The sequence below is a fragment of the Saccostrea echinata genome, unplaced genomic scaffold, assembly GCF_033153115.1.
Source record: "Saccostrea echinata isolate AGI-Se365-2 ecotype Australia unplaced genomic scaffold, CSIRO_AGI_Sech_v1 ptg000009l, whole genome shotgun sequence".
NCBI classification, from domain to species: domain Eukaryota; kingdom Metazoa; phylum Mollusca; class Bivalvia; order Ostreida; family Ostreidae; genus Saccostrea; species Saccostrea echinata.
The window spans coordinates 32,606,447-32,678,535 of record NW_026889758.1 but is presented as its reverse complement, the minus strand read 5'-3'; the positions used below and the strand labels follow the sequence as shown (position 1 = coordinate 32,678,535).

Genomic DNA, 72,089 nt, shown 5'->3' with positions numbered 1-72,089 from the left:
TTCTTTTACAATTGAGGACACTGACTTTACTCAGAAGACCCTACTTCATGTGGTGATATTGAGAAGTCATTTCCTTGGAATTCGATACTTTTTTTTTTTTACTGACTTAATAGCACCAAGTATTTCCTGTAAATCTGTTGTCTGTAGTAATTTCCAATTAGAATTACATAATACTGAATGTGAAATTTTTGATTTGGTAATTCTGTTCTTTGACTTTTATGGAAAATTTGACACTCATGGAATTCCTTTCCAAAGTTTCTTATAATCATGACAATATTTGTAGAGAGAACTTACTATTTTTCCTTCAATATTTCTTATATTAAGGTCTCATTCCTATTAATTGGCTGAAGCTAGTAACCTTCAGCTTAAGAGCACATTTTGTGCCCAGTAATCTTCAAAAGTTTTGGCCAAGACAAGATATTAACAAGAGGCCCAAGGGCCTTAACAGTCACCTGAGTATAACACTAAACTGTAAAGGATACATAGAAGGATAAAATAATTAAAAACAGAACTAGTTCTAATTGTAACAGAGACCATTACAGATATTCCCCAAACCCTCTCCTTACTCTCTTTGGTACCCCATTCCCTATCAGCTTCATTAAATTAAGCAAAATCTTTGTATTATGAACTTTTTCAACATATTTTCCAAAAAATTTTGGGGAAATAGCTAAGCATATATAGCACAATGAACATAGCAAATCAGATCTAAGAACATGTGCATGCACATGATTTCGAAAATAACTATATACATGTACATCATCTTATAGAATGCCATAATAAAAAGCCCCATTTTAGATTTCAAAGAATTTCATTGAAAACGTAAAAAGTTACAGCAACATGACTATTAAGTTATCAACCAATCAGAAATCAGTGCACGTGCATGCATGTCCTCGTATTCATCTCTGATGAGTGAATAATGTAGGAACTTGTATTATTTATACTAACTCTAAATTTCATCCTCTTTCATTAACAATTAAGAAAGTTATAAGCAACTTTACCAACCAGATTTCAGCACACGCACTTGCATGTATTTTCTAGGCTTCTCATATATATATTCTTATAAAGACTTTCAATATATACTTATTTTTCAAGTTTTTCAAAGAATTTTATTGAATAGTAAGAGAGATACAACCTATAAAGTATTAGCCAATCAGATTTCAGCACACATGCATGCATGTCCTTACATTCAGTTTTGATAGCAGCATAATGTAGGAACCCAGAATACCTATATATATGTCACCGAGGTACAGGGCACCAGTAGATAAGGGGAACTAACTCTGACATTGCCCTAACCAAGAGACAGGGGGTCAGCCTATGTTTAGGCTTAACAACACCAAGATCGAATATGCATAGAGCTATAACTCGAAGACAGCGAGACAGTTTTTACAATTTATTAGGGTACAATTTAGTTCAATTACTGGATAAACAATGATAAAAAAAAAACAAAGCCAAAACAAATAAATTGAAGCATGAATTAGGAGATTTTAGTCGGTAGATAAAATAAAAAGTGAAATAAACTTTTAAAATAATAAAATAAATTTAGCCGTCACACTACTTAGTCTACTGGCAGACTGGTGGACAGTCTCTTATTTAGCCAGTGTAATAGACATAAGCAGTGTGTCATAGAATGTTCCAAAATATTCTGACTGTGGAATAAATTCCTAACAGTATATTTATAATGAAGAGGTTAATTAAGTATAATTATAAATAAGACATAGAGTCACTCATGATGACCACTCAGATATTTATTTAAGCTGAAACCAAGTGACCATGCATATGCCATTAATTACAGATAATTATCTTAACAGATTGAGTCTTGTCAAATGTTTGTCATAACACATATGAGTATAATTAATTAATTTTCAAGTCAAATCCTAAATGTCAATTAAACTTTAAAGTCAAATCCTAAATAGTTACAAAAAATATCTTTACACAAAATAGCACACTATGACATATATTCTAAATTTTGTTCTGTTTTGTTGAAAACTAAAGAAGTTATAGCCATTTAAGGTTTCAGCCAATCAAATTGCAGCACACATGAATGTGCATGCTTTCCAGAATTTCCACATGAAACATACTGTAGAACCTCATAATATATACTTTTATTTCAAATTTCAAAGTATTATGTCAAAAAACAAGATAGTGAGATTTTTTATTTCAGCCAATCAGAGCGAAGCACATGTGCATGTGTGTGCATTCATGCTAATTTGACGTTCATTAATACACAACAAAATTTTTACTTAAGTATTAAGGATAAAGTTTACTGTGTGAAAGTGCAAGGATGTGTCAATCAAACGTGTCCCGAAATTTGTAGTTTCAATAATTTCAAGATAAAATAAGTTTTTTATTATATTTCTGTGTGAGTGGTGATATTATACAGAAAATTTGAGAAAATATTAACTTAAAATCTGTGTCCAAGCCCCTTTAACAGACAATGAACAAAAACACAAGAACAACAAAGCTTGTTACAAGCTATCTTTGTATCAAATATGAGTCTATTTAGTTTGTCTAATTCAAAGTAAGTTCCTGATAAGAACATCACTCTTCTCATCCCCCTCACAGTACTCAAGTACTATAAAATCATTTTTTAAAAAATTGACAATCTAGAACTAGAACTGTCCAAAATGGACAAATACCCCCTCGCGGTGTTTTTCAGAGAAGGTGGCAAGTCACTATAAATACTAGTATTTGATGGATCTATGAGGTGTTCACTTTTTGTTTAAACATTTCGAGTGAAATTTTACCGGTAATTGCTCATTATATTTTATTAATGAATGAAACTAAGATGCAGCCTAATAAAACATCAATACTCATAATAACATTGTTTTTTATTACATTGAAAAAAACAACAACAATTTTTCAAGTATTTCTCTATTGGAAAGTATGGATGCATTATTTATTCATTTTTTCTATACCGAGACTATAGGTCAAGATCATGACACACCCTTAGGTAATAAGCAATCTTTGTGTGAAGTGGAAATTCCCAACATCCCAACATTATTCTCCATTAAAAAGATACGAACCAGACACGAATTATGAACTTGTTCTGTCAGTGACCCTGAACTTGCACAAATGACCTTGGGTCAAGGTCAACTACCCTCAGGTCAAAAGCAATCTGTGTAAAATGGGAACTCACCAAGTTTATTCACCTTTCGGTGACCTTGAACTTGCCCAAATGACCTTGGGTCAAGGTCATGACACACCCTCTGGTCATGAACAATCTTTGTGTGAAGTAGTAGATTCTAATGTTCTTCCTTAAGAAAGATTTGGACCGGACACATTTGCACAGACAGACAGAAGGACAAGGTGATCCCTACATACCCACAAAACTTTGTTTGTGGGAGGTATAAAAACCAGGTGAATATGTTAAAATTCCATGAAGTAGTGCAAAAATTACATAGTTTAAAACTAGAGATTCTGTGAACAGTGCATGAGCTCATAAATTGACACCCCCCATACTCCCATACAAATATAATGGCAAACTCTGTGTTTGCTATGGAAAAGCCCAAATATCTGTCAGATCAACATAAAATAGGAGGTGCACAATGGCACTATGTAATAATGATTCTGGTAAAGTCTCATTATACTTTTTTTCAGTGATAAAGGGGAAGCTACAAATAAGAGATGGGTACCCCAAATATTATAGAAAGAATGGCAGTCTGCATTTTTTGCATTGGGAAACCCCAAATATGAGGGTGATCAAAACATAAAAGAGCAGTTGCACAATGGCACTATGGATTCTGTGAAAGTCTTATTAAATTTTATTCAGTTCCCCCAATGTAAGGAACATATTGACGAAGAGAAACACCCATCACCATAAAAATATGGTAGCAGTTGAGAAGTATCAAAGTAAAGGTATAATACTGCATTTCTAACTGAACATATTGAAGATCATATAAATAAATAGATTCAATCCTCTGAAAGTATATACTGAGGTTCATATCAGTCAAAATTTTTTTTTTTACATTGTACTATAGTTTAATTCTGGTTATAACACAGTATTTGATTGGATAAAAATTTACTTTATATCGCATAAATTGGGTTGCCTACGTCACAATGACTTGCGTCAAAAACGTATTGATCTGCCTGATGTTACATTTAAATTTTGTACAATTTGAAGTCATTTTTTAAGGGCAATCATCTTTTTTCTTACACTAAATGAATAAAAATTAAATTATAAGGAATGAAATTAATAGCTACCCAATTTATACAGTATAAAGTGGGTTGGAACAGTTTACGCTTTTTTATAAACCGCTTCACGGTTTATAAAGCATAAACTGCCCCAAACCCACTGTATACCGTATAAACTGGGTAGCTATTAAATTCATTCCTTAAAATAAAACCGTTTTAATTGTTTATGTAGTTGCTTGACCTATATGGGTGTAATATGCAAATAAATATTATAATCATAAACAAAAGCCACAAAAAAATATAGTACAAAGTAATTGGTTTCATTAGACATTTTCTACTTACCCCTCCAGCTTTAAGAAGTTTCTTTTTGAATTCATCTGTAGGATTTTGAAAAGTGAGCTTTTCACATCGGATATGATTGACAGGTGGACAGTCCTCTAACTTCAGAAAGAGGTCATATTTAAACCGAATTTTTTTAGGGTCTTCCTTGTTCTTGAAGTAAATGTCAATTGGCAGCTCAAAACCAGCATAACCCTGTTCCTGCACTGCATAGGGTGGTTCAGTCAGCACTGAAATTTCAGAGTTTGCATGCTCATCAATTCTGTTTCTGATAACTCACAATAAATTTCAAATACATGTAAAACAAAAGTTACCTTTTAAAGTACGCAAAAAATAACAACAATAATTTACATATCATATCTATATAGGTTGTCATTCACAATATTTGTTTGTTTTACTGATTTGTTCCACTCATTCTTTGGGTTTTGTTCAAAATTTTTATTAACATGCATCACATAAGCACTCCTGGTTTTGACTCATAGTCTAACAGATTATGTGAATGCTAAATCTGCAAGAAATACTGAAATTGGCTGTTGTGGCATATCCTACACTGAGCTTGATTTATTTTCCTCTGTGCATTACTCCTCTCAGTATCTGCTCCTTCACATGAATCATGATAATTGTTAATTGTTCAACTTCTTACAAGTTTAGGCCTATGCCACTATTCCAATTATAGAAACAAAACCAAATTTAATCAAACTTTGTGTGGGTTAAAAATAAGCAATCTGATTATTGGCATTCTTTTTTCCCTTGTTATAGAGGTTTAGAGAGGATAGATTAGATGCATGTATTGATCTACTTGTTCAGACAATCTTAAAGAGTTTTAGAGTCTTAAAATTTCCCATTTTAGACTTATCATGAATATTTTAAATCTCTGCATTATCATGATTAAGAAAGAACCATAACATTTCAATTGCAATGGATTTTCAAAAATTGCACCAGCTTTCATTTTGTTCTACATAAAAATTTAGATGCACTCTGGTAATCACAATGCCTGTCTGTCTGTCTTGCGGCCTACAGAATCTGAAAATATTTTTATGCAATATAATTGTGATATCTGTAGTACTTTATTATCAACTTTGGGAATTAGTATTTACAAATTCAAACAAGAGGCCCATGGGCCACATCGCTCACCTGAGTAACTTTGGCCATGCTGTTCATTACCAGACTCCCCCCTTGTAATACCTATTGTGGCCCCACCCTCCCCCCAGGGGCCATGATTTGAACAATTTAGAATCTACACTACCCCAGGATGCTTCCACATAAGTTCCAGTTTTTCTGGTCCAGTGGTTCTTGAGAAGATTTTTAAAGATTTTTCCTATATATTTCAATGTAAAACTTGGGATTCCCCCTATTGTGGCCCCGCCCTATCCCCTGGGTCTTGATTTGAACAATTTAGAGTGTACACTACTTGAGGATGCTTCCACATAAGTTTCAGCTTTTCTGGCCCAGTGGTTCTTGAGAAGAAGATTTTTAAAGATTTTTCCTATATATTTCAATGTAAAACTTGTATTTCCTATTGTGGCCCCGCCCTACCCCCGGGGGTCATGATTTAAACAATTTAGAATCTACACTACCCCAGGATGCTTCCACATAAGTTTCAGCTTTTCTGGTCCAGTGGTTCTTGAGAAGAAGATTTTTAAAGATTTTTCCTATATATACTTCAATGTAAAACTTGGATTCCCTATTGTGGCCCCGCCCTACCCCCGGAGGTCATGATTTAAACAATTTAGAATCTACACTACCCCAGGATGCTTCCACATAAGTTTCAGCTTTTCTGGTCCAGTGGTTCTTGAGAAGAAGATTTTTAAAGATTTTTCCTATATATTTCAATGTAAAACTTGTATTCCCTATTGTGGCCCCGCCCTACCCCCAGGGGTCATCATTTGAACAATTTAGAATCTACACTATCCCAGGATGCTTCCACATAAGTTTCAGCTTTTCTGGCCCAGTGGTTCTTGAGAAGAAGATTTTTAAAGATTTTTCCTATATATTTCTATGTAAAACATTGATTCCACATTGTGGCCCCGCCCTACCCCCGGGGGTCATGATTTGAACAATTTAGAATCTACACTACCCCAGGATGCTTCCATATAAGTTTCAGCTTTACTGGCCCTGTGGTTCTTGAGAAGAAGATTTTTTAATGACCCCACCCTATTTTTGTCTTCTCTTGATTATCTCCCCTTGTGAGGAGACTTGGCCCTTCATTCTAACAATTTAAATTTCCCTTCACCCAAGGATGCTTTGTACCAAGTTTGGTCAAAATTGGCCCAGTGGTTCTTGAGAAGAAGTCAAAAATGTGAAAAGTTTACAGACGGACGGACAGACAGACGGACAGACAGACGGACAGACGGACGGACGGACGACGGACAAAATGTGATCAGAAAAGCTCACTTGAGCCTTCGGCTCAGGTGAGCTAAAAAGGATATATTTAAGGGAAGCACCTACATATTTTCGTCTAAAGTCAAACGACAAGGTCAGAAGGTCAAGCCCACCATTTTATTCTCATAAATCAATTTAAGTTCCATTGAATACATGAGGAAGTAATGGGGCACATGCAGATTTTGAAATCATTCAGTAAAGGATTAAGATTATTGACATGAGTGTATCAATGGGTCTTGGACAACTAAGTTCTGTAGGTACAGGTATACACTGAAGACAGCTCATACACAAATTGATTAATGGACTCTTGTAATTTTCAAAGGATATATATATAAACAATTAAATTTTGAACAAATTAAAGTTCTGCATTACTTCAGGGCATTCTTTAATTTCAAAGAGGAAGTACAAATAAAGATCATTAAATAAACATCAGTTCACACACAGTTCAATCAAAAGCTAATGAATGAAACTTTGGAAACTAAACTAAAGAAACTCTGTACCTCTCTTTGGATTGTGGAAACTGTGGTGCAGGTTGAAGACTACTTTCTCGATGAAGTAGGAGATGTTACAGTTTTCTGGACCTCTGACGTATACTGTCCAATCATGGGTGAATCCTTCAGGGCTGGGTGTTTTCTTCACATTGGCTCGATGTCCCAGCTCGATCTTAACTTGTACTGCACAGTTCTAAAATTAATGTAATCATTAAATTCTGATTAAACAAAGTTCAAAGTACTTGATGAAGTGTTATTAAGTAACAACTTTATTAAATAAAGTTGTACAAGAAGCAAATTCATTAATAAAAAGGTACATGTATATAAAAATACATATACCATACACTGTTTTTCTGGGCAAGGTTAAAGGCTATTGTCAGCCTGTTCAAGCAGGAAGTTGACTGCACAGCCATCTAAACACGCAAAATACATTTACATGTAAAAATATAATACTAACTCCCAATCGTTTTTTGAGATAATACAAAATGTTCAATATAACAACAAAAATGAAACGAAGATTTTTTTTATACAAATAAACATTAAAAGTAATGATTTCAAAACTCGCAGTCTTTTGTAAAACAGCTTAATTTCATATGCATATGGTTTTTTGATGGTCAATGAAGTCATAGTCTGGTTCTCTAAAAAGACAAATAAAAAAGGGTCAGGAAACCAGACTGAATCATTTGTTGACCTTCGGCAGTGCCAGGTTAACTCTGGACCTGCTTAAGTCAGTCCATGGTATATCATCGCAAAAATAAATGTTGGTGTATCAATTACTTTCATAATGATTTTTTTTTTCGTAAGATTTTTAAAAAAAATTTCATTCAAAAGCTCTTATTTTTATTAGTATCATTACTTTTTTTTTACTGAGCACGTACGGCTTATAGTACTATGAGTACTTTGATTTATTGTTGGCCTGAACATGCAGTTTACAAGAAATTGGTCAAAATGGCATGTAAACAGTTATGTAAAACAGGGGTTGAAAAGCAAACACACTGAATATTGTATGTGATTGTATGGAATTTTATTAACCGGGTATGCTTATTTATTTTCAATAATTATATCCCTTATTGAAGACAATCAGTTATTCACTATAATCCCAGTTGACCTTTAATTTCTCTGTCATTCTTGATCCCAGAAATGCAAAAGATTAATACACCAAATACTGCTTTAAATATAAAGCAAGTCCCCACAGAAAGCTTGTGTTCTATAATATTTAAAAAGTGCTGTTAGAATTGTGGGTTGAAGATGGCTTATAGAAAATTCTTCGGTTATATGCTTTAACTGCAATAAGGTTTTGCATGAATTTGTGGAAAAGTTATTTCACTCACCGGACAGTAGGATTCTAGCAACACTTTTTATACAATATATATTTTATTTACAGAAATTATTAAACCCCAAAGCACTGTGCATGTTGTTCTGTTTACTTTTTTATTTCTCTATTGATAGCAGTCAAGTGATGACTTTGTGGTGGTGCACTTCTTAGGTTTAGATGCTCCAACATTTATACAATGGTTGATAAGTTTATGTTTTTAATATTGGTGTCTTCAATATTTATCAAAGTAAAATATTTCAAAAAAGACTGAATTTCCAGAGAAATGATTTGAATGCTACCATAACATACGTAAATATAAATATGTGTATTTTTGGCATGTATGAGAATTTTATATGACATGAGAGCATGTTTTATCACAAGCTTCCATGCTGGTTACCATTATCACCTCATCCACTGACCACACACAAAAAAATCATTCCCTAGATAATGAAAGGTGATTCTAATATTACACTGTTTGTTGGCAATGCCTATATGAATTGACCTCAAGGACCCTCCATACAGCATGAAAACTATTTTAGGTCTTTGAGAAAATCATATTGTATAAAGGTGAAAATGTTAAGTTTTTCTCATTTTCATTGTACATGTAGTTCAAAGACAACAACAGAAGTATAATTGATGATCAGACATCGACATCACTGTTCACTGACTCATTCTGCACTCCTTGACAATTAACTTTGAATTTTTCCACAAGTTTGCATTTATTTTCAATATTTTCGGTATGCTCACATTCAAAATGAAGAAAAATCATAAATGTGAATTTAAATGAATAAATTATATACATTTATTTACATTTCCAAGTATTTTTCTTTAAGATTCTTTGCAAATTAGAAGCTTGCTCATTTTCCCATGAACTACCATGAGATGAGCATGAATATCTCCATTGTTATGTCATAATACCGTACTTGACGTCAAAACTATAGTGCAAACTGTTTTGCTTAGAAAATGACAGTTGAATGGCGTAATTTGTGGCAACTCAGCAGAAAAATAATGTAAATATATAAGAAATGAATTAATTTTTGAAAATTCATGAGGTACATGAACTACAACGCTTCAGTCGCCGGCATATTTATTATGAAGCGCAAACGCACTTCATGAAATATGCCGGCGTGAAGCGTCGTAGTTCATGTCCTCATGAATCTTCAAAAATTACATTCATTTCTTATATACATACTGATGGAAGACAGAATTTGTTGAACTAGTTGTTTTCTTTAATATTTTAAAAGAAAGTTTTAGCTCTTAAACATAATGAGCAAGCATTCATTTGACTTTTTACTGATCGAGTCAAAAATGAAAACATATCCTGAGTAAATTCAAGACTAAAATCATGCACATGCATACATTTCTACATTCCAAAATTTTATATGCTTTCATAGGTGAGCCAGGAAAAAGAATTTTTTTCCCCCAAATAAACAGGCATATAATCATGATAATGATTTATATGCATGCATCCAATAATAACCTTTGTTTATACTTCATCTCTTTCAACCCTCTCCGTGGTCATGATGGTACTTATATCATTTACCAAAAAATTTCTTCAAGATAAACAATAAATGGTACTGAAGATAACTGGGGGCAAAAATGTATGTTATGCTTTCAATCCATCTTATTTCACTTTCTATTTCAGTGAAACAAGACTGATAAAGTAGCACTTAGTGGAACTTCATATATCTAGCATGCCTGCCTTTTTCAAAAAACAAACTTTCTACTTTTCAATTTCCTTAACATGGAATATGTGTTTTATCCAAAAACAGTTGAAACATATATGCACTTAAAACTTTGAAGTCCACTACTATACTGTACCAGACTTGTTTAAAAAAAATTATAAGATCAGTTGAAAGCTATAAGGCATGACATACATTTTCTGCTCCCAATTTACTGAAGTACCTTATGTTGTTAAGAATGGAATACTTTATTTAATGAAACAAGCTCCTGTGGCCCACTTCCATGAAAATGTCAACAGGCCGTAAGCATATTACCGTCCTTAATTCTGAGTGACACACCCAATATAAAACTGCAAATTCCGACAAATAATCAACAAGCAACTAGAAAAAATGTCTTTTCATTGAAAAATTGATATATGATGCATGTTAATTGTGCTTATACTTACATCCCATTCATTTATTTGAAAGGATTTTATGAATGAAAATAAATCAATAAAAGTAAAGCAACTAAACATAACTTTGAAAAAAATGTACCGTTCGTCTCATACTATGTCTGAAATTCCCAATACACAAAAACATGAATGAGATATTAATTATTTACAAATCACTCATTGATATATAATGTCATTTATAACCCAGACACAAGTTCATAAACAACAAACATTGAACAATGACAGTTCATGGGAAATCAGGTTATGTGTGATAAAAATGAACAACAATATACCTGAGATGACATATTCATCTACCCTTTAACTGTGAAAGTCTGTGTTTGAAATCTTCAAAGCTGTATTGTGAAACATCCACGAGTTGAAAAAAATTATGAAAATCACACAAAAACCATGTGTAGGCGGAAATGAGCGCTTGCGCATGTGTTCATTCTAATCTCCAAAACGAAACGGCCAATCAAGGATAGAGAACCCGGAATCAAACTGTGAAATTCCATGCGCTAAAAATATCCATTCTAAACAACACGCAATTATACCTGACATTAGTACATACCAAGTGCGATTTTGTTTTTTTTATATCTGTATGGGACAATGCTGAAGTAACTGTTTTGTTTTTTAAAAAAAATAATGAATAAAATTTTATTACAAATAAGATTCTGTCATAAACCATAGAAGCTTGCTCCCGGAGTTTACAGGTTAAAAAAAATATTCAAAGATCATATAACAATTACTAAAACTAGTTTAAGTAGTTGGTATATGATTTTTTTTAAAATAATTTTTACACTCCGGGAGCAAGTCCCCTGTGTATAAACCGTTATTACTATGGTCAGACCAGTCGAGGACAAACAACTTTAGCTGTTTAGGTACATGTACTATCCCAAGATTACCCAGAAATGTTTAATGTCCGACCCAGAAAATACGCTGTGTGTCCTAATATTTTTTACTTTTTTTAGTAGACATTTTGGGAAAGTGAAGAAGATCACGTCAGTGACATTCATGAACGGTAAATTAAACTTTGTAAAACTCCCTACTAACATCCTGTTTTAACACATTATGTTCCTATTTATATCGTGTAAATAAATGTGATGCTTGATTATTTCCTGTTACGGGCACTTATTTCAGTATATATCTGTTTCCATTTTCAGTAAATTAAACAACCGAATTCTCAAAAACACTATAAATAAATAAAATTAACTTAGTTCCGCAATAATAATCTGTTGACTGTAAATCAGTTGTGTCATGATATTCATGAATATGGCGCTCATTATTAGAAAAGTTAAAATACGGATTTCTTTGGTTTTGTTTGTTTGTTTGTTTTGTTTGACAAGTTTGTTTTTGAACTGAAGTAAATGTACATGTATGTACTCATTCTGATCTAAACGTTTTACAAACCAATTAAATTTAATACGTCCTTTCCTACAATAACATGTATACACTTTAAAAATTGTGTTTAGGAAATAAACACTTCTATTACATGTTTAGATCTAAACGTGTATAGTATTGTGTTTAACAACTAAACACTTACGTCTTAACGTTTTATATCTAAACGCGTTTAGAAATTAAACGTCTTACTGTAAAGTGCAGTTATCTTCCCGGAAATGACACACATATATTTGAATGTTAATTTGAGCGGCTACCTAAACAAAGAAAACACAACCACCTAAGGTGATGTATCAGTGAGAGATATGACAACCCAATTCAAGGGATAACCATGACGAAATAGTGAATCTGTTTCTTTGCATTAATTAACCCCCGATGAGCAACGTAAATAAAGTTGACTTGGGATATCTTGAATTCGTTCATAGACTTGCAGGAGAGGAAATAATATTAAATGTCATTAAAACAGATATATTTATATCAGTATAGTTTTACTAAAACTTGAACAATTTTGTTTTTCTAAGTAATGTAAAATAACAGTGATAGTGTACTTTTACTACAATATGGCTTTATTTCCTACAGGTACTGTCACCCCTACTAATGTGTTCGGAACATTTTATTTTTCGGTGTTCTGCAAATAATAAAATCCGACGAATTCCCAGTAGCTCTGACGAGATTTAGCGAGACTACAACGAGATAAGGTAAATTATTCACGGAAATGTGGCTAGGAAGTGACTAGCACGTGGAGACATGGTAAACAGAAAACTTATCTTGCGTTTCATTTTGCACCACTGAATAATATATGTAAAAATGTATTTCAATCTCTCTTGAATTCATTCAAATGTCAATAAGTATTCTTCATTGCATTATTTTCTGCACATGTATTAAAATTTCTTTTTGGACAAACATGCTTGCATGTGAAATGGGACAATATTTTTGGCGTCAGAGTACATGTAGCAAATGGGGTACCAATGTAGCTTAATCTGAATGAGTTGAATTGCATTGTGGGTTACTACGGATACTATAGGAACTTTACGCTTGAAAAAAAACCCAAGGCGATCGAAAAGGCACATAAGACATTTTTTTCCATGCATTTGCATGCTTTTCCGTGCTGTCCATTTTTATTCTATTATTTCCATGCTCACAATTACAAACAATTCATTTGTAACACGTTTAATAAACTGGAATTCTAGGTTTCTCAAAGTCATACTGTAACTAAGGCAATTTTCGTCTGACTTCCTTTGTTGTACTATCGGTGAATACAATTGTCAGGTGGGTTCCCTGACCAAAACAGATGATCACGGGTATTGTAATATGAAAAAAAAACTTTGTTGTCCATTTCACTAACCCAGCAGGCACGCAACGTTCTTTCAACGTTGAAAGTAGGTGGAATATAGGTTGCAACGTTGAGCAACTATAGTTCAACGTTGTTTCAACGTTGAGGTTTCAACGTTGAATCCTCAACCTTTTTACAACGTTGAAACAACGTTGAAGATGCAACATAATTTCAACGTTGAATGTTTGTCGAAATTTCAACGTTGAAACAACGTTGAAGATTCAACATATTTTCAACGTTGAATCCTTAACCTTTTTAAAACGTTGAAACAACGTCGAAGATGCAACATATTTTCAACGTTGAATGTTCGTCAATATTTCAACGTTGAAACAACGTTGAAGATTCAGCATATTTTCAACGTTGAATGTTTGGTGTTATTTCAATGTTGAAACAACGTTGAAGCTGCACCATATTTTCAACGTTGAATGTTCGTCCATATTTCAACGTTGATACAACGTTGAAGATTCAACATATTTTCAACGTTAAATATTTCCTGTTATTTTAAGGTTGAAGCGATTTAAAAATGCAGCATATTTTCAACTTTGAATGTTCGTTAATATTTTTACGTTGAAACAACATCGAGGATGCAACATATTTTCAACGTTTTGTTTGTTTGTTTGTATATTGTTTAATGTCCCTCTCGAGCATTTTTCACTCATATGGAGACGCCACCACTTCCCGGTGGAGAGCTGCAAATTTTGTCCTATACTCGGCACTTACGGCCATTGAGCAGTGAGGGATCTTTTTCGTGCCAGCACCTACTGCAACACGGGACCTCGGTTTATACGGTCTCATCTGAAGGATGTTAGAAAATATGTTAGAATATATTTTGGTAGAAAATATGATATGATTATTCACAATAAATGAAATGTATTATGAATTAATTTATTTAAATTTCATCCAAAAGAATTGTGCTTACAGTACTGTAATAAAATATTTAATATGAGTTAATATGAAGTATGACATCTATATTCAACTCTCCACTGTAATTGCATGTTTCAAAAAAGTTAATTTGTAAATTAATTCTAAATGCAGTGTTTTTGCATAAATGAAAAAGAGAAACTTTTTTGTGCTTAAGATAAGCTTTTTATAAATAATGACATCTTTATCCAATACTTCACTGTAATTCCATGTTACTATAGAATTTAAAAAAATGATGATTTATTCCAAATTAATGTAATCTAATTAAAATTAGACTTCTTAGATCCGCGCCGTATACTCTGCGCAGAATGTATACGGAGCGGAACTAAGAAGTCTGATTTTAATTAGATTGTGCTTTTGTTGCATTTATATGAAAGGAAAAAAAGTAAACTGTACTAGATATATTACTATAATCTTTCTTATCACAAAATATAAAAACATTAAAATAAACACGTTACAAAAAGGTTTAACAGTTTTCACACTAACAATTAACCCCGGTCAGTTTACATTACTTAGATCCACTCCCCAAATTTATCTTCAAGGCATCAGATAAGGAGTGGTTCTAGCTTAGCTGGTCAGTTTCAGTGTCATGATAACCTTGTTATGCAATTTTCTTGCTGGGCAAGGATACAGAGAAGTTGTTTGCAGCTTATCTAGGTCAAAATTTGAATTCAACTGATCGACAAGAAGTGCGCGTCTTCTTGCTGTTCACATATTATGTATTTTACACGCCATGCACAAGGATTAAGGCTCGATTATCAACTTCTGCTCAGTAAGTATAATTTCCTTTTCATGGATTTAGAAGAAATTTTAGATTTTCTAGTACCCGTACATCATTTTATTCTTGTTTTGTAATCATATATGTAATCTGCATGCAAAACTTTAATACTTCGCAATTACCAATGCCTTTATCCTTACAACTTATTTTGAATGGAGGCAATAACCTTTCTTACAACCAAAATATTGCAGTATTTGAACTTGTTCATGAATTTATTACATCTACAAAGAGATTTGCATGATATTGTTTGTCTTCTTTATTTTTTAAATTGTCAAACCACAGAACCATCTTCTATTAATTAATGTGTTCTTATTAACTTTCACATTTATACCTGTATTATTTTTGTTAGTCATATATGTTTAACTGCAAACATATTGTATCATCAGCTCACTTATAATTAATTTTCTACCATTTATTTTGTCTTATTTTTATAAATTTTTTTTGAATATACACATGTATATATTTATTTTTTTCAATGATATGCAACTAATATTTACTTGTAAATGTATGACATTGACCTTGTATTATGGAGAGGACTTATACAGGCAATGCCTGTTGTCCAACCTTATTATGATTATACATAATAAAATATTGTTTAAATTAATCTGCGTGAAATGAACATCCTTAGTTCGTGTATTTATGTGTTTGGTTGATATTCATTTGCACATGAAATTAAAATATAGTATACAATTTAATTGCAGTTGGCCGTAAGGTTCCATCAACCACTGGCTGCTTTGAGACGTATTTGATGCCCTGATTGGATGAGATCCATCGCCCGTGAAAATTACAAAGGAATGCAACATTGTGTATGTACACCTCCATGTTTTTAACATTTTTCTTCAGTAATAATTATTTATAATCATACTGTAACAGTTATGAATTTTAACACGAGGACAAATATAATTCTTTTCATTAATTCCAAGTATAAGAACTTTTGTCTGTTTTTTTTTTTTATTATTATTATTATTTATGTATATTTTTATTATTTGAGATAACAAGTTATCAAATAAATGACTTTCATATCATTATTTCTTTTGGTAATAGGTTTTCCATTAGAGGATGGAGCTTCCTGTTCATTTCTTTCCGACTGACGAGTCATTTTGTGGGACTTGCATGTAACTATGCGCCTGCTTTAAAGTCAATGGATCCGCCACTTTGTGGAACTTAGTTTTAGACAGATGCGTGATATGAGGAACCTGGATATGATTACTGTGACCCCCTTTTCACTAGGAAGATAAATTTTGTGAAACAGTGATTTTTGAGATTCGGTGATTGGATCCTGGATTTATCTTTGTTTTTAAAATACAGTTTAAAATAAATTTACTCAGAATCTTAGTACTGAATTACAACTTACATATTTCGCAACTTGAATAAAAACTTTTATTAGAATGTGAAATGTATTTGTTTATGAAGCAAAACTCAGTATAACTTCAACGTGATTTCAACCAAATATCAACATTTGTACAACCAAAAAATTTCAGCCAAAAGTCAACCTAATTTCAACCTTTTTTCAATGTTGATATTTGACGTTGAAACAACGTTGAAGTTTCAACGTTGCCTCAACTTTCATTTGCAACCAAAATTCAACTATAAATCAACTAAAGCTCAATCCATTTTCAACGTCTATTCAACGTTGAAAATTGACGTTGAAACAACGTTGATGTCTCAACGTTGCCTCAACTTTCATATGCAACCAAAATTCAACGTTGATTCAACGTTGAAGTGCAACGTTGATTCAACGTTGAATCAACGTTGAAATGCCTGCTGGGAAGGGATGCTGCTCGTTTTCCTTAACCCTGAAGCGCTAGTGTTCTGAATGTGGCACAAAGTACATTTTTTATATGCATTTTCTAGTTAACAACGGAGCAACAAATTACAAACGCCGTGGCATCTTCCATAGTTTCTATCTTTATTTTTTCATATAAACATTTTTTTAAATTTAACAGGTATTCGATAAATGTAATATAGAGAATCAAATTGACAGTCTATACATAAACACCAAGTAAACACGTGTTCGACCGATACATGTGTTGTGGAACTCCAATAAACAGGATAAATTCACAATTATGTACATGTTCATTGCAATACGCGTTATCTACAAAATCGGGGTCTCTAACTCTCTCTTCTAACTTTGTAAAATCTCCTTTTCAGTGTAATTCATGTTCCTAATCGCAGAGAGTGGGGTTACCTAAAGCATTACGACAATTATTTCTTTCTCATTTCTAAAGAAATGGGCATGTCATTCTGTAGCAGGGTTCTCCATGGGCCGTCTAACGTGGCGACTCCGCCACCGTTAAATTCCCTCGCGCCACAGTTAAATAATCAAAGTACTGAAAGTACTCATGGGAGTTGAACATTGTAATGTGAAAGATTTAACAGGAAGTAAAGGAGCTATAATGTCGGAACATTTTTTCATGCTTTAGATACAAGTCAACTATTGCAGATTTGATAGAGATACAACATCAAACATAAGAAATAATTTCAAAAACATTTGAATAACGAAGATCATGGGCCACAATACTCACCTGAGTAACTTTAATGACTTTAACCGTGTTGTTCTTATTCAGATTTTCAAAAACTTTTACCACTTAATATTCCCATGTAGGGACGTAGCATCGTTTTTGAAAGGGAGGCCTCGAAAATTCTAACTCGAAAATTTTATTTTTTGGGTGTGGGGATAGGTTTCAAACTTCTTTAGTATCAAATTTTACTCATACACTACTACATCACCCCTATTTGAATATTCTGCAACAAACAGTAGGGGGACGGACTTTCAATGAACATTTACAATATTAAATTTTTATAAATTTCATGTTTGGAAAAGAGGGGGGCAGACCCCTCCCCCCTCCCCTATGCTACGTGCCTGTCATGAAAAAAAAATGTGTCAGCATAAATTAATATGGCGATATGAAACTCTGAGGGGTCTCTAAATCTACACAATATTAATAACAATGTCTTGCAATTATGAAGATTTTTTTCCTGTACACATACATTCAACTTAAATCCAAATTTATTTAATTCATTAAATATACCAAATTAATTTTTAGCCAATTCTCACATAGAATCCATATAATATAAGAGTGCAGAACATTAACTGGCGAAATTAGAAATATGCAGCTTACGTCATTTAAATTTCCATCTGTTACAATCAGAATGTTTAATGAGAGACAATGAAATGGGCGGGTACAATTCAACACGGACGTCCGAGAAAACATTGGATTGAAATTCTAGTTTGAAATTCATTTTCAATCCACCTGAGCTGTTTTCAAACCTAAAGTGTGAATGTATGATCCGAAAGACAAATAATTTCAATTCCCAAATACATGTTGTTTGACATTCATATTTATATGAGTACTTTAGCATATAATTTTAAGGATACGTAAAAGTAAAAGAAGACAGAGATTACTTTTTCAGGGGACGGCGATTTGATTCTAGAAGGGGAGGGGGGCTCAAAAATTGTCGAGTCAGATCATGTCTCCACATGATAGAATATATTTATTTCTAGGATGACAAAGCTTTTTTTTTTTTTTTTAGTTTTGTCTTCACTGAAAACTGTTTGACAAACACAAGCAGGGAGGGGATGTCAATTTAAAAGAAAATTTTCATATTTATTCCAAGATCGTTCAGCCCCCTCCCTCCCAGCACACACATTCACATACCAAACAGAAATCAAATGTTTGTCCCTTTATATATCTTTAAATACACTGGACAGAAAATTCTGATTTATATAAATTTCAAACTATTCCAAAATTGAAATTATTTGTCTTCTTGGTCAATCAGTAACACCGTACGTTCTTGCGTAGCTGAGGTGGATTGAAAATGAATTTCAAACTAGAATTTCAATCCAATGTTTTCTCGGACGTCCGTGTCAAATTGTACCCACCCATTTCATTGTTTATCGTTCAACATTTTGACGGTAACAGATGGAGATGACGTAAGTTGCATATTTCCAATTTTGCAAGTTAATGTTCCGCGGTCTTAATTTGTTAAGCAAACTGAATCAACACAACTTTGAATGGTTTGCATTCTAATGGTTCTATTGCAGCAAAGTTTTCTCAAAACAAACGTAACTTTTTAAGTCATTTGGAAGTAATATATGAATCAGTAAAATATTAATGGACATGCTGATACAGCTCATCCCATTTTCTGAAAATAATATCTTTATCTTCTGGGCTCCTTTCTTTACTTTTTCGGACATTGATAATCTATAAATACCTATGAAAGCATTTGAAGCACAACGCCCTCCCTACTCTCTTCTAATATGTACAAGATCCTTCGTGCCAACAACCAACTGGCACTTTATTTTCAATGTTACCATCACCAGACACTAAATCGTCATTTTTTTCTTCCTCTGATTGGAACAAGTAGTTGATATTATCTTTTGGGTATAACTGGTTCTTTTCGGACACAATAATTAATTTTTATAGAATTTTTGTATTTAATTTTTCTATCAAAATGTTTTTATCTTTATAACTCAATCATTATGTATTTTTTTAAATCCCATAATTTTTAATTTCATGTCAAGAAATTTCTATATAGAAGTAAGTATCTCTGAATACTTTGCCTTTTGTTTGTTTGTTTTACATCTCTTCGAGAATTTTTACTCATAAAGAGACACTACCACTTGCCAATGGAGGCTAGGGCTGCAAATTTTTACCTATACAGGACACTCAGAACCATTGAGCAGTGAGGGATTTGGGGGGGGGGGGGGGTGCCAGCACCTACTGCAAAATGGGATCTCGGTTTATACGGTCTCATCCGAAGGGTCCGTTTCTAAATGCATACCGCAGTTGGATTCGAACCCACGACGTAATGATTAACACCTTACTTTGAATCTCTAGAGCAAACGATTTTGAACAACTGTGCAACGCGAGTGACATTTATACTATTTGTGATTTTGGTTTGATACAAATTTCAGTGTAATTGAATTTCAGGTATACTATATACATGTAGATGAGCTGGACAAGTTTTTCAAACTTTCAATGAATTAAAACGATCGACTTGAATCTGTTTTGATTTTTTTTTTAAATCAGACGTATAGTTTAACGAGCTACTGCAAGAAATAAAAGTGTTGTAATTATGAGGATCGATCTTTCTCGCATATCGATCACTGGTCTTAATAAGCCATTGTGTCCGCACACGCATGCATTCATTCATTTTAATTGTTTTTATTAATAAAATCAAATGAAACATTTTTTAATGATAACGTACTACTGCAACACACTTTTACATGCAGACATTTTGAAATGCATTAATTAATGTATCACACATTTTTCAAGTCCAGTACTAGTGTTGTACGCGTGACCCACTGAATGCTGATAAATTCATGAAATTAAGGATTAAAAATTAATGTCATCTGAAATTGTCACACATTTACTTCTTTCTTTATAAGTAATTCTAATCTGCAGAGTTATCAAAAACACCCAGTCTTGTCGGCAAGGTCGGTAAGGAATTTTCTGGACCGATAACGTACAAGAAAACAGTGGTCCAAACGACGGTCACCGTTTAAAACATTGAACGTGATGCAAATTTCTAAAACGCTGTGCCTAGGTAAGGACCACAAAACACCGAAATCGTTCGTATGGTGACGATTGTCGATCAAAATTGTTAAAGCATGTCTCTGATTAGAGACTCTGTATCATAAGATAGGATTTTTTGTGAGATCGAATAGTTATCATAAAACTTAAAAGGCATCTTATTTTAGTGTTATTATTTTTTCCCTTTATCAGCGATTCAGCGTACAAAATAAGATGCATGTATCTGGTCTGACAAAACTTTGTCCAGTCTAACAGATCATTTGACTTTGTCAGACCAAATGTCTGACAGTCAAAAATTTTGACAACTCTGCTCCGAAAATCACTGCACAGTAAATTCATTTACAGTTGTATAGACTTTACATTTGTATCTGTCCTAATATACTTAGAAGCATAGGTGAAATATTTGCAAGATTTTGCCATGGTTTATTTCCTTCATCACATGAAAACAACTTGAAAACTCAAAAAGCTTAATCTAGTAATTTATCTTAAAGTTTCATCTTTCTGTGTACGTTAATAACCTTCTCTTCGATTTTCTTCCTCTTCGATGTTAGACGTGTTAGGATTCAATATTAAACGAACAATTGTTCATTTATAGCCAAATCAATGTAATTTGTTTATTCTTTTGATGTTTATTGTATTACCAAATAAATATTGTTGAAAACTTCGAATATTTATGGCTAAAAAAAAGGTAAAACATTGATTGTGAAATAATTTTTACCACGCGTCAGTCAATGCAAAGAGGTTTCGCGCAGTCACATAGTCACATGTGCAGAGTTGTCGTTAATTTCCCTCTCATTGTTTATAGGTGCCGCTGTATGTGCTGCAAAGGAGGTTTGTGACGACAATTTTCAACATTTTTTTTAGTTCTGTATAAATCAATTTTAATTTAATCAAAATATAGTATTCAAATTAAGTTAAATGAAATTCAATTGCATTTAGTTTCATATCATTTATCGAAATTAGATAAATTCAGAAAATTGAAATGGACTATTTTATGGCGGACGTTTATGCAAGTTTACATTGAATATCACAGGAGTAAATTGGTCGACACAGAAGCCCCACGGACGGCCACTATATAATCAATACAAATTACTGCGCATAGAAAGCCCGTGATGACCAAGGGAGATTGAACATAGTTCAACTCCCAAAAATCAGCGCCTTAGTTCCGCCATAGTCAAAATTTTAGCGCCACAGCAAGATCATTGTATTCAGTAAGATAAATATAAAAAATCATATATCAAATGAACATCCAAATTATGTACCAGTTTTACCAGTTTATTAGTATCTCTTTGGTTGTTATTTAACAACATAGAGATCAAAGCAACATATTACAATTATAACAACATACATGCGTGAGCAAAACATATAACATATATACAAAATGTGTTTATAATTGCATCATATTTCTATATATATAAATTTTATTAACCAGGAGGTTTGACTCTCTCGTTTACAATTTTTATAAACGAGCAAAGTTTACTTAATAGCTTAACATTTTTGGAAGAGAACAATTCATTAAACTTGATAACACTTGGTCCTTTAACATAAGATTTGGGAATATACAATTTTCTTTCATCTTTTAACTTGTTACAGCATAAAATGTAGTGAAATTCGTCACCTACGTCATTTTCACATAAAAGATATATTCTATTAACTCTTTCAGTACCTTCCCATTTTCCCGTTTCAATCGGTAGTTTATGATTTGATGTTCTAAATCTAGCTAAAATTTGTTTCTTATGATTACTTAAGACGCTATCTACATAAAATTGGCATCCAAATTTTAAATTTGTAAATAGATTATATATCATACGTTTTGAAGAATTTTTGCAGTTTGATTCCCAATTTTGTTGAAATTGATCTCGTAATTTTTGTTTCAAACTTTTAATTAGCCAAGTACTATTAAATTGGTTCTGATTCCATATATTACTGTATCCACAATCATCTAAAATTGATTTCAAATTCTTTAACCATTTACATTCATTTCCATTGTCAAATTTAGCACGAAGTAATTTGTACATTAAATTGCAATATTTTGATTGTTTTCCACTTAAAATTTTTGACCAGTATGCAATAATTCTTGTTTTGATATGTACAGTTAAAGGTACTCTCCCTAATTCACCATATATCATAAAATTGGGAGTACTTGGTTTTAAATGAAAAAGCATTTTACAGAATTTTAGATGTACTCTTTCTATAATTTCAACATTACCATAACCCCATACTTCACAGCCATATAACAAAATTGGAACAACAATCTTATCAAACAAATACAATTGATCATCAAGAGAGAGGTGTAATTGATTACCTTTTTTCAAAATGCCATACATAGCTTTAGTCGCTCTTTCAGTAGCATATTGTTTTGTCTTAATAAATGAACCAGTTGACGAGAATATAACTCCAAGATATTTAAAATGTTTGACAATTTCAATTTCATTGTTATTGTAATAAAAAACATTCTGTGGTGTACGTCCCTTTGAAAAAATCATTATTTTTGGTTTTGGTTTTTTCAATATTAACCTCAAGTTTCCATTTTTCACAATACAATGAAAAACTGTGCAATTGATTCTGTAAATCTTCAGGTGATTCGGAGAGTAAAACTGTATCGTCTGCATACAAAATAATCAACATCTTTAACAAAATACCAAGTTCTTGTTCAATCTCATATGATATTGTTGAGACTCCAATATTATTATGTGTAATTAAAAAAGATTCTACATCATTTAGGAATAAAGCAAATAAAACTGGCGATAGGTTTTCCCCTTGTCTTACTCCTATTTTGCATGGAAAGTACCCATTTTCATTTTTTAATGCTTAACCGTTAATTTACTCCAATTAGGGTCCATTGTTTGGCTTGCGCAATCAATTATCTTCTAGATCTCGATGGACACATAAATGAAAAGAGACAAGCCATTTTTTTCACACTTCACGATAATTACAAATGAAGTTTTTAATATCAATTAATTCATGTTTTAATAGTTCTACAGATAACCACTTTATTAGATTACATTCGCACTGCGAGTCAAACATCGTACGTGTATCGTAATCATGAATTTTTGTACAGTGTAGCAATTGACGTGCGATAAGACACACCCAAACTTTCCACTCAAACGAAAAATTTTACCACTTCAATGCGCTTCATTGTAGATTGAGTTCAACCACGTGTTCGAAATGAAATGTAAACATACAGGTGACAAGTTAACGTTGCTTTTCATGAAATGATTGGTGGGTGGTAAGATCCTCTGTGCGCATTAATAACAAAAGCCATATAAGGTAAACAAAGGTTTGTCATATACATTTTTTTCTACCAGTGCATCGGGCGATTTTGAAAAAGTAACACTACTTTTTTTTTTTTTGGAATAAAATATTTATTCAGTCAAATACATAATTACAAATTATGTAAATATTATAACAAACAGAAGTTTAACAATATTACTTTGTAACAAAGTAGAATAAAAAGGTAAAAATCTGTAAAAACAACTGTATAACACCGGGTGACCTATATAAACAACGTAGTAACAAAAAACTGGTTTTTACGTGAATGAAACAAACATGAATGAAATGAACAATGAAAGGAATTTAAATGCTAACATGTAGACGAAGGTCACCGTTATCAATAGAGCAAAACAGATGAGTGGAGGCCCAGTATTTATGGTTTATATACATTAAAATCATTCTATTGGAGTTTATATTTTTCTTTTCAAATTTAACAATAAACCTAACTTGCCAAATAACAGAGCACATTAAAGAAATTAAATAAATTAAAGACACAAAGATTCAACTTCCTTGTTTAATATGGTAAACGGAAAAGTGTGGAAACGAATATGTGAAATATTGAAATGTAAAAATTGGTCGTGAGAAATTACATTTAACCAGTTTTTGACTAAATGAACTAAAGGTTTAACAAAGCAAATGACATATAGTTTCAATATGGGTTTGACATAATGCACATTTGTTTCTTTTATAAACACCAATATGATGCATGTAATAAGATACAGGTAATATATCATGGATTATTCTATACATGTACATAATATCTCGAACATTTTTGTCTATGAAATGATTATGCAATCGATGAAAAACTTGTTTGAAATCTATGCTTGGAAAAATGTTAACAACTCTTGGGTGTCGTAATAATTTCTTCTAACAAAATAGTATACAGTTGTTTTGTAGTCATACTACCAAAGGAATCTTTATATTTATTGTTCCCTATATTTAGAAAAACCTTTAGATCTTTTAAACATTCTTGATAAAAAATAGGAATAAATTCTGAATGTAGCCTATTATTATTAGTAAACGCAGGCTCAAAATATCTGAGACTTAAACCGACCCAATACACAGATGAAAAATAGTATTTTGAAGAGTCCTTATATATAATATTTTGTAAATGTTTCAGTCTCAAAGACTGTAATTTAACATAAATATTAACAATATCTATTCCTCCATTTTTCTTGTAATTATAACAAACAGTTCTTTTGAGTGGTTCAGTTGTACTAGGCCACAAAAATTTAAAAATAGCTTTTTCAAATTGTTTTAAATAATGTTTAGGTAAAACACAGACAGATCCTATATACCATAATTTAGAACATGCTAGAACCTTTACGACAATGGATTTTTCTACAAAAGACAAATATCTTTGTTTCCATAAATTTAAAGTTTTAATAAATTTCGTAAGAACAGGTTGCCAAATGTCATCAGAAGTAAGATTATTACCAAATTTAACCCCTAAAAGTTTACAATTTTCAACCCATGATATGCCAAAATGATGATCTGATCTATTTTTCCATTTACCAAGCCAAATGCCTTATTTTGTCTTTTGTAGGTTAAGTTTTGCACCCGAGGCACGCCCATACAGCGAGCACCAATACAGTACTCGCTCTATGGACGCGTCACAGGTACAAATAGCCAAACTATCGTCTGCGTATAAAGATAACTTGCTTGATTTAGAAGTACCCGATAGTTTGATGCCTGAAATTTGTTCGTCTTCCCGAATTTTAATGGTGAATGGTTCTAAAACTAAAACATATAACAATGGGCTCAGGCTGCACCCTTGGCGCACCCCCCTATGTAAAGAAATGGGTTCCGAAATGTGATTATTAACAATAACTGAGAAACATACATCAGTATATAAAGTTTTAATCCACCGAATGAGAGAAGGCCCAAAATTATAGGCCGAAAGAGCTTGAAACAGAAAATCATAATTGACGCGATCAAAGGCCTTCTCTTGATCTTAAGAAATAAAAGCCACCGGGGCCTGTTTTTGCTCACAATAGTCAATAATGTTCCTCATTAAATGTAAATTATCAAACATGGTGCGTCCAGGCACGGCGCAGGTCTGATCAGGATGTATAATATACTCTAATACTTTTTTAACTCTGTTTGTAATAACTTTAGATAGTAATTTATAATCGTAATTTAACAATGAAATAGGTCTATAATTTTTAACATTTTCGGAATGTTCCTGGTCTTTACAAATTAAAGTAATATAAGATAGTTTTTAAGTATCGGACAAATGTCCTTCTTTAAAAGCACAATTGATAACATCTAATAACGGATCTAAAAGTATATTTATGAAAGTGGAGTAGAATTCTTTAGTAAGGCCGTCTGCACCAGGGGGTTGTAACATAAAGGGTACTTAAGTCTAAGACCATGCTTAAGTAGGACTTAAGTACACTTTTAAACTTAAGACCGTAACTAGAAACGTGCTAAGATTTGACAATCTTAGCAAAACTTAGGCGGCCGGTAGAGGTTTCTTAAACATATATTTAGACCTATTTAAGGTTGACTTACTATGTTTAAACATTCCTCTATTTATATTATGCATTAACAAATATTTTTTTTCTATTTAATATACTGGTATAAGAATTTTAGTTTTTTGTAAGGGGTGTGTGTGTGTATTCATCACTTATTCCAATATCACTCTCTAAATGACATATATGTAAATGCAAAATACTATTTTTGGGATACGTTTGAAATATTAGTGGGACCTAGGTTATAAACACTAATCATTATAAGTAAATTGTATACAGTAATCATGGATTTGTTTGTTCACTGTGAAAAAATGAGATGAAATGATTTTAAAAATTATAGGTGAATTACAGGATGATGACTAGAAAACTTACAAAAGATTTTCTGTAAATTAGATTGAATGTAGAACGCAACAAGCGAGGATTCAGGCAGGGTTCGCTACCGTTAAAGAACGAGAGAGAGAGAGAGAGAGAGAGAGAGAGAGAGAGAGAGAGAGAGTTGGAGATATAGGAAAAATTGTTTTCTGAAACAATTCTTTTCCATAAGTATGTTTTAGGTGCAATCTTAAGACCTGCCAAAGTACTACTTAACTAGGTCTTAAACCGTAACATAAAACGGACTTAGCTAGGTCTTAGCTAAGTCAAACTTATGTTCAAAATATTTTTTATAAATCATCCTAGTTTTTCAATTTATTTATATATGTATTTGTAAATATTATTTAGTTGCGTTTTTAATCACATGTATATTAAAGTTGACCTCCTTATCTATCGGTTTTAGCTATAGGTTAGATTAGATTTCGTATTCAATTTCAGTTAATTCTGTTTAAATAATTCTGAATATTTGAAAACAAATATTTCAGGGTTACAAAGTGGCACTAGTGGTTCATTGTAAATGCGTGAATAGTGTTCATCACTCGAGACTGTGATGTTTTCAGTTTACCGTTTGTTGTTATTGTTTCGTTTGACAAATGTTCACTTGCTTTCAAATTGTCATTCTCGCAGACATGGCACGATAACCGAACGTCTATGTACTTGAAATTGAAACTCTTAATAAAAAAGTGAAAAACAATAAGGAGATTTTGAATTTTTTTCCTCCCATATCAGCAAGCAGAGACTGTAGACGTTTTATGATATACTTATTTACAATTTAATGAAGGATGGAAAAGAATTGTTTCAGAAAACAATTTTTCCTATATCTCCAACTTTCATATATCAACAACTCTCTCTCTCTCTCTCTCGTTCGTTAACGGTAGCGAACCCTGCCTGAATCCTCGCTTGTTGCGTTCTACATTCAATCTAATTTACAGAAAATCTTTTATAAGTTTTCTAGTCATCATCCTGTAATTCACCTAAAATTTTTAAAATCATTTCATCTCATTTTTTCACAGTGAACAAACAAATCCATGATTACTGTATACAATTTACTTATAATGATTAGTGTTTATAACCTAGGTCCCACTAATATTTCAAACGTATCCCAAAAATAGTATTTTGCATTTACATGTATGTCATTTAGAGAGTGATATTGGAATAAGTGATGAATACACACCCCTTACAAAAAACTAAAATTCTTATACCAGTATATTAAATAGAAAAAAATATTTGTTAATGCATAATATAAATAGAGGAATGTTTAAACATTAGTAAGTCAACCTTAAATAGGTCTAAATATATGTTTAAGAAAGTTAAGACATACTTAAGACACCTCTACCGGCCGCCTAAGTTTTGCTAAGATTGTCAAATCTTAGCACGTTTCTAGTTACGGTCTTAAATTTAAAAGTGTACTTAAGTCCTACTTAAGCATGGTCTTAGACTTAAGTACCCTTTATGTTACGACCCCCAGTGTACTAAGAATTGATGCCAGCCAAAGGATTCTCAAATTCAGGCCCGTAGCAACCTTTCCCAAAGTAAAAAGTTTGACAAATTATTATTATAATTAAATTTATTATTATACCATTTATACTGTTTACGAATTAAATCTAACTCATACCAGGTACCTAAATCATATCTGGTTCCGATAACTCATATCATGGGTTTTTTCCATTCTTAGATATTGATCTAATGAAGATAGAAGGACGTATATATAGGAACATACGTTTTATAATCATTTAGGGCCATAATGACATAAATAAAATACATGTACATCAAAACCGCTTAAACTGGCAACTTAGTTTCAGTGGATCGTATACGCGACCGGTTAGTTTTGTTTGACGAAACTCACAGAATAAAGGTTCTAGCGTCTTTTCAACACTAATTTCAGCCCAATCAGTTTACAGTGAGACAATAACTTATAAAAGGGGTCGAATCGCATTCTTTGTTTTGTAAAAAAGGTCAAAATACAAGACAAAGAGCTCAACTTACCCCCGAAGCGAATGCAAAAAATCCCTCCAACGCATATCCGAAGTGCAGATAACGAAAATCCTTTCATATCATTTGGATATGAGTTAGAGCGATTGGTGGCCGTGTTTGAGCTTGATAACTGTTTGTTCATATTTCATTATAAAAAACCTCATAGCATGTCCTCTGGTGTTTTTGAGTCTTGATTACAAGTAATAGTTATTGTATATTTATTATGGTGTATCCTGATTTATTTGGACGAAGGGCGGTGACGAGTGCGAAGCACGAGTCTCCGCCCCTTCGTCCAAATAAATCAGGATACATCATAATAAATATTCAATAACTTTCTTGTATCATGGCCAATCAAAACGTCAATAATTGTTATGTTCCAAATTTTCAAGCATGACTTTTCATTACACCAATAAAAATATAGTTTTTGTCAGGTGACCGCATGGATATTCTCTCCTTCCCGCCAGTATTTTTTAATTCGCACATTTTATGTGTGTTCATGAGAAAGGACGTCGGATTGCAGCTCTCCAACTTAATATAAAAACGGATTGTTAATGAAATTCATAAGAAACCTTTGGATATCAAGGATGAAAAATTCGAAGTTGAAGAAGGGAAATTCAGGTGTTAATCGAAAATCAAGAAAAAAAAGATACCCGTTGATCATTTGACATATTCGAGAGCTGTTGCATGAACAAAAACGCTGTGTTAATAACACTTCATCTATGGATGCAGTACAGCTGAACTTTATTCTACTTGAGCAAATACAGCAAAGATGGTACCGTATATCCTGCTAAAAGGTTCTATTACAATAGGTGTGATATTTTAAGATATTTATTTGTGGAATTCATGTCAAGAACTTGATTTCTCGATGCGGTGGATCGAATATTTGCAGAGTTCCGTAAAAACATTTCGAAATTTTGTCTCTGTATATAACAAAGCCCGTTTCATTCTGTAATTCAGATTCAATATACATGTAATTTAAAATGTTGAAATCGCCTTGGTGTTCAATAATTTATTTACACGGCACAGTTTTGCTGGCTCCGCCCATCGGTGTATCTCCAGTTATTGTACACTTGACTTCAAAGGAAAAACACCAGAGCCATGATACAAATGATTAGATGGAATATCTGAGGTCATTTACAACCCGGTACATCATTGTAACTCGTGCTGTTACCCGCATGGACTACAGGGGGTGTCATTAGGGTCTTTTAACTAGGTGCCTTGCTGAACTGTTGGCAGCCAAAGACGGTTACGGCTCAAGAAATCAATGGTGTTGTTTCTTTCCTTGTGATGTAGTCTCAAGTTGTGCTGTTATCAATTACCACTAAAACAAAGTACCCGGGCGTGACGCCCAGGTACTTTGTTTTGGTGGTAATTGGTAATCTGCAATGTTTGGCCGTGGATGGCATAGTTGGCCTCAATTACACGTTTCTTGTTGGTAATGTGTATAACTTCACACTTTTCAGAGTTTAAAGCTCATCATCCAGTCACTCTCTCATACCCGTAGCCTGTCTAGGTCTTGCTGATGAGTGGTCGTGTCCTCCTCGTTGGTGATCTTTCGGTACATCAGGCAATCGTCTTCGAAAAGCTTTGTTGTAGATTATACACAGGATGGTAAGTCATTGATGAAGATCACAAACAACAGTGGACCAAGCACTGTGCCCCGCTGTACTCCAGATGTTACAGGCGCAGCTGATGACCTCTACGACTACTTGTTAGCCTCTGTCAGCAAGAAAGATTTTGATCCAGTCCCACACCATAATGCTCCAGTTTGATAGCTAACCGATGATGGGGAACTTTGTCAAAGCTTTGCTAAAGTCGAGCAATACTGCATCCACCTGCTGAAAAGTTTGTACTAGCTTTCATCGGTTCCACTCCTAAGTTAGGAAACAGGAATTTGAAAAAGAACTAATTACAGGTATGAATTGTAGGTCATCTCAGCTAGTAAACAAAATTATGCAGTTCGGTTATTGAATTTACTGGTAATCAGATTTTCACACAACGAATGAGGTCGTGAATGTATTTTGAAATGGATATCGCAATGAAGACAAAAAATGGCACATCTATGATTGAAAGGAATATCCTTTTCCTTTCATGATGCTTCGATATATCAATACTGAGGTAGTTTTTCACAAGAGGGAAATGAATCCTATTTAATTTGAAAACAATTTTTGGTGAAATTCTGACATTTCTATTTTCTCTTAAATTTTGCAACTTCCAATTGTAGTAGTTGTTGACCATGTTGAGTTCACTTCTCTCTTTTCTTGTTTAAAATATAACTTCCCTTCTTTACAATGCAACATTTTAGCAGCATTTGAATTTATATGATGCAGCTTTTCCTAATTTTTATTAATTCATTGTCGTTGTAGAGCAAGTTCCGATAAATTCAGGCAAATGGGTTGTAAGAGTGAAGTTGGCTGCGGGTTAAGATTTTGATTAGAAATGGGTGATGCTCTGGTGAGATAGGAAGGTAGGAAGATGATGTTAATATACTAGCCAATATTGAAGAAAGCAGTGTCTTGAATACGGGAGCAATCCTTCATCCAATAACAAGGTGAGACATTCAAGTATGCCCTTAAACTTTTAAAAGAGATAAAGGTGAAGCCTTCATTGAAATATATATATATAAACTTTTACAAAGGCGCCCCCTCCCCCTTGGTTGACTGATTAATTTATTTTGCTTTTGTACATTTTAAATTTTTTAACTTTTATATTTTCTCAATTTAGATTCTTGAACTTGTATATTCTCTCAATTTTGTCAACAGGTAACGATATATAATTGAATAATTTATTTTACATATATAGTAACAAACCTTCACACAATAATGACTCCTTTCGTTATATGAACACATTTGGAATATATGTAGGAATGTATGATGAATGCTGGGAAAGAGTGGACTGATAACATACTGCCTCAAGCATTGGAAACGTATGTCTTTGTTAAATAAAAAGAGTAGTATGAAAATGATAATCCCTAAACTTTTATCATTATAGATATAATAGTTTTTCAGTATTTACACTAGAACCCCACCCCTTTTCTGGCCACTTTGTGAAAAAATGAAGTGAACAATTATTAAGGAGTGGTGGGGGTCGAAGACAAGACATGCGGAAAATAAAATATTCTCAAATAATCAAAGTATTGATTACTTCGATTAAATAATAATTACAAATTTAACTTCTAAAATTTGTAATTTTCTGAAAGGTAATATTTTAAATGCATGCAACACCATTTTCATGAGGCACGTAAAAATAAATTACTAGTAAAGAAATATTCAATAAGATATAGAGGGTCGAAATATTCAATAAAGGGGGTCGAAATATTCAATACGATATAGGGCGACCTCTTATCTAGATGGAGTCGGGATCTAAACACTTCAGCTTCATTGAATGCAACTTGTGATATAACCTAAAATACAGAAGAAGAGAAACAACTCCGTCTAACCAATACTTCAATTGATGGAAAGCAACACCTTTCTGTGATCTTTCGGAGATGGAAAGTTTTGCGAGAAAGGCCCGAAAAGATGATTGATTAATTGTATGTTGTTTTAGTCCCGTTCAAAAATTTTTCACTCATACAGAGACGTCACCATATACTGGTGAAGGGCATCAAATTTAGACCTTTAATCGGCACTCAGGGCCATGGAGCAGTGAGAGTTATTTATCGTGCCAACGCCTACCGTGATACGGGGCCTCGGTTTTTAAAGTCTCATCCGAAAGACCCGCAACTTTCACTTCAAAGTACCGAGCTCATGGCGAAGGAACAGTTGTTACATATTTTTTTTTCCGACTTAGGTCAGTCGGGGCCCAGATTCGAACCCTCGACCTTCCGATCATGGAGCGGCCGGTCTACCGACTGAGCTACCGTGACGGCCCCCGAAAAGATGTGATTGCTACCAAATAGTATATTAGAATATTCTGGTTCTACCGATCTCTTAAAATCATTGCATTTTGCATTTTATTATTGAAATTACAGTAAACGACAGATTGCTTGAAGTGGGATTCTTTTCAAATTTATTGTATTTTAAAATTTATGAAATTTTCATACAATGAAGAAGACAATATCACTAACTGAACTTGATATCATTTCAATTTAAATCTTATTAAGTAGCAGGGTCAGTCCAAGGTCATTATGTTTGTTCTCGACATTAAGGATTAAAATGTCTGTTGCCTAACACGTTATACCATACTTAAAACGGAGAAGCGCATATAATACAAGAAATAATACCCGAAGCGAGCGACAAAAAATACGAAATTGAAATTAATAATGTATTTGCTAACCCGAATATCTTCTAAATTTCGCAACTTTTAAAGTAATATTATTATTTTAACTTTTGAAGGAATATTACTTTTCGAAGCTTCTAGTATTTAATTTTTTTTTTAATTTTGAAAGACTTCATAACTGATAAAGGTGAAGATAACGAACAGTGATCGACTTAAAAAAATCTACAAACAATAGAAATCTTGAACAGGGCATAAGTGAAAAAGGTGAAGACAACGGTCAGTGATCAATCTGAAAAATCTACAAACAATACAAATCTGTGCATCGGGCATAAGTAAAAAAAAAGTGGAAACGAACAGTGATCGATATCAAAGAATGTACAAACAATACAAATCATTCTGTGGACAGGGCATAAACCCCCCCCCCCTTTGAAATTCCAGAGGTTGGATCAGGTGCCGATACAAAATGAGATAAAAACAACAAATATTTACTGTTTAGTAAGAGATAAAAACAACAAATATTTACTGTTTAGTAAGAGAAAAAGAGTTTTTATTATTTATTGATTGAAAGCTTACAAAGGCTAACAAGTTCACAGTTTGTTTGGAAAATCTTATTTATATAATGTACTAGTATTCTAATTATAAATTTGATAAGTTCATTTGCTGTTATTAGTGTAATTCATTGTTTTTAAGGATTTGCACCAAAATGGCCCCCAGTAAGAAATAACCAATTTCCAGAGCTAATAAATTTACTGGAAGTAATAGCACAACTATCAACGATTTACCTTTAACTCTCAGTTCTACAGTCCGATTCATCGCTTATGATACCGTGGCTTACCTCACTATCAAAACAGAAAATATATAACAAAGTCCTTCAAGTGGATCTTAATTAATTGGCAACTTGAGGAAAAAATGGAAAATGGAATTCCATCCTGACAAGTGTACTAATCACCATAAAAGACCACAAACTTTGTATAACTACACTATCCACAACCACATTCTTTCTGGTTCATTAACCGTCAACAAAATACCTTGGGTGCACAGTTACATCTGATCTTCACTTGGGTATCCACATTAACAACATCTGTATTACATGTAAGGTCAATAAAACACGGAATTTGAAGACGCAAATTTTAACATCTCATCTCGTAACATCAAGAGAAGGCGTACACATCCCGAGTAAGACTACTGCTAGAATACCAAGCACTGAATGGGACCCATACCAACAGGGACATACAGGTCAGTTAGAGAAAGTAAAGGGAAGAGCAGCTAGGTTTGTGATGGGCAATTATAGAAACAAATCCAGTGTAGAAGGAATGGTAGTTGAACTGGAGTGGCCGAGCTTAAAGCAACGAGAGGGGAAACAAGACTGCTGATGGTATATAAGATCTCAACCAACATAGTAGCTATAAACCAGCATTAAAATCATTAAACAGTCACAGCATTCACAACACCGTGTCTTTGCAGTATCACCAGCAAAAGGGGATTGCAGAGGATGGACATTCTTCTTAAAAACAATGAAACTAAAACTCCTCATCACCGGCCAGCACCAAATGAATCGTGACGATAACAATGATCATTTTTAAAAGTCCATTTAAACAATACAAATTATGAACAGAGTCAACACAAACCTCTGAAAATGAGGTGCTATGGAAGAGTAAGCATCCCCTGTCGACCGGTCACACCCGCCGTGTGCTTTTTGTCATGATTTGGTGAACAAAAAGGCAATTCACTGTGTATAAAAAGACTTAGTCAATATTCGAGTGAATGGCAGATTTTATTTGCAAAAAGCCCATTGTATCGACCATAGAATTAGCGAAATGTTGACTTTAAACGGGATTGTACGATCAACTTATTTGTCAATAGCCTGCCTTATTTTAGAATTGTCCGGAGGCAGAATATGTTCTTGCGTAGCGAACGAACTGGGAGACAAAAACTCAGGATGATAATGGTATATTGCTAGAAAGTAAGGTAAAAGTTGAAGTATAACGTTCAGCATAAAGTTTATTTGTCAATTTACCATTAATGTCTTTCTATAGTAAAACATCCAAATGTGTAAAACAGATTTTTCACTCTGTTGTCTTTTATTTCGAGTTCAATGGGATATATTGCATCAACATATGAATGAAACTTTAAAAATATTGTTAATTGATAAAACTTCATCGATATATCTAAATGTCGAAATAAAGGTCACAGGAAGAGACTTCTTCTTTTCATGTAGAAACGAAGTTTTTGAATAAATGCTGCTTCATATGAATACTAGTACATGTAATAAATGTTATATGAATTTTACGCACTCAATTTTCCCCTTTTACAGTCTAATTGTTGTGAAAATAAATACAAGTAAGAAACATGAAAATTTGACGTTTCTATTAATTGTCCAAAGGGAAACATACTAAGTAAACTGTTTTAGTACAATATAGACATGAAATTTCTTAAAGGAGCCTGAGTGGTCAACACATTACCCAACATATCCACCTAAAATATTAAATATGACATTCTTAGCCACAAACTGTTGTTGAGTCACGAATTAACCACATGTATAAACATGACGTGTTTAAGAAACAGTGATGCCCCCTTATGTAGGGCTGGGACGATATATCGAGATATCGATTCTGTGCGAGGACGATACGCATATTGATACGTATGAAAAAATATATCAAAATATCGGCAAAAAATTTTCTGACTTATGCTTTTCTTTATTTACTTAACATTTTGGGTTTAATATATAAAATAAATATGCTAAATATAAATATGAATTACATTACATAATAATTGACATCACTTGTGTAAAACAATTTTGTTTTACAAGATATTCAACTTCTTTGAATAAACTACCACGGTATTCTTATTTGTGAAGAAATGTTTTGGTCATTTCAATGCAAACAAATTAAGATTTTATAATCAATTCACCATGTCGTGATACATATCGTATCGTAGCTCAAATATCATAATACGTACCGATGTACTAAAAGTTGTATCGTCCCAGCTATACCCGTAATTCAGCTCAAGGGCAAGGTTTAAGATTTTAAATGTAGGTCAAGAGTTATAACATGTTTGTATCCAAAGAACAGTCTTGTCACAAGGAAATCACATGTGAAATAGGAAAGCACTATCACCAACCATTCAGAAAATATGACCAAGGTTAAAGTTTTTTCAAAAGAAGGTCATACTCCAAGATCAAAGTCATGAGATCAAAAATATTTGATACCAAAATAAAGGTCTTGTCACAAGAAATACATAAGTGAAATATGAAAGCCCTAGCACCAACCATTCAAAAGTTATGGTAATGTTTTTCCTAGTAGGTAAAAAAAACGTCATGGTCAAAGTCATAAGGTTAAAAATTTTGATACCCCAAGAAAAATCTTGTCACAAGAAATGCACGATATAAATGAAAGCTCCTAGACCAACCGTTCAAAAGTTATTGCCAAGGTTAATGTTTTTCAAAAACAGGTCAAATTTAAGGACAAAAACAAAAAACAAAAGAAAGTGACTCACACCCACAGCTACATAGATGTTTCTGCAAAGTTAAATTTTTTTTTTAAAAAGTGCACGTCAATTTTTGTCTTGATCTCCTTTCCGCTTTTTATTTATTAATTTTTGCGTTTTATTATCTAGAATGACTAATGCAAACCTTCTTTTTTTAATTCTTGAATTTTTTCCCTCTTTGACTTCCTTTTGTTTTATAACATAATTGTAACACCAGTGATGAAAGGACAATAATGCATTACAAGTAATTTCAGAACGAGTTCTTTTTCTTTACCTTTTAATAAATACACTTTGTATAATATAATAGCTGCTCTCTTTATTTCATTGTAAGAAATGTTCAGCAAAGTGTATTTCTACGATAGAAAAATGATAATTGTAACATGAAACAGTCTAAAGTCATGAAAAAATCGTCTAACGCTGAGGACCCTTTTCTTCGTCGTCCGATTCCTCGTCGCTGTTTGCATCACAGGGTTGGTCCTGATTCTCTAGGGGGGACAATATGGCGCTCACTGCTTCGAAATCTGTAGGTTCTACCAAATCTAAGGGACGCTCGTTATCTTCCGTTAAGATATTTCTGTCCGCACCGTGCTGTAGAAGCAATCTGTAAAATGCAAATTTTGATCTGATTTTTTGATGCATGTATTATCAGCGAAATATATAGGGTAATATGATGTAAGCTTGTAATCTTGTATATAAAAAACTAACAAGATTCTAAGAACCTTGATAATGTACACGCTCTAACAAGACATAAATTCCTCTCAACTTGCACAGATGTACGCTTCCACCCAAACTAATCAATGAAGGCTTATACAGTATTACATATAGATGTACAATGAAATAAAATGTCAAATAAGCCATCAAATCTAAACTTAAATTCAAAACTTTTCCAGGTATGCAGTGATAAATTTTTTTTTTACCTAAAATCAAAAGAATTCCCAACAAAATGAAGGAAAGAGTTAGTATTGTGAACTTTGACTTAAGAATAAAAAATATGTAGCATATGCAATCACTTAGAAAAAATCCATTCAAAACTATAAAGCTCTTAAAAACCCAAGTAAGTTACATAATTTCATCACATTACTAATCTGTTTAGGAGAAGAAATATTAAGTTTGTGTATATATCAGGATACATGATACTTTAAGGGCATAAAAATTATCATGCTCATAAAAATGTACTTTCTTTTTGAATTTCAATTTTCTTTTAATTCTAAGCACAGTCTGATTTTCAATGCTATCATTCAACGCCTAAAGAGAAAAATTCAATCTTGTAACAACACCTTAGTAGGTGAATACTCCATATGTTAAAGATACTCTAACCTCTTAATTTTTAGGTCATGCGTTAACATTTGAACATTTTCAGCTTCTTCTCTGAAACCGCTTAACCAATTTCAACCAATTTTGGCACATAGCATCTATAGGTGAAGAGGAACAAAAATTGTGAATTTCATGGTCCTTGTCCCCCTGGGACCTGAGGAGTGGGGCTAAAACCACCAGAATTAATGCAATCTTTACAATCTTCTTTACTCCTGGACATCAAGGAGTCAAACTGTTGGCAAGATTGTAATAAGCATTGAGTCCTCTACCAAAATTGTGAAATTCATGACCCAGGGGCAGGAGTTCTGGTGTTAGGGTGGGGCTATATAGATCATACAGTGAAAGTGCATTATTTCTTTGAAAATCTTCTCTGCTCCTGGGTATTAAATAAACTTACTAAGTACATACAATGTAGTTATGTTGAACAAGGCTGCCTCTTCCAAAATCGTGAATTTCATGGCCCTGGGTCAGGGGTTCTGGTGTGAGGACGGGCCTCTATTGATTATACAGTGAAAATGCATTAATTCCTTGAAAATCTTCTCTGCTCTTGGGTATGAAACAAACTAGGTACATAGTTATGATGAGCAAGAGTGCCTCTTCCAAAATTGTGTATTACATGGCCTTTGGGTCAGGGGTTCTGATGTTAGGGTGGGGCTCTATTGATGATATAGTGAAAATGCATTATTTCTTTGTTTATTGTTTAACGTCCCTCTCAAAAACTGTTCCATCATATGGCGACGCCACCACTTGCAGGTGGAGCGAACGCTCTAACCACTGCGCCACGCGGGAGACTTGAAAGTCTTCTCTGCTCATGGGTATTAAATAAACTATGTACATAGTTATAATGAGCAAAAGTGCCTCTTCCAAAATTGTGAAATTCATGGCCTCAGGGTGAGGGGTTCTGGTGTCAGGGCGGGGCTCTATTGATTCTATAGTGAAAATGCATTAATTCTTTGAAAATCTTCTCGGCCCCTGGGTATTATTTAAACAAAGGAAGAGCATTATTATGATAAGCAAGAATTTCTCTTCCAAAACTGTGAAATTCATGACCCCATGGCCAGGGGTTCTGGTGAAAGGATGGGGGGGAGGGGCTCTATTGATCATATAGTGAAAATGCATAATTTCTTTCAAAGTATTTTTTCTACTCCTGGTTATAAAGCAAGGAGACGAAAGTATAGTTATGATGAGCAAGGGTGCTTTTACAAATGTTTTTAAAACATGATCCCAGGGGTTCTGGTGTTTCTCCGAGGGGGGGGGGGGGCTCTGTCGATAATATAGTGAAAATGTGTTAATTCTTTCAAAATCTTCAACAAATTGCATAGTTATGATGATGAGGGTATCTCTTCCAAATTTCTAAATTTCATGACCCTGGGTCACGAGTTCCGGTGTTAGGGTAGAGCTGTGTTAAATCTGTAGTGAAAATGCATTTTCTGTGCTCCTCCGGGGCATATTTGAGACCATTTAGTCAATGTTCTGGTCCTGGTCAGGGCTCTATCAATTTGTATTCTACTGAGCGAAGTTATTCCCCTTTGCCATTCACCTTTGATAATTAATTACTGTAAATAATACATTTGAAAGGTTAACAGAATAAAAAAATTATGCAAGAACATTTATTGTATAACACAAAAAGTACTTTTCGTAATTTTAATGATCAGGTAGACTTGGAAATAATAGATGAATAAAAATGAGACAAAAATAACTTATCTTTTCTAAATGTTCTTCAACGGCCAAGAGAGGCCAATGTGAGAAGTATTATTATGGGGTTAAAAAAAAAATATAATTCTCATAATTATAATATGGGGTTAAAAAATTGATATTTTGTTAATAGTCTGCATGGTAATAGTGATAAATGGGGGACAGATATATACTAGACGTTTGTTGATCCTAATCATACTATTTGGGGGGGGGGGGGCAACAAAGCTTCATTTTTTCAGTTTATGGATCCTCTAAATTGTTGTACTCAGGTGACCGTTAAGGCCCTTTGGCCTCTTGTTTTTCTTCGTGGAAACAATAATATATAAATGACTCCATGGCTTTATACTAAACCCAGGATACATTGTCACCTCAATCTTGAATGAACAAGAAAAAATTAAGAACACTTTGAATTGAAAGCTTCATGGTTAGTAGTTGCAATACCGTATGATATGAGAGTGACCCTCTGCGCATGCAGCGTGGAGAGGTGTCCAGGAGTCAGCATCCTGCTTGTTAATGTCGGCTCCGTGTTCTATCAGTAGTCTGACAGCCATGAAGTTTCCATCTAGAGCAGCTTGATGGAGGGGAGTTAAACCTTTGGAAGGCAAAATTCAAATATTATAGCTAATGTATGCAAGAGGATAAAAGTAAGGATTTATGTGGGGAACGATAGGCTAAGTTCTTTATTATACAGGAAAATTTGAGAGTCTGGGGAAAAATGACAAAGAAACAAAATTTCAAGTAATTCAGTCGTTGTATTGTTTATAGTATCAATTTAAATCCAAGTTATTTCTTTCAATGTCGACATAAGGAAATCATGCAGTTTTGGGCCAGTGGTATTTTAGTCAAGAGGATTGGCCTGCTTTAAAGATTTTTTGAAAAGGTTAGAAACATACCGCCTACCCCCCCCCCCTCCTCCGGTTATCTTGGAGCATAAAACTGCCCTGAATATGAAATACCCTAAAAGTCTTCAATGAGCTTTATCCAATCTCACATTCTCCTCACATGTACATGTTAGACTGAGAAACAAAGTTTTATGGTGACAATTAATTTACAATAAGACGCTGATCGAGTATGTAGCTTTAGATGGATATTTACACATACAACGAGAGTTCTTCAAGTTTGTGGAGTATATCTAATTTTCCATTTTAAAAAAAAAGAAATTTCATATATCTACATAGGTAAAAAAACGTTCACCTTGTAGATACATTAACCTTGAAGATAAATACTGTTTTTTCCTGTAAAATAACATACAATTTCAATAATATAAATTATTATACAGCAAACTGCCAAAAGTTTATAAACAATATAACGAATTTTGCACGAAGGGATGTGTTTTTTCTTTAGTAAATTCGAAAATCTCCTTTGTATGTCATACGTAAGCATTGTCTTATGTCGTCATATTTGACGTCATTTTGGATGTTTGTTGTATGGTCGCCAAATTGATTAAACGACCCAGTCGAGAATTTTTCACTCCTATACAGACGCCACCATATCCTGGAGAAGGGCTTTAAATCAGGCGCGAATCCAGGATTTTTTTTCAGGATTTTCTGGTCCACCCCAGTTAGAAAAAATTCCAATCCAGAAATTTCTTGACACGCAAAAAAAAAATAAAAAATAAAAAAATAAAAATAAAAATAAATTAATTAATTAAATTTAAAAAAAAAAAAAGACATCTCGTTTATCACCAAGTTTAGTTGTAAGTTGGTCCTTATTGTCTTTAGTACGTAAAACATCCAAATATAAAAGAAATGAGACAGACTCTATGGTTTCTTTTATTTCGAGATCACCAAGATATATCGAGATGACATATGAATCGAAGCAATCTGATTAAAATCAGTAGCCCTTTTCATAAAAAATCTTAAGTTTTTGCGCAAGATTTTAACTTAAGAATTTCTTACGACAAATCTTAAGTGCGTTTCACGAACGCATTCGTAGCAGATTGAACTTAAGATTTTACTTACGACAGACTTCATCCCTAGCAACGACTTCAATATGCTTTATAATCCTTAAATAAGTGGGTGAAAATAAAATAAAATAAAACTTAGTTTTCAACAAATATCAGCATAACAAACATTATTGACAACAAATATCGAATGCAATCGTTTGCGAAGCAAGGAAGTTTAAAATCTGACGTCACAATCACAAGTCTGACGTAAAAGTAGGTCATACGAAAATCTTAAGTGAAACTTACATCGTAAATATTTTGTAGTGTATTTCATTTAATTTTTCGACAATGATTGTGAAAAAAATATAAAATATTATTGGAAGTTGCTTTAAAAAGTTTAATTATCGTGTATTTTGTTTTTTGCGGTTATAGTTTTACAATAAAATCGATTTTAAAATACTTAAGAGAGGGTTGGGGCTCTCGTAAAGTTACGACAGATTTTGCACTTACGACTTTCTTAAGAATTTTTGTGAAAACGATTTTTATCATAAGTTTTCACTTAAGATAAAATTATGTCGTAAGATTTTTTGTGAAAAGGTCCACTGATCTTTGTTAGTACGCTCCGAAATTCTGATGGTCGCTGTACAGCGACCATCAGAATTTCGGAGCGTAACAAAGATCTGATTTTAATCAGATTGGAATCGAAGTAAATATTGTTAATTGATAAAATGTCGATATATCTGAGTGTCGAGCTAAAGGCCACAGCAAGCGTTTTCCTCTTCCCTTGTAGAAGTTTTTGAATAAATTGTGGTTCATAAGAATATAAAAACAGGTCAGTAATAAAGGAGCACTATTAGTGCTCATCGCAACCCCAACAGAATGTTGGAAGACCTGATATCCAAAGACTACAAAGAACTCCAGCATCCTTTAATATCAACCTTAGAGTACTTATGAGTAGAATCAGATTTTTTTTTTTACAATTTTTTTTATCTTCTTGTAATGTCAAGAAAAATTGTTGCAGTTTCAAGACCAAAAAAAAATATATTGGTTTTCAAGGAAAACTATTTAATCTCTCATAAATGAATCATTTGAAATATGTACTTATATAATCCTTCTGTCGTAAACAAAAGAAATATCAATAAACTGTATATACGACAATAAATAATTTCATTATTAGAAGGTGATAACAAGATAATTATAATCACAGAATATATTTCAAAAGCGCTTGTAAACAATGGTCGGATTTTACTTCATGAATAAAATCTCAATCTCATTACAACCCCCGCTTTTTTCAAAGTTAAACCTGTGATTATTAAAAGATTAAATAAAAAAAGGGATTTCGAAAGTACTACACAAGCAACAGTAAATTACCAGCCCACAGTTATTCATTTATCAATAATTTTTTCAATAACTTTACTTTGCTAAAATTAATGTTTAAATTCAAATATATGCAAGAAATGGTATTTTGATGATATATTGTTACCCACGTGCAATCAGAACAGGTGGATGGTTAGCGTGGTTCACGAACAAGTATGGACTGTTTGAGATTACAAAGTTATTACCTTAAGGTAGTCCGATCCTCAGGTTCTGAAAATCAGTTTTTAAGTAATTGAAAATGCTCACAAAAATGTCTCTAATTTCACATAGTAACGTGAAATTACCCATGGAATTTCTTCAAAGTTCATAATTATAGTTAATCATATTAATACAGGGAAAATTATCAAATCTCAAATATATTTTCAGGAAATGCAAATAAAAACACCAGCTATGCATTTTTCTAATTGAAAATTGATCAACAAATATAATTTAGGATAGAAAAATATAGGTATCCAGGCATTTGGAGAAAATTGCATCTTTTGTATGCTTATACAGTATTTTAGTTCTTCTTTTTTACTTCAATTGTCATAAAATGCATAGTGTAAAAAGGTTGTGCTATCATTGCTATTCATCACATATCACATCTAATTTCATACCATGCTAATAAGCAGTGGTATCTAATGGTTAACTAAAGGAAATCCGATTTCTCTAAAATTGATTTCATTTTTTTTTTTCTTTTATGGGGTACAAATGTCAACTTTTTACAAGATCGTTTCTAAGACTTCAAAGAACCTTGAATCATATTAAGATGCATAAAATGAAAATTGTTGCATGCAAAGATCTCAATTTCAAGCTTCATTTTGAGACTTTTTAAATAAAATAATAAATTTAAGAGTTATCCTTCCTGGCTGAGGATCGGATATCCTTAACCAAAAGTCTCTGACAAGACACTATCTTTACTGGTTTATAATGGTGGAAGAGAAAAGTTGCATTTTTTAATTTATTGAAATGTTTTACATTTACAGTATTGTCTATTATGTTTTCCAAACGTGTATCATGTTGTATCGAAATCAAACCAAACTTCAGAGGGAGTGGTGTTTTTGAAAGGATTTGAGACTTTTTTTATATATATTTTTAGTTTCATCGCACCACAGGTAATTAAAATATAAAAAAAACCTAATGAAAACAAGCTGTGTTTGTGAAACACTGATGCCCCAGTATTGCAGCTTAAGGCGAAGGTAAAAGTTTTTCAAATGCAACTTAAACTCCAAGGTCAATAGATCAAAAATGGTGTTACCCAAAGAAAGGACTTGTGTAAATAGATATAACTGGTAAATATGAAAGCCTCAAAAGTTATGGTCAAGGTTAAAGTTTTCTAAAGGTGGGTCAAACTCCAAGGTCAAAGGCTCAAAATTAATGGTACGCAGGGGAAGACCTTGTCATAAGAAATACACATGCAAAATATAAAAGCCCTAGCACCAACTGCTCAAAAGTTGTGACCTTTCTTTGGGTACCAACATATTTGACCTCCTGACCCTGGAGTTTGACCCACTTTTGCAAAATTTTGTCAAACTTTAATCTGGCCATAACTTCTGAATAGTTGGTTTTTTTCATACTTCACGGGTGTACTCCTTGTGAGAAGACCTTCCACTGGATATGAACTATTTTGACCTCGGAGTTTGACCCACTTTATAAAACTTTGACCTTGTCCATAACTTTAGAATGGCTGATGATAAGTCTTTCATACTTCACAGGGTCGCCCGCGTGGCGCAGTGGTTAGAGCGTTTGCTCTAGAGTCGCGGAGTAAGGAGTTGATCCTTACGGGTTCGAATCCCACTGTGGGACGTGGAGACTGGTCCTTCGGATGAGACCGTTTAAACCGAGGTCCTGTGTCGCAGTAGGTGCTGTCACGAAAAAGATCCTTCACTGCTAAATGGCCCTGAGTGTCAAGTATAGGTCAAAATTTGCAGCTCTCCACCTGCAAGTGGTGGCGTCTCCATATAAGTGAAAATTTTTCGAGAGGGACGTTAAACAATAATAAACAAACAAAACAAATTTCACAGGTGTATTCCTTGCGACAAGACCTCCCATTGGAGATCAACAATTATGACCTTGACTTTGGAGTTTGACCTACTTTTGAAAACGTTAACCTTGTCCATAACTTTTGAATGGTTGGTGATGGGACTTTCATATTTCACAAGTGTATTTCTCGTGATAAGACCTTCCCTTTGGCACCATTAATTTTGATCTTGACATCTGACTTTTAAAAAACTTTTACCTTCGCCATAACTTTTCAATGTTTGGTGCTAGGGCTTTCATATTTCACAGTTATATTTCCTGAGACAAGACTTTTCTTTGGGTACAGTGCAGGAAACTAATTTTGTTACAGCATCGATGCTGATTTGAATGCTTCCTTTGCTTGCTGATTTAATGCTAGTTATCCTTATCCTGATGCTGTTTTATAATTAGGTCAATGCTACCGGAAGTAGCATCATGCTACCAGAAGTAGATAATGAATTTCAGCATTGCCGTTTAAAGCAATAAAAGGGCCTTTTACAATTATTTGATCATAATATCTCACTATGTATCAATAATGTGAATACTTTAACCAATATTCTTTCTTTCTTTTTTAATTTTTTACTGAATTAAAACTCATTGATTTTCTGATGCTAGTAGGATAATACTGATTTTATGTAGGTCAATGCTGGTTTTATCCTTTGCTTGCTGATGCTGATCCTGGTAATGCTGTTTTTTAAATGCTGATGCTAGCTCTATCCTGATGCTACTAATGCTTATGCTGATGCTGGTTTATGTAACAAAATTAGTTCCCCGCACTGTAACAACATTTTTATCTTTTGACCTTGGAGTTTAATTTGCATTTGATAAACTTTAAACTTCGCCATAAGCTGCCATACGTGGGCATCAGTGTTCACAAACACATCTTGTTCTCCTTGTTTTTGTTAAGTATCCTCTTTGAAAAGGTAGAAATTCTTTTATACTTCTTGTGTGTGTGTGTGTGTGTGTGTGTTTTCAAACAACCCTTACCCTAATTGGAAAATCATTATCTTTTAACCAAAGTTTACAAACTTAATTGACCCCTATATGATCGCTATGAATTTGGATGAACACATGCTTTAGAGTATTTTAAAGTAATATGATCTAGTTTTGTGTATTTTTGGCAATGTGATTAAAGAAGACTACCAAATGACGTGACATTCTTCTGACGAACGGTGGAAATTTTATGAAATAACCTGCTCTCGTATTTCAGAAACTCTGCTTTAAATTCTACAAACACCCACTTTCCTTTAAATTGCCTTTCTGTCCATGTTTGTCTTTTAATCAAATGTAAATACACGTTTTCGTTGCTAAAAAGTATTTATTTTCATGGTTTTATTTCGTTTTTTTCCCCATGAGATAGATGTGAGGTCTTAAATTTCATAATTATCACAAGTCATTCATCATAATTTTGACCCAAGAATATAAAAAGAATTTGCCAAGTTTTTTTTTCTTTATCGTAGACGTAATTTACGCTAAGTCACGGACTATGACAAATCATCAAGGATTTTTCAATAACTTGATGTACACATACAATATGAGCAAAATGTCTCGATCACCAGGTCTTGTTGTCGCTATCTAGACGTATTTACACATTACGATTAAAGATCTGAATGTTATAGAGAATGTTAAAAATTAAAAATTAACACTCAAGATCCAGTAGGAGTTATATTATTTACTTAATTAAGGTTTAGTATTTAAAGACGTCAGTATAAAGACTTCCGATGCAGACAAGCATTATTAGCATTATGAATTTGGAATTCTTTTGGATGATTATAAGGTTGCAGAGGTTGCAAATTAAAGTTCTTTTTAATCACACGTTCCAGTTGTCTTTATAATCTATATATAATTAAAGTGTTATTAATTAAAGACGTCACTAATTTTAAGAGTTATGATGCAGACAAGTAAATTCAGTCGACATTAATATTTGAATTTTTTTTTTTTTTTTTGTTTTTTTTTTTGTTTTTTTTTTTTTGTTTTGTTTTTTTGTTTTTTGGCGATGATGGGGTCGCAGTTTTCGAAAACATATTCCTTAATGACGCGAATCCAGAAAACTGCTACTTTCAAATTTTATCTAAAAGGGGGACATATTTCTTAAATAATACAATTTTGTATGAATACTGAAACACGCATATGAATCCCAGTTACAAATATTTTTGCAATTTCTGTAGCTTGACTATTTGACCAATGGTTATGATACAGCGTTCGATCTCTCTGGTGGGACTTCATTTGTCAAACCGGCGTACGCCGAATGCGCCGCTTGACCTTTGGTAACCCGGCTTGTTGCTTCATTTGACCGGGGAAGGTTCACCGGCGTACGCCGATCTCGCCGGTCTGAAATGACCGGCGAGCAATTCGCCGGTCTTAGAAATATGGCGGGAAGATAAAACAACTTATAAAATGAGGATACTTTTTACCAATTCGGCATATTCTTTAATTGTTTACTTTTCTTGAACAAATCTCCATTCATGTATTTAAAATCCGTTCTTATTTTCTACAAATAATTTTTTTCATCAATTCCATGACTTTTTTAAAAATTGAATTTCTAATTATCCAACCTTTTCTTCGCTAAGACATAACGTAAAAAGTGATAGATCTTAATTAATTGATTGTTATATAGTATAATTATTTTTTGTTTTCGCCGGTTTACTTCATTTGCCAGTTAGCCGTTTTACGCCGATCATATGACCGGCGCAATTCGGCGTACGCCGATCTGTAACAAATGAAGTCGGCCCTCTGTTTGTTCTTCTTTGGAGACCAAGACTTCACACAGTCGTTTTTTAAAATCATTTATGAGATTTAGTTCAGTACTTGCTGGTTTAATAACTCAAGCTACGTAATGATTTTTCTTATATACGGGGCTCCTTATATTAATATTCTGATCTAAAAAAGAACCCGAGTTAGCTTGAAGAGGAAACCTTAAATTAACGAGCAAAATTTATGGTCAGTGTTTTCTCACAACTCTTGCTGCAATTAGTAAATCTATTCTAGAACAAACTTCCCTATTTTAATACCAAACTCGAAAAATACATTTTAATACACATGATTTAATTAGATTTGCTTGGATCCAAAATTGTAGAAATCATACCAAGTTGTGTGCACCTTATGCGTTTATTGACTGGTTTTGAGGGCAATGTGCGTTTTGTCGGACCTTTGAGGCCGTCAGGCAAACAGTCTGGTTCGAGGGGTCGGCAAAACTCATTTTGCCCAAGAACCCAGTTAATAAATGTTTTGTTAAAGCTTTTACTTTCTTTTACATATCTGGTGCTGGCTTACATGATGTTAATTTCGTTTACCCGCACTGCGATTTAAACTCATTCAGCAAGGGCAGCTGAAGGACTTCAACAAATGTAAACAATCAACCTGAAGAAAGATTTAAAGCTTTGCTAAATGAGTGTGTGTTATTTAATCGTTGAATCAGATCGCTGGGGGGGGGGGGGTTCAGTCAATACGTGATTTAGCTACCCTCCGAGTACTATATTCAGATACATGACTTGTATGTTTCTGGCGGTTGCCTGCGAATTGTTTGGTGCATACAATTGAAATATCCGCAGTTTCCGATTCTTTTATCACTAGAAGAAATATTTTAATATCAATACCGAAAACTTTATTAGTTAATTTACAAAGTAGTGCCATATGGAGATCACTTTACATGGATGATACATCTTGTTATGCACACTGGAGGTTTGCTTCTGATGCTGGATCTAACTTACAGTTTCAGGTTACATGATGTTAAAATTCTTAAAATTCATGTCCATCATGACATTTAATGATGGCACAGTGTATGTAAACATATAATTATTTTTTTATGCCTCGGGAATATAGTGTTTGCTCTATCCGTCCGCCTGTCTGTTTATCTGTTTGTCAACAAAAACTTAAACATTGCCCATATCTTTTAATTGGTTGGACCTATGCCTTCATATTTCAAATGTGTACTTCTTGTGACAAGACCTTTCTTTGGATATCAATATTTACGACCTCTTGACCTTGGAGTCTGACAAAATTTTTTGACTTGCTTTTGATAAAGTTTAACCTTGGCCATAACTTTTGAATAGTTAGTGATAGGTTTTCATATTTCACATGTGTATTTCTTGTGACAAGACCTTCCCTTGGATAACAACAATTTTGACCCTTTACTTTGACATAGTTTTGAAAAACTTTTACCTTGGCCAAAACTTTCAAATGGTTGGTGCTAGGGCTTACATTCTTCACATGTGTATTTCTTGTGACAAGACCTTCCCTTGGATAACAACAATTTTGATCTTAACCTTGGAATTTGACTTACTTTTGAAAAATTTTAACCTTGGCCATAACTTTTGACTGGTTAGAGCTAGGGCTTTCATACTCCACACGATAATTTCTTGTGACAAGGCCTTCCCTTGGGTACGAACAATTTTGACCTTGAAGTTTTACCTACTTTTGAAAAACTTTGACCTTGGCCGTAACTATTGAACGGTTGGTGTTGGGACTTTCATATTTCACAAGTGTATTTCATGTGAAAAGACCTTTCTTTGGGTACCAACAACTTAGATCGCTTGACCTAGGAGTTTGACTTGCATTTAAAAACTTTAAACTTCACCATAATCTGCCATACGGGGGCATCAGTGTTTCACAAACATATGTAATTTTTTTTTTAGCTCACCTGAGCCGAAGGCTCAAGTGAGCTTTTCTGATCACTTTTTGTCCGTCGTCCGTCTGTCTGTCTGTCCGTCCGTCTGTAAACTTTTCACATTTTCGACTTCTTCTCCAGACCCACTGGGCCAATTTCAACCAAACTTGCCACAAAGCATCCTTGGGTAAAGGGGATTCAAGTTTTTTTCAAATGAAGGGTCACAACCTCTTTCAAGGGGAGATAATTAAGAATTAGTGAAAATTTGGTGGTATCTTTTAAAAATCTTCTTCTCAAGAACCACTGGGCTGTAAAAGTTGAAACTTATGTGAGACCTTCATTACATAGTGTAGATTTAAGTTTGTTCAAATCATGACCCCCTGGGGTAGAGTGGGGCCACAATGGGGGATCAAAGTTTTACATAGGAATATATAGGAATAAATCTTTAAAAATCTTCTCCTCAAGAACAACTAGGCCTCGATTAGTCATATTGATATGGAATCATCCTCAGGTAGTGTAGATCTAAGTTTGTTCAAATCATGACCCCCAGGGGTAGGGTGTGGCCACAATGGGGGATCAAAGTTTTACATAGGAATATATAGAAAAAAATATTTAAAAATCTTCTTCTCTAGAACAACAAAGCCACAATTAGTCATATTGATATGGAATTATCCTCAGGTAGTGCAGATTCAAGTTTGTTCACATCATGACCCCCTGGGGTAGGTTGGGGTCACAATGGGGAATTGAAGTTTTACATAGGAACATATAGAAAAAAAATCTTTAAAAATCTTCTCCTCAAGAACAACTAAGCCACAATTAGTCATATTGATATGGAATCATCCTCAGGTAGTGCAGATTCAAATTTGTTCAAATCATGACCCCCGGGGGTAGGGTGGGGCCACAATGGGGGATCAAAGTTTTACATAGAAATATATAGGAAAAATCTTGAAATTGTTTTTCTCAAAAACAACAAAGCCACAATTAGTCATATTGATATGGAATCATCTTCAGGCAGTGTAGATTCAAGTTTGTACAAATCATAACCCGGGGGGGGGGCACAATGGGGGATCAAAATTTTACATAGGAATTTATAGAAAAAAATCTTTAAAAATCTTTTTCTCAAGAACAACAAAGTCACAATTAGTTATATTGATAAGGAATCATCCTCAAGTAGTGTAGATTAAAGTTTTTACAAATCATTACCCCCAGGGGTAGGGTGGGGCCACAATGGGGAATCAAAGTTTTACATAGGAATATATAGGGAAAAAAATCTTTAAAAATCTTCTTCTTAAGAACAGCAAAGCCTTGTTAAGCCATATTGATATGGAAGCATTCTCAGATAGTGTAGATTTAACTTTGTTCGAATCATGACCCCCCAGGGTTAGGGTGGGGCCACAATGGGGAATAAAAGTTTTACATAGGAATATATAGGAAAAAACTTTAAAAATCTTCTTCTCAAGAACAGTAAAGTCATGTTTTGTCATATTGATATGGAAGCATCCTCAGATAGTGTAGATTCAAGTTTGTTCAAATCATGACCCCTGGATGTAGGGTGGGGCCACAATGGGTGATCATAGTTTTACATAGGAATATATAGGGGGAAAACTTGAAAAATCTTCTTCTCAGGAACAGCAAAGCATGTTTTATCATATCGATATGAAAGCATCCTCAGGTAGTGTAGATTCAAGTTTGTTCAAATAGGGTTGGATACTGTTAAGGATGAAACGGTACGATACCATACCGGTATTTTAAAAACGATACGGTATTTTTAACGATACGGTACTATGCATTGATGAATAAGAATGAGGGTTAATTTTATAACAAATGTGCTTTTACCATTCACTAACCTTTCAATGATATAATCTAAAATGAGCTTATAAACTTTGTTCCATGCTTTTAAGATATAAAAATAGATATTCCTAATATTCAAATTACAAACATTTCATTTCAACCTTTTAATAATGATCAACAAAACAAATCAATCGAATCCCAAACAAATTAATTTGCACAAATCGGCTGACTGCTTCACCCGTTTGCCAGGACCCCGTTTGTTTGGTCGCACTAAATGACGAAACATTAGATAATGGATAGATCACATTTTTTGCGACATTTTGCCTATTTAATTTACATTTATTATCAGTTTTTATTTGTAAAATTAAAATAAGATTCATGTGAATGTATTTTGATTTTTTAAAAAAAATATATACGTATTGATTTACCTCGAATATCGTCAGTCGAAAGTAAGTATCGTTCTAAGAATCCATTTCGTTACATGTAGTTAGCTTACCCTTTCAGTGAGCAGAGAATTCAATTTAAGCAAGTAGTTTGGAATGTTTTTTTTTTTTTAAATCAAATTGAATGTATTAAAATGTTTTAAAGATTAAGAAGTACCGTTATTAGTACCGGTATTAAATGAAACGGTATTTTACCGGAATTTTTAGCTCACCTGAGCCGAAGGCTCAAGTGAGCTTTTCTGATCACTTTTTGTCCGTCGTCCGTCTGTCTGTCTGTCCGTCCGTCTGTAAACTTTTCACATTTTCGACTTCTTCTCCAGAACCACTGGGCCAATTTCAACCAAACTTGTCACAAAGCATCCTTGGGTAAAGGGGATTCAAGTTTGTTCAAATGAAGGGCCACACCCTCTTTCAAGGGGAGATAATTAAGAATTAGTGAAAATTTGGTGGTATCTTTTAAAAATCTTCTTCTCAAGAACCACTGGGTTGTAAAAGTTGAAACTTATGTGAGACCTTCATTACATAGTGTAGATTCAAGTTTATTCAAATCATGACCCCCTGGGGTAGGATGGGGCCACAATGGGGGATCAAAGTTTTACATAGGAATATATAGGAATGAATCTTTAAAAATCTTCTCCTCAAGAACAACTGAGCCACAATTAGTCATATTGATATGGAATCATCCTCAGGTAGTGTAGATTCAAGTTTGTTCAAATCATGACTCCCAGGGGTAGGGTGGGGCCACAAGGGAGGATCAAAGTTTTACATAGGAATGTATAGAAAAAAATCTTTAAAAATCTTTTTCTCAAGAACAACAAAGCCACAATTAGTCATATTGATATGGAATCATCCTCAGGTAGTGCAGATTCAAGTTTGTTCAAATCATGACCCCTGGGGGTAGGGTGGGGCCACAATGAGGAATCAAAGTTTTACATAGGAATATATAGAACAATATCTTTAAAAATCTTCTTCTCAAGAACAACTAAGCCACAATTAGTCATATTGATATGGAATCATCCTCAGGTAGTGCAGATTCAAGTTTGTTCAAATCATGACCCCTGGGGGTAGGATGGGGCCACAATGGGGGATCATAGTTTTACATAGAAATATGTAGGAAAAATCTTGAAATTGTTTTTCTCAAAAACAACAAAGCCACAATTAGTCATAATTTATATGGAAGCATCCTCAGGTAGTGTAGATTCAAGTTTGTACAAAATCATGACCCCTAAGCGGGGGGGGGGGGCGGGGGGGGGCACAATGGGGGATCAAAATTTTACATAGGAATTTATAGAAAAAAAATCTTTAAAAATCTTTCTCTCAAGAACAACAAAGCCACAATTAGTCATATTGATATGGAATCATTCTCAGGTAGTGTAGATTAAAGTTTGTACAAATCATGACCCCCAGGGGTAGGGTGGGACCACAATGGGCGATCAAAGTTTTACATAGGAATATACAGAAAAAAAAACTTGAAAAATCTTCTTCTCAAGAACAGCAATGTCACAATTAGTCATATTGATGTGGGGTAGGGTGGGGCCACAATGTGGGATCAAATTTTTACATAGGAATATATAGGAAAAAATCTTTTCATCAACTGAAAAGCCATGTTTAGTCATATTGATAAGGAAGCATCCTCAGGTAGAGTAGATTCAAGTTTGTTCAAATGTGGGGGGGGGGGGGGAGGGTCCACAATGGGGGATCAAAATTTTAACAAGGGAATATATAGGAAAAAAATCTTTAAAAATCTGCTGCTCAAGAACAGCAAAGCCATTTGTTATATTGATATGGAAGCATCCTCAGGTAGTTTATAATCCAAGCCCCCCTTTAAACTTTTTCAATACTGAAGTGATTTGTGCTTTTTCCTAGCCAATATGCTCAGGTGAGCGATGTGGCCCATGGGCCTCTTGTTTATTCTTCATTTATTTCATTTTGACAGATCATGAGTTATATTGCCAGGGACGTATATACTGACGGATAGACAACTTCTTTTTTTTATTTGTTTCACTAAAGCATACATAATGGTAGAAACAGGTCCCATAATTACATTAGTAACCTTTTTTTCAAACTCATGTTCCTTATTTTTTTTTTCAATTTTCAATAGACACTCGGCAAGCCCTATGTCTCTTGAAAATAAAAAAAAAAAATAAAGAAAAACAGGTTACCAACTCGCACTAGTTATTGAATCTATATTTATCAGTTTCTGCAATGTACTTATATAATCTGTAAACTTGCTTTTTTCCAAAGGGTCATAATTCCGCGGAATCTCAATTTCTGTCCAATCTGCATGTAGAAAATTACAAGGATTTCTTTGATTGTCATTGTTCATGTATGTTTTACAATGTAAATACACTAGCTTTAAATACGCTGTGAAAAATTTTGGGCACCGTGTAATTCATGGACTGGAGGCATGGTGTGGAGTTATGGAGTGGAGTTTGGAGTCAAATTTTGGAGTCTGATTTTTTTTATTTGATTTTTGCTATTTAGAACAAAATTCTTCAGGTGACAAGTTTCTAGTCTTATTATATTCCCATGTTGCTATAAAGCACCAGCTATTGCAACGTTTAACATAACTACTGTTACTAAAATTACGTTACGAGTGCAGTTGTATCTTGTTGAATCACCTTAAAATCTGCTCAAAAACAGACAAATAATGTTTCTTGCTACTTTTTTTAGATGGTGTCATTTATGCCTGTTTGATACTCCGTAATCCATTTTAAGATATTTTTCTGCTCCTTTGGCCTGAAGTTTTCCGATTGTTTAAGCAAATATATTCTTTCTTGCAATACCACCAAAATAAGAGTTACTGAATGTGAGCTTTACATTGATCAATCTTGGTATAAATATCAGATTTAATTTGTCTTACTGATGTATAGAATAAAGATACAAAATTCTTCAGGTGACAACTCTTTAGTTTTATTATATTCCCATGTTGCTATTAAGAGTGATGCGTGTGTTCCTTGGAAAAGTGTAGATGGACATTTTAGTTTATATTTCTGTAATTTAAAACTAGAAATATTTTCATAGGACATGAATGCCCCGTCCAGTGTATATTAGTAATGCAACATGAAAATTTGTATTAGTGTATGAAGTTTGAAGTGAATGTCTTGAATAGTTTCTTTAAAATTGAAATTGAAATCTAAAAAAATTGGATATAGATGATAAATTTTCACCAAATTATGTATAAGTGCATAAGCTTACATAAAAATGTTTTTTTTAAACTAAGCAAAATGCAAATTAAAGAAAATTGAGGTCAAGATCACAGGAAAGCCTAAGGTTAAAAGATTTCATACAGTTGAATATCCCTCACTAATAAGTATCAGCATATTAATTTTGATAAACATATCTTGAATGGTTTATTTAAAACTGAGGTAAACACTGATTTAAGAAAAGTGAGGTCAAGGTGAAAAAAATGTTGATGCAGTTGATAGCTCTCATCAGTATGTATTAGCATATGAAGTTTGATGAAAATATCTTGAATTCTTTATTTAGAATTGAGCTGAACATTATTTATAAGAAAAGTGAGGTCAAGGTCAAAAGAAAGGTCAAGGTAAAAAAAATGTTAACATCAGTATGTATCAGCGTATGAAGTTTGATTACACTATCCTGAATGATTTCCTTAAAACTGTGCTAAACACTAATTTAAGAAAAGTAGGTCAAGGTCAAAGGAAAGGTCAAAGTCAAAAAATGTTTACAGAATTGAAAAGCTCTCACCAATACCTATCAACATATGAAGCTTTATAAAAATTATCTTGAAAAATATCTTTGAAACTGAGCTTTGTTCTGAGCTAAATGCAAAGCTTGACAGAAGGAAAGAAGGACGGAAGACAGACATGACAAACTCAATATGCCCCAGCCATATTCATGGCGGGGCATAAAAATATAATGAAGTAGACAAGTGCTATGCTTTTTTAAATGTTTATTTGAATTATTAAAAAATATCAATTTTGACGATTTTTCATAATAATCATTAATCAAATTTCTTAGTAATATTAATTAGAGCTTTTTTCACAACCAAATTTATACTTATGAAAGACATTATATCAGTAATATTTGAAAGCTTATGTTCTAGGATTTGAGATAATAACAAATATTCATTTAAGATATTGATTGTTAGAACAAGTCAGTCGCAGATCACATTATCTATTACCTAAATCTCAGGATTGATATTATATTTATGTTAAATTTTATTTAGACAGATCAATGTTCTGTTCCAACTCTTGAAGTTAAATCTTTTTCCTCGAAAATGAATTACCCATAATTATTGTACTTAAGTTTAATGAATAGCATACTGATGTGAATAAATGGGTCTGTTATAATTGCCTAACACTAATACTGCCTGCATGCTCTTGTATAAATAACTCTTGACAGATTATGTGGAACATACAGTGGCTGCATCAAATTCCCGCAAATTCTTTCAGATAAGACCGTGGGTATTAATTTCACTCTCATTGTCAAAAAGTGTGTTATCTAAAACAGTGACAGTTTATTCTATGTTTTAATCAAATTTAACTGTAACATGAATAATGATCACCATAGCTTTCAACACATAATTCGAAGGTGATAAAACCCTTTGAACTAAATTTTAGCTTTCTGTCACATCTTTGTTATGTCTGCTAAAACTTTTATAGGTTTTTGACCATACAGCTGAACAATGTAGGTTAATATATTGTTACAAGGTTGTTTGTAGAATAAGATTGATGATTTTTCTCTCTATATAATTTACTGTAGATTTGAAACCATCAATTTTGTATCTTAAAATGTGAATTTAAAAAAAGATTATCAATAATTGACATATGTTTATGCCCATTGGGCCCTGTTTTGGTAATAAATTCTATTCTATTCATACATTTACTTAAATAATTAAATAATATTATGATACTGTAATATGAATACAATACATTGGTGACTCACAATTTTTATCAATTAAGAAGTTAATGGGAAGGAATGCACTGTGATGCTAGTTAAGGGATGATAATATTTATATTAACTCCTAAAGAATGCGATAATTTTAATGCATGCATGCTGTTCAAGTTAATTCAACACTAGATCACATACTCCAAAATTAAATGGTAATCGTTCAAAGTTTAATCAGCATCTCTGAAACTGGGTGTGAGGATTCTGGCTTTTCTATGAGCCAGTGTTGTCTTACATAGTTTTCACTATCAATTAGAAAACTGAAAATTTATTCAATGTTTAATAAAGATAAACTGGAGTAAAAACAATTAACACATTGCTTTCACTTGAAGTGTGATATGACCCATAGTTGATTTGTTGTTTTTGAGGGTGAGGGAGTGACAACCCAAGGAAAAGGGAGAGATATTAGTATAATAATTGCTATGTCGCTGAAGTAAGGGAGTGAGTGAACCTTTTAGTACACCATATAATAGTGGTATAAAGTGTGAAACTTATTTTAAAACTGATTATAATTTCTTTTTTTTTATTTAACATGGAAGGTAATGAATAAGTGAGTGTATATACTGATACTTATAAATTGTATATTTAAACACAGAACCTAGTAGCTCTTGACAGGTTCCTTAACACGTCAAATGAAACTGTATTAAAACAATCAGTAAGACCGATTATATCTGTTGATTAATTATATTCAACAGTTTCCAAATATTTTTAAAGAACAGGGGTTATCTTGTCAGTATCATGTCTGTCTATTCAATACTGATGTAATTTTCTAAAGTTACAAATACTTACTTAAGAACTTCTTACTTAAGTTTCAGAAACTTACAAATTTTAATTAAGTCATAGTACCTATGAATTGTCAATCTGTTTAGTACAAGACAAGAAATAGCAAACAAATGTACAAAAAAGAATTAAAGACTTTCATAATAATGCAATTTCCTGAACATCTTTTTCCATTCATGTTTTAAAAAAAAATATAAGACTCCAAAATTTGACTCCAAACTCCACTCCATAACCCCACTCCATGCCTCCAGTCCATGAATTACACGGTGCCAAAATTTTGACCTCATACATAGCATAAATTAATCTCACGCGGAAAAACGTACGTCTACAGTAGCCAAGAGGAGATTATAATGCTGTCGTGACACGGCTCCAGATACAAAGTAACTGTATTTCTGGATGCAGTTGCTGCATTTTTAGGGTTCAACAGGCAACTCAATTTGAATTTTGAAGTAATATTTAATATTCCTAGGGAAATGAAAAAAATTAATTTCGGTTATGATAACCGACCACTTTTCAAAATTTTTTCGGTAATGCAATGCGACCGCCAGATAAGATTTAGGTTATCCTTACACCATGCATGTGCGTGATGTGAACTAATATTGAGAAGTGCTACGAAGTTTGACCTTTTTGCGTTGTTGCATCACAGAAATACATTTTCCTCTAATTTTTTTCTGTTTCGTTTAAAAAAAAAGATCTTGGCATCAATTATATTGGTGTTGTGTTGGCGTTGGAAATTCAAAGATTCTGTTGATATGAAAATCGCATAAGCGTTCTTAAACTGATAACACAGAGGTAATGATCAGCAGAAAACGCAGAATTTCTTTGTAAGTAAACCCATTCAAAATATAGATTAGGATGTGTCAACATCCATAATTCTTGTCTCATTGTTAATTTATGGATACTAATTTTCCGTTCGCCACATTATCTGGCGACCGCCAAATAACTATGTGGAGACTGCCAGATACTTAGGCGGCAGTCAGATGGAGTCTTGTTCTATGGCTTTCAGCCTCTTTGCTGGGGGGCCAATTAACACTCCCACCTTTTCACTGTTAAAAACAGGACATGCGCTTTACGACATAAAATTTTGACACTTTGAAAGGTCAGACAGTTTAGTTCGTTGACATTGTCAGATTAATATCTTTCAGGTTAACCATTTTATAAACTATGGCACCCACATATGTAAGTTCATTTAAATAACTTGAACGGTATGTTATGATATAACGCATCATGTGAAACTCTACAGTATGCTAGTAAATAAACTATATTCAAATAAATACATAGATTTTTAAGGCATCTGGCCCTTCGAATATACCCATATTTTTAATTACCTTCCACTTCTACTGCAATATGAAATTCGAGGACATCGCAGTTACTTAAGTTAGCTTATCTGATCGAAAGGAGTAGTCTAGATAAAAATGATGGGACCATTTAAAACTCTTCTCAAGAACCACTGGGCCAACAGGAGTGAAACGTAAGAGAAAGCTTCTTGACACAGTATAGCTATAGATTCAAATTTGTTCAAATAATTTTAGCCCCCAACGGTAGGATGCAATAATAGGGGGTCAAATGTACATAATAATAAACAGGGAAGGAAGATCGTTAAAAATCTTCCTTGAACAACAGAGCCATGATTAATCATATAATAAGCAAGCATCGTAAGGTAGTAAAGATTCAAATTTGTTCAAAGGCCCCCAGGGACAGGCTGTGGCCACAATAAAAAAAATCAAAGGTTTACATGAGGATCTAATGAGGAAAAAATCTTTTTAAAGCCTCTTTTCAAAAACAGCGGGACATGAATAGTCAATTTGCACTCGTGTAGCCCAGATTCAGATTTGTTCACATCATGGCCCTGGGGGTAGGATGAAACCACAATTTGGTGATCAACATATATAAATGATAAAAAAATGGGGGGGGGGGGATCTTGAGAATGTTTTTCTCAGTATCACCAAGGTTGTGATTAGTGTATTAATATGAAAGTATTCAAAAGGAAGTGCTGAATCAAGTTTGTTCAGATCATACCCCCACCCCACGAAACGCACGGTGGTTGGATTAAGCCAGAGCAAGGAAACGAGAGTATTACATAAGAATAGTAATATAGAAAATTTAAAAATTTCTATTCAAGAGTAGCTTGGCCAAAGGATTTAAGTTTAATTTTTTTTTTTAGATAGACCCTGGGAGGTATAATTGGGTGAGTTAAATCGGCGCAAATAATAAATAATGCGTGTACAGAAGGAGAAAAAAAAATTGGGTCAGAAATTTTCATGCCAAGAAAGAATAGGGAAAATCTTTTCTTTAGAACGACTCAGATGAGTCTATTGGAGCATGGGCCTCTTATTTTAAAGACAATATCATCTCAAATTTTCCGAATAATGCAAGCAGAAGAAGCTTTGCAACTGTAGTACTCAAAGCCATTGAAAGTCTGCAGGCGCGGATCTAGGATTTTATTCCGGGAGTGGGGGTGGGGTCTGGGTCTCCACATTAACTCTAACAAATGTACGTCAGATCCAGAATTTTTTTTTTACAAACCTAATTTACCAGAACACACTTGGGGTATGTATGCACTTTTCTTACTAACTCGTCTTCACTTATATGATTCTCTTTTCCATTTTAATAAGATTTTAAGGAGTAAGGTAATTATTTGGTTATTTTTACATAGGAAAATCAATAACTCTGAAATTCCAGAGAGAGAGGGGGGGGGGGGTGCAGACATATTTGATACATATATCACACTCTTAGATCAATTACTAATTCGCTGACTTTCAAATTTTTTCCTGGTTATTGTTAAACTTTTAAACTAGTATGTGAAAAGTGTGGTACGCAGTTTCATTTATCACAAATATGCTACAATCATGTTGAGACTCAAAGTTATTAACGGCGTTATAAGTGAAGGGGAGAAAGAATAAGTGAATTTTATCTTATTATGATTTGTTTTGACTTTACCGTAACTTTGACTTTTCTATCCCATGAATAAGAGCAACAGACAGGAAACACTGGGCACAAACAAGAAATTCTTTACATTCACCAGTCGAACTTTCTACCATATGTACAGTGGATAGGGTACTTAAGACGTTATACCCTTTACGTGACGCGTCTGGCTCCTTGTGCCTCCTATATACATGTACGCCTCATGTATGTATGTTTGTTTGTTTGTTGTTTAACGTCTCATAAGGAGACGCCACCGCTTGCCGGTGGAGAGCTGCAAATTTTGACCTATGCTCGGCACTTAGGGCCATTGAGCAGCGAGGGATCTTTTTTTGTGCCAGCACCTACTGCGACCTCGGTTTATACGGTCTCATCCAAAGGACCTGTCTCCACGTCCCACAGTGGGATTCGAACCCGCGACGTAAGGATTTACTCCTTACTCCGCGACTCTAGAGCAACGCCACGCGGGCGACCCTCATGTATGAGCAAGTACTCTAAATGTGAGAGTGTCTGGATATATTTGTTCCTGTTCTTAAATTTATCTATATCCCAGTATTTTAAAATGAAATCTAGTTATTATTGCAATAGAACACTTGGTTTATATTTATCATGTCCAGAATTGATAGAACTTGCACTGATGTGCCAATTACCTTGAGGGAGAAACAAAACAGATGCTCGCAGCAGCACTAATGGCTTGCAGTTAAACCTCTTGAGCGACCTTGAACTCTAAGTATTTTAAGTTTTAGAGTAAATGTTATTATAGTTTCCATGAATACATGACGAACTCTTTTAATGGAACTGCACTATTCTTTTTCCTCCTAGATCTTCGAGAAACCAATGAAGTTATAAAAGGGAACTCAATGATAAGATGAATCGACGATCTGGTTTGAAAATACGGTGTAGTTTACGTTCATTGTAGGTTGATATATTGTGGAGTATAAACTTAGCCTTCAAGACAAATAATGTAGAACCCTACCATGAAACACAGAGTGTACTTGCATAGAATGATTATTAGAACCCCACTTTGTTCTTTCAATCGTAATGATGAATTCTCAAGAGATCCCTTTATCTCATTTTGCCAGGAGAAAGATCATTTTTTTTAAAAATAAACACAAACATTTTGTAAATAAAAATCGTGTGTAATGGTGGAGGATCTTTATATGCATTACAGTTGTTTTCAATTGTTTATATTACATTAATCATGCTTAACTAAACATCTTATCCTAACTTCATTATCATTAAGTAAATCAAAAAGTAAATTAGAAAAAAATGGCTGGAAAGTTACAAGATATACCTGCATCGTTAATACCACTGATGTCCACCTGAAGACTGGCCCTCCGTAACATTCCACTTAAAGCTGGGATGTCGTTCTCTTTGATATTGTCCAAAAACACTAGTTCGTCCGGAAATCGAACTTTTGGTCTTGCTTTTTCTGGATTTTGCTTGGCGAACAAACTAGCACGACGACTCATTTTCTGTTTTGTTTATGTTCCCCAAACCATATGGAACCCTCGAGGCTTGCATCCAGTAAAGTCTTGCATTGATTAAAGATGAAAATCGGTGAGATATGAAGAAATGAGGTTGTTACAAAGTTGTAGAAACACAATCAGAAGGGAATCAGGAGCAACCGTACTCTGTGGGGAGGCGTTTCTAGGGGTAACTCCAGCACATTAATTCTGCAGGTGCTCGGTAGCAGACAAAGTAAATTCACCTGGAGTAGATAACAATGAAGTTTTTATTTATAAATATTAACAAATTAGCAGATAATAACTCAAATTTAATTATCTTTCCACCTCTCTTTATGCACATACATTCACACATACCCACTTTAACAGTCTGTAACATGTGGTATTCGTCGACTTTGTACAAATTTTGAAAATTTAACAGCTCAAATGCTATGTTTTCATTGATTATGACATAATATTTATCTTATCCTGGATATTGCAAATGACGTGATCACTCTTAAAATCAATCTGATGACGTGAAAAAGGTTGACGTTATTCATATCGAAAATTCATAATGAAGCAAATTTATTTCTTTGCAAATGTCGCTCTAAAGGGTCAATTAGTTATGTCCTTATCCTACATGTAATAAGCACCAAGTCAAATTAATCTGTAGGTGCTATAATCATAACGCAACGAGAGCTAGAAAATTATAGAAAACAGTAGGAGGGCGCGTTTTATAACCTGCACATAAAAAAGTTCATATAAAGTCAGATTCCTTTCCCACTTTAAAACTAATTTATTCTAAAAAAGTAAAAATACGTGGGGAAAAAAAGAAGAAATAAAACCAAACTGTTAGAGGATTGTAGAGTTAGTAATACACAATTATTGATACATTACAAGGGCCACAAACCAGAACGCTCAACTAAGCCAGCAATTAAGCATGTAGGCTTAAGGACAAGCCTGCAAAACAAACTGTTATCTTGTTGAAATTGAAGACATTTATATATCTTTAAGACATTGCATCCTAATTGTACTCCTCCCTAGCCCTGGGGCCATGATTTGAACCTACACTTCATGGAAATACATGTATGCTTGTATTTTATTCTGATCTATTGTTGTACCTGTTCAGATGTTTTTAAAGAACTTTTTCACACACACACACACACACACACACACACACACACACACACATATATATATATATATATATATATATATATATATATATATATATATATATATATCTTATACAAATGCACTAACGGATTCAGAATTGGGGGGGGGGGGGCAGGTTCGGAAATTTGAGCCTCCATTTACATGTACTTTTGCCACGTGGAGAAAGGAGGATAAAACGCGCTTTCTAGAGTAGATATTTTTATTCGAATACACTTTGAATATAAACGTACGTAGTTCACAACTCAATCTGCAATCTTTGTCCATTCCACTTACTAGATATAGTTTCCCCTATATCTTTTCGTTCGTTTACCTTCATTACCCTCCCCCCTTTCACAAAGCGTTTTCATGATAGAAAATATTCTTACACTATTTAATTCAATATACGATAAGTAACATGCGAGATTGATATCATCAAAATATTTTATCAAAATTTGGCTATACAATTTTGGGGACCATTTATTGAAGTAAGTAACCTAAATAAGTCATTATTTCTCTCCCTGTTTTTTTTTTTTGGGGGGGGGGGGTCAACTCCCCTTTCAAAAATTGCTGGATGCGCCCCTGAGATGGCATGGACAGAATTTTTCCACATCTGATACAGTGACCTTGTTCAAATATATGACCAAGTATTTTTTCGGCTTCGAAATTATGATCAATTGCAAGGCAACAGATTTTAATTTATGAAACCTTGCCTGATTATCTTGCTTCAAGGTATGGATCTCTGTTTTGGCTATTGTATAATCTATTGTTTCTCCTTTCAAAGTTGTGCCCAGCACATTATGATTTAGCGCTTATACACCCTTATGTCCTTGATCTTGTTCAAACGACATTGGTAAAGAATTAAGATATACCCTTTTCTTTTCCATGCACCCTGAGATTTCAAAATAATACCATTTCAAAAATTTTTCTCTTCATATGCATGTCGCAGAAGTAATGTAAGAAACTTTTATTAAAGCCCAAAACTTTACGACAGATTAATTAAAAATAGCAGGTGCATATGTTGAAATTTTATATATGATTTCATAATTATATATATATTACAAAGCATTTTTAGACGAAGAAATGTGTACGGTGAACTAGATAGCTAGACAGAAAAACAAATGGAGAGATAAATGTACAAATGTCTCTTAAAATATATAAATTACCCAGTACTTACTTACTTATATGGACAAGGTGATTCTTGTATATTTAACTTAGCTTTGTTTGCTGGGGTTATTAAAAAGAGAATGCAATACTACTACAATATTAGTAACAAGCATGAGTTTTTAAGTTCAGCATATGTACATGGAGAGAGCAAAACTTTTTTCAAATTTAATAATATGTATAAAAAAGTAAAATAATTAGCTTGGACTTACGTGTGTTTTGATCACTTGTTGATAGTATGCCATATAGTGAAGTGAAGTTTTCCCTCAGATTATAGGCCTAACACCAGCCAAAAGACTCCACTCTATTAATCAAGTTTGTCCCGTGGCTACAAAAGATACATCTAATACATTCAGACATTAATACCATTAAATTCATTCACAAGGAACATATATGACCCCAGATCTTTGATTGAAAAGTTTTAATTCTACAAAATCACAAAACAGAATGTAACGTCAACTAATTTATCTGTAAGGAAATTCAGGTCAAGGTGCTATTTGAAAATGATATATCTTTTTTACCTCAGGGATAATAGTAGTACTTATTTCTTATTCATAGTGGTGCAGTACGTAATTATTAAAATGCAAAACAATTTCAATGAAGGAAAGAATACTCTGAAATATCATAACATTAATGTACGTTCCATCTAGCCTTGTCAAATTATAAACCCATATGGGAAATGTTCGTATTGTTTTACTGAGCCAGAAAACTGTCCCTTCTGACAGATTGTTTTGTTTTGTTGATATTTAACAAAAACGTTAGCGTCAGGACGGGAGCATCATGTTTGTGACTCCCGTAATACTAGTACATATGTACCCATTAATAAGGAGTCTCTCCAGATCTTCGTACAGTTCTAATAATTCTATAATGTGTAAAGTTTCACATTATTCGATTTTTTGTGTGAATATCCCCGATATCAACAAAGAAGGAATACTCATGTCTACTGCATGACAGCTGGGCCAATCCTTGGGGGAAGGGCTCGAATTGTTCCCATCGTAGTTTTAGTCTTAATTAATTCAAATCCCAAGTGTGTTAAATTGATTATTGCAAGTGAGTATTCCTTTCAGATAATTTTCCATACGATAAACCATTAGTGAGAATATCATTGAATTTGTTTCGATTTCAGTGTCAAATATGCTAAGTTTCGCAATATTTTTTGTGTGTAAATTTATAAGATATAGACATTTAAGATAAGTATTAAGGCTGCAAAATCTGTCAAATTTTCTTTCTTTTATAATCTATTTCATCAAGCAATCCATTATTAAAAAGGAATTTCTGCCATGTTCAATGTTTAAAAAAGGACCCTAAAACCGACTTAAAATATTGGATCTACATAAAATTAGTTGACAGTATTGACTACACAAATACTGTTAGTCACAAAAGTAAGATGTCAAGTTGGAACTTGGATTCATGTATATTAATTAATTTTATTTTGAAAGTCAATGGAATAGTATACATTTTAGATCTCTTAATTGTAGAAAAATAACATATAGTTTGCTTTGTAATATTTATTAATAGAGAATACATGTACATAAATATGTAAAAAAAAAAAATAAAAAAATCCAAATCATAACTTCTTTAGTCATAATGTAGACTTACCCCAGTATAATGTGGCTATAAGTTGGGAATCCAATGACTCATGAGGACACTCGAAGTCACCATATACCAAACAATTGTCCCCTCGCCATTACTGGAAACTTATCATTGTCTGTTTATTGACTCTTTCACTTTATACACAGCTTTATCACCATTAAGGAACACTTACTTCCTAGTACACTGTCTATCCAAACATGTCACATGAACGGATATGGAATGTCCAATCTTTCAGGGAGCAAAATGTTCCACTTTCTTCGGAAACGTCATAGATTGTCCAGTGTTAGGTACCGTAGCTTTCGTTATCACTTAACTTTTACCAATAATCCAATTTTTTAAAAATTCCTGTGGAATTTAACACCTTGGAAACACTATCACGGGCTAGTTTTACACCGTTGGACCCTGTGGCATATTGTTCTAGGACAATCCGTTCTAACAATATTTTCTGATTTATTGCACAGCAAACACACGTGGCGTTTCTTTGTAGTATCAATTTAATCTATATGTCGTTATCCCGTCACTCTGTGGTCACTTTTCTGTGTAAATATTGAATATTTGAGAATTGATGTTTAAAGCCTAAGAAGAAAGATACGAACATTGTTTGTGTATTGAAATAAAAGGTGCGTTTACGATTTAGCAACTAGATTTAGATAAGGTCTTATTTAGAAATTATTAATGCCCATAACTTCTGAAGAGTGCTACACTATCATTGAGTTCAATATCAGGTGTCAAAGATTTTTTCCAAACTTTAATTGCCTTATAAGTGTCAAAGGAGAATACACTGATGTATATGTTTAAATTCGAGCTCTTAGACGTGGAAATGTTTTGTTCCAATATTCATTCTGAAGCAATAAAGTCACGAGATAGCATTTAAACTTTTGAAAATTACCAACACTTACCATTCCTATTTTTTCAAGCATCGTCAACCTTGCATTATTATCATGTATTTTTTAAATCAATCTTTCATACAATATTTTCTTCCTATTTACAATCCGATATAGAACTCCCGAAGCATTATTACATTGTTATTTAGATCATTTATATCGATAGTTTAAATAATCTTGAATTTATATAAGATTTACTGACTTACCGTCTAATCCCGTTCGTTAAGTATTTTCATTGAATTGGAATTTATTGGGAAAAATTTCCTGTATTGTTTTTACATAATTTATTGACATTTCAACAAAAAATATTCAACAATAAAACAAGCAAATTATGTTTTGATACATGCCTCAGGTTGTTTAATTTTCATTATAATATTTATTTATTTTTGTATACTGCGAGCCAGTTTTATGTATAGAGAATAATGTGTGCTGCATCACCGTGTATATCCCAACATGCGGGGCGTACATTGTATACTGGGTGTATGCTTTCAAAGCAATAAAAAGGGGGTCGAGGTATATTTTATGTGCAATTTCTCAATTTAAATTTAATAAATTTCCCCCCGAAAGCATCTGCTTACGGAAGGAAGCATTATTTTAGGAGTATATGGATACCTATGAATCTACTGTACACTTTCTTGTTTTATCAAACATCTCAACACAATTCTGAAGATGAGAGCAAGATTGACCTTACACTGGGTTTATGATTAAATTTCAGAACAAAGCTTCGCTATATCATCATATCGCATCGATTATAAATTTTTAAGGGATGGCCATTTTATGCGGTTGTGGGGTGAGGGTGGTAAAATGTAATTATAATGAAGATTCGCTACTCTCACTGTTTTGGATACAATTGAAAAAATTCGCCTCTCATGGAATTTCAGAGTTATTTATCCATATAGTAAGGTTAGAGTTACCAAAAAAAAAATTACCTTGGATCCCCCCTGAAAATGAGGACTTCTGATTAAACTGCAAAAATATGGGCTTCTGAAGGCATAGTACGCAGCATATAAATAATAGAAAAGAAAGCAACTTGACTTAATACCCCCCCCCCCCCCCAACCAAACACCACAAAATAGACTATGTGTTTAAGAGATTCAAACATTTTTTTTTTTTTTTTTTTTTTTTTGCCTTTTTAAAATTATTATTATTTCTATTTTTTAAATCTAATTGTACTTAATTACTTACTTACCAAAGACTTCTGAGTCTTTTTTTAATTGATCTACGCATGTCTTATTTATTAAAATTAAGCTTTTAAATATGAATACAGCTTACTGTTTTCTTACGTTATGATATTTTAAAAATAATTTTGAAATATCGTTTGAACTAATAATTGAATTAAGCTACTCATCCCAGTTAAATGACATGGGGTCTGTTTACATTGTGCGATGTTTATTACATTGTAGAAAGACAAAAAGCTATTTAATCAAAGACGTTTATAAAAATTTAATAAAAATTTTAAGCAGAAAGACATAAATTTTAATTGTCAAAATGATGGATACTAAACAATCTGGATGAGTTGCCTTTAAATTGAAAAGAAAGAGATGGTTTGTTGGTCATCATATATTGGGTCTGTTGATATTTGATAGGCTAGTTTGTTTTTGAATATTACTTGTTTGTTTTTAATTAAGGTCCTTTTTTACCCTTTACGTTTGATACTTTCACTGTATGGTCAATCTCTACTTCTCTACATCCATTTGCAAAGCAAAATAGAATGATTAAAAAAAGAGGGACAAATATGTATCAAATTCGTTCTGCAAATCGATTTCATGTACCCTGAGTTGTGCTCTATTGCAAAACCGGCGAATAAAATAAAACATTAAATAGGACTAAATTACAACAATTACTTATATATGTTACATTTTTAATGATATTTCGCTCCAGGATATTCTTTATCCTTCATTGGTAAGTTACGTGTATGTGTTAGAGATGCTCTCTAAATAACTAAATTGTGTGGTGATTTTCAATTATGGCTACAAATTAATCATACAACATCCTTTTGCACTGCATTGTCATTCCTCAATTGTCGATACGATATTTTTATTTATATATAATTGTATTCACAAAAAGTGAATGGGATTGGACATCAGGCAAAGCCTGTTTTAGCCCTCTCCCTACAATAAGGTCAAGGTAAATACACACTATACAGGTATAATGCTAATAAAACAACCACTGTAGAAAAGAAACAAAAAAAGGGGGGACTTCAATGAAGTACAGGAATAATTAAACAGTTAAAATTCATAGCCTGCTTTTACTGATTTTGTTAATTTGATTCAGTTTAATTTCATTCGTATGATCGATCATTTGAATTAAGTTCCTTAAATCTAATCCTATATTGGGGAAAATACGAAAGACAGATTTGTTAAAGAATGACATACGTATGAACATTTACAACTATATTTGCTTCTCCGTCCTCTCAAACTATTTCGGAAGTTTTGTTATTATATCACTTATTTTATGGGAATAATATTAAGACCATTATGGGGAACAATATTTAGAAACAAAGCATGACTTGCACAAAGCCCACAGCAAAAAAATTCAATATACAATTTCATGCATTTCCTTTTTGGAAAAAAAAATTGTCGAACCTGATCAAAACTGAACTGTACAAAGTCATCTGTATCTTACCAATTAGTCTGCTGTTCATTTTTTTTTTTAAAATGCAATTTATAATTTGATTGTCAAAAATAAAGAGATTTGAAAAAAGTCTTTCGGTAAATGCACGTGATTTTTGTTTTCTCATCCTCAACCCAAAGTCATATTTATGTAGCAATATTCCGCTATCACCTGCATATTGTGTTTATGTCTTCCAACTAATTCGCTACTCAAGAAAATGCTCTAAGTACATTCAATTTTTAAACCGATGCAGGCTACCCACAGATAAGTTGATGTTGCAGGGATTTCAACAACCTCCTGTAAAGTCTGCATTCCGTCAATTCCATGTGCACTAATATTGACCTCATTAGAAAATATAACTCATCACTGGGTCGTATATTTGCCGACTTGTTTCATACTAAATGTTAGGCCTTTGTTTTGAACTAAATTACGGAATGTTCCGTCTACTTAATCAATACATAGGGCTCACGGCGGGTGTGACCGGTCAACAGGGGCTGCTTGTACTCTTCCTAGGCAATTGATTCCGCCTCTGGAATTTCCAGGGGTCCTTGTTTATGCCCTGGTCACAGATTTGTATTGTTTGCAGTTTTTATGAGATTTATCACTGTTCGTTAACTTCACCTTTTGTAATTAATAAAAAATATGTATACTACTACTCAATGTATTAAACTATTTATATAAACTCGTTTAGTACGGACACGGATATAGCGAATTTACGGATACGCGAAGTGTTTTTGCAATCCCCTGCCAAATTCTTAACAATTCCTTGTAAAATTTTACGGGTATAACGAACTCGGATATAGCGAATTTACGATTATGCCAAACTGATTTTGTGTCCCCTAGAAGTTAAAAATAAAGAAATTACATCTTTTATAGCGATTTTTCAAAAATCTAAATTTTTAAAATATTGAACTGACATAATTTTGTACGTATTTATATTTGAAACTTAATTCTTTCAAAAACTTTTGAATTTCAAAGTAAATTTAGTATTTTATACTTCCCTCAATACACTTGGTAGACACACTAATCTATATTACGAATTCGCTCTATATACTTTAAGGAATGCGTTATACGGATATAACGAATTACGGAAATAGTGAAGTAAATTAGCAGGTCCCCAGAACTTCGCAATAACCGAGTTTTACTGTACCCGTATATCACTGTCCGCGAATATTTTCAACAATTAAGTTCACGCAGTTATAAAAATAAATACACAATCTCCCGAAATTATTCTCACTCACTTATAATAATGCATAGAACGTAGTGTGAAAGTCTGGTAATTTTATTATTGTCTTCCATTTAATTTGTCGTTGACATATAAGTGCTTCCGATCGCCACTAAACAATAATGAATCATTTCAACCACTGTATATTTGGATTGATTGATTGTATATTGTTTTACGTCCCATTCGAGAATTTTTCACTCATATAGAGACGTCACCATATACCGGTGAAGGGCTTCAAATTTTGACCTTTACTCGGCACTCAGGGCCATTGAGCAGTGAGGGATCTTTATCGTGCCAACGCCTGCCGTGACACGGGGCCTCGGTTTTTAAGGTCTCATCCGAAAGACCCGCAACTTTCACTTCAAAGTGCCGAGCGCATGGCGAAGGAACAGTTGCTACCTATTTTTTATCGACTTAGGTCTGTCGCGGCCGAGATTCGAACTCACGACCTCCCGATCACGAAGCGAGCGCTCTACCGACTGAGCTACCGTGAACGGTCTGTATATTTGGAATATATAAGGGAAGAAGCTAACACGCGGTAAGATAAAAAAGCAGACGTCTGCTTCACTGAAAATAAACACCGGGTTCGCTCTGGCGGACCCAGAGCTGACCCTGAGCGAAACTAGAACGCATCCAGATTTTTAAATAGCGGGCCTCGATCGAATGTTAAGCTAACCTGGGGTTCGCTCAAGTGTTAGGTTGTGTCTGGTCGGTACTGTAAAGTGAACGTCTAAATTTGAAGCCCGTCACCGGTATTTGGTAATATCTCATATGAGTGAAAAATTGCTAGGGACGTTAAACAAAAATAATCAATCTTCTCCAGATACATGTACATCTGACCACTTTCAACCAAATTTGACATAAAGCATCCTTGGGGGATTAGGATTCAAGTTTGTTCAAATGAAGGGCTACGTCCTTCAAGGAATAATTAAGAATTAGCGAAATTTAATGGTGTGTTTAAAAATCCTTCTTAGGAAGCACTGTGCTAAAGATGAAACTTACGTGAAAGCTTTATCACATAGCGTAGATTCAAGTTTGTTCAAATCATGATCCCCGGGGTAAGGGTGATCAAATTTTACAAAAGAATAAATTTTAAAAATCATCTCAGTAAAATCAAAACCATGATTAGTCATAATAATATGGATATTTCAATCGATTAAAATCAGATGTTACGCTTCGAAATTCTGATAGCGCTGTATAAAGATCTGAAGACATCCCATTAAAGATCACGTTAGAATGAACTTTGGTGACGTAGGGTCAACCATTACGTTTCTATATTAACCAATGTGGCTATTCTTACATGAATTTCTATGGGTACCAAAATTTTGGCCCTGTCATTAGCAAACCTATTTGTCCCGCGCTTTCACAGAAAGTGGGGGATATTAATTTGGGCCTATCTGTCCGTCCGTCCGTCTGTATTTTTGTCTGTCTGTAACACTTTCGTTTCCGCGCGGTATCTCGAGAACCTTTGAGCTTTCGCAATGAAATTTTTCATAGCAACTCCCTATGGCCTAAAGAAGAACTCTATTGATTTTTAGGTCAAAGGTCAAGGTCATAAATTCATAAATTATGTCTGTTTTAACACTTTCGTTTCCGCGCGATATCTCGAGAATCCTTTGAGCTTTTGCAATGAAATTTTACATACCAACTCCCTGTGGCCCAAGGAAGACCCCTATTGATTTTGAGGTCAAACGGTCGAAGTTCAAGATCGTAAATTGATACATTCCCTCTGTGTGTAACATTTTCGTTTTCGGGC

The 72,089-nt window shown here is 33.4% G+C and overlaps 2 protein-coding genes across 2 annotated transcripts in view; both read right to left on the bottom strand.

Annotated features, from left to right (window-relative positions):
- LOC133182227 (protein AF-9-like) overlaps positions 1-11,217 on the bottom strand; it is a 16,596-nt gene extending 5,379 nt beyond the window's left edge. Inside the window, exons 1-3 of the mRNA XM_061316983.1 lie at positions 11,065-11,217; positions 7,353-7,536; positions 4,474-4,700 (exon numbers count right to left, since the gene is read on the bottom strand). Of these exons, the coding sequence (XP_061172967.1) occupies positions 4,474-4,700; positions 7,353-7,536; positions 11,065-11,082 (429 nt within the window). The 5' untranslated portion in view covers positions 11,083-11,217. The remainder of the gene's footprint in view (positions 1-4,473; positions 4,701-7,352; positions 7,537-11,064) is intronic.
- Positions 11,218-36,792: 25,575 nt separating this feature from the next.
- LOC133183598 (protein phosphatase 1 regulatory subunit 27-like) lies at positions 36,793-61,890 on the bottom strand. Its single transcript, XM_061318534.1, has 3 exons — positions 61,552-61,890; positions 39,983-40,133; positions 36,793-37,133 (listed from the first exon to the last, which is right to left on the bottom strand). The coding sequence occupies exons 1-3, from the start codon at positions 61,727-61,729 to the stop codon at positions 36,944-36,946; spliced, it is 519 nt and encodes a 172-aa protein (XP_061174518.1). The 5' UTR covers positions 61,730-61,890; the 3' UTR covers positions 36,793-36,943.
- Between the last annotated feature and the right edge of the window lie 10,199 nt (positions 61,891-72,089).

Excerpts from the sequence above, each read along its gene's own strand:
- LOC133183598 (XM_061318534.1), bottom strand. The coding sequence starts at position 61,729 with ATGAGTCGTCGTGCTAGTTTGTTCGCCAAGCAAAATCCAGAAAAAGCA. Across the intron at positions 40,134-61,551 it reads CAGTGGTATTAACGATGCAG|GTTTAACTCCCCTCCATCAA; the intron begins GTATATCTTGTA and ends TGCCTTCCAAAG. Across the intron at positions 37,134-39,982 it reads GGTCACTCTCATATCATACG|ATTGCTTCTACAGCACGGTG; the intron begins GTATTGCAACTA and ends TGCATTTTACAG.